The sequence below is a fragment of the Amblyomma maculatum genome, chromosome 10 (assembly GCF_055883805.1).
Source record: "Amblyomma maculatum isolate TAMU_Amacu chromosome 10, ASM5588380v1, whole genome shotgun sequence".
NCBI classification, from domain to species: domain Eukaryota; kingdom Metazoa; phylum Arthropoda; class Arachnida; order Ixodida; family Ixodidae; genus Amblyomma; species Amblyomma maculatum.
Genome location: NC_139353.1, coordinates 127141886 through 127213974, shown reverse-complemented (window position 1 = coordinate 127213974; position 72089 = coordinate 127141886). Strand labels below are relative to the sequence as shown.

General features: G+C 47.4%; 1 protein-coding gene across 1 annotated transcript; it reads left to right on the top strand.

Moving 5' to 3' along the window:
- Positions 1 to 37484: 37484 nt before the first annotated feature.
- LOC146177421 (endothelin-converting enzyme 1-like) lies at positions 37485 to 62907 on the top strand. The gene is made up of 4 exons (XM_084581557.1): positions 37485 to 38432; positions 43073 to 43504; positions 46719 to 46904; positions 62299 to 62907. The coding sequence occupies exons 1-4, from the start codon at positions 37485 to 37487 to the stop codon at positions 62485 to 62487; spliced, it is 1755 nt and encodes a 584-aa protein (XP_084437683.1). The 3' UTR covers positions 62488 to 62907.
- Positions 62908 to 72089: the final 9182 nt, after the last annotated feature.

Genomic DNA, 72089 nt, shown 5'->3' with positions numbered 1-72089 from the left:
ACGTCCTGTCGCGGACGCCAGAATAATTGTCACCCGTTAATAATTAAGGGGTATCATTAACGATGCGCCCTTAACGGTGTGCACACTCCCAGACACGCTTAGAGTGAGTGGGGGTAGCTGTTCCGGTCGCAAAGGAGATGCCCTCGACTTGCGTGGCAAGCTCAGCCGGAATTCAACTACCTTGTAGTGACAGAAGGGGGTGGTCGTTTGGTGCCCAGCGGTCGCCGGTTCAAACCAGAGTAAGGATCGGAGTCAGAAGTAACAAACAAAACACAATTTATGCACAGCAAGAGACGATACAAAGGAATACACAAGATCACTTGAAATACAACAGACGAGAGGTTCACAGAATACAAACGCTAAGCATGCAACTACAGAATGATTGAATAACACAGGCTTTACAACAGATCAAACACGAGAGAGTTACATAAACAAACACCAAATTGTTCACCGGGCACTGTTGCAGTCCGACGCCTCAAGAGTCACGATGTGGCCGCCATACGAGACGAGCGCCGCTCCCTTGAAAGTCCGTGGGCTTGCCAGCAGCGGGTGATCCCCGGGAGTCCAGCCGAAGCACAAGCGAACACGTCGCAAAACACTTACGAACTGACTGACTGACTCATCAAGCGGCGCGGTCTCTTTAAATAGGGCGCGCCGCGTCTGTTTGTTATCACGCGTCAAAGCTAGCGCGCACACACACTTCGCTTCGCTGGTTATAGCGCTCTCTCTTCCTCCCGTCGAGCCGCGCGTCGCCATTGGCCAGGTCCCATAGAAGATGCTGGAATTTTCTGGCTGATTCCAGTCCGATGAACCACCGTCCTCCCCGGACAATGGGAAAGAGGGTGACGGCAACGCGTACAAAGCTACGCACTCTCCCGCGCGGGGAATGGGGCTTTTCTCTACATGCTTTCCACGCAACGCAAGCGCGGGCCTCGTGCCTTACCGGCTTGATGAAAATGTGCGCCGATTTCGTGACAGAGCTCTTGTGTTTCTCACTTGGCTGTTGTCCTCAACTGCTTGGCAATGTATGTTCAGGAAGTCATTCTTATCTCTCCTTGCTATTTGCTGAAAATCTGCATTGAAAACCTTGTATCTTTCTCTTTCCCCATAACCTTTGCCATCCTCCTTTCCTTAGCTATTTGCAAAGCCTCTTCAGATAATCAGTTTGCTTTCTTGCATTTCTTTTGCTTTGGAACTACCTTAGTAGCAACTCCTTGTATTATATCACAAACATCAGTCCACATCTCTTCAGGCTCTCTGCCTTCTAGATCTAATTCTTGTCATCGATTCCTCACTTCCACAGCATATTTTAATAGAATTTGATCCAGATTATACCTGGAATGCCTTCCAGTTTTCTGCGTTTTCCTCAATCGAAGCCTAAATTTGGCAACAAGGAGCCGAAGAGCGGAGTCACAATCGGCCCCAGGGCTTGTTTTTACTTGTTGAATAGCGCTTCTCCATCTCTGCCGGCAGAGACAGAACATAATCAATCTTATTTCTGTACAGACCGTCCGGTGAAGCCAATGTGTACAGGCGCCTCTTGTGCTATTGAAAATGAGTATTCGATATGGTCAGGTTGTTTTCGAGACAAAACTCTACTAGCCTCTGCCCAGCTTCATTTGGCTCACTAGGAGCGAACTTGTCTGTAATTCCGGTTATTTCTTCACTCCTCACCTTAGCATTCCAGTCTCCTATAAGAAAAAGGGCGTCTGATGATGGAGTGCGGTCTAAAAGGCATTGCAGGTCAGCATAAAATCTCTCAAAGTCAGCTTCTTCAGCAGTAGTGGTGGGTGCATAGACTTACTGTTATGTTGGAAGGGTGACCTTACCTTACCTAGGTACTTATGGTGAAAATAATAACAATAATAATGAACAACGAAAGACCCAATCCACCCACTGAAATTTGTCAAGCTTGCTAGAGGGAAAGAAAACACGTTAAGTAATGCCGAAAGTTGGGCGAGTTGGTTAACATTCATGATGGAAAATAGCGCGAAAGTACACGAAGGACTTGTTGCGAGTTAGCGCTTGTCCGTGTCTTACTTCCTTCCGTCCTTCGTGTACTTTCGCGCTATTTTCCATCATGAGGGAAAGAGAAATTAGCAAAGTAATGTACGGAAAAATATCATGTACAGACAATCACTATCGTATTCACTGATTGGAAAAGTAATATTCTACCAAAATTATAAAGTGAAGAGTACCCCGAGGCTGGCATGTGCTATTTCCTGACAAGAAGTCTCATGCTCACGGGTCTGGTGATCTGGCGTGAAGACATGATGAGGGTGCAATCCGCTGGCAGTTTCTACACCATGATGAAAATTTGGGAGAGGACCCCCCCCCCCTCCCCCCGGGCAGAAAACCCGAAAAGCTAAGGCGACAATCACACACACACACACACACACACACACACACACACACACACACACACACACACACACACACACACACACACACACACACACACACACACACACACACACACACACACACACACACACACACACACACACACACACACACACACACACACACACACACACACACACACACACACACACACACACACACACACACACACACACACACACACACACACACACACACACACACACACACACACACACACACACACACACACACACACACACACACACACACACACACACACACACACACACACACACACACACACACACACACACACACACACACACACACACACACACACACACACACACACACACACACACACACACACACACACACACACACACACACACACACACACACACACACACACACACACACACACACACACACACACACACACACACACACACACACACACACACACACACACACACACACACACACACACACACACACACACACACACACACACACACACACACACACACACACACACACACACACACACACACACACACACACACACACACACACACACACACACACACACACACACACACACACACACACACACACACACACACACACACACACACACACACACACACACACACACACACACACACACACACAAGCATCACAGCCAGCCGCACCGAACTCCTGATATCATCCACCGAAAAGGAAGCAGACAACACGCGCTCAAACCCGTATGGAGTGGAAAGGGGCAGGGGAACGAAGCAAGCACACACAAAAACGGAGAGCGCGCGGCCTCTGCGGTAGAGCGCGGCAGGCCGCGGAGCCGATCGCAGCGGCCACGAGGAGAGATGAAATGCGAGCTCGCGAAGCAGTCAAGCTAAGCGACCGCCGCTGTCTCTGAGAGGGAGGAGGGAAACACCGGACAAAATGAGTCAGCGTCTAGCCAGGGAGGCGGAGGCCGTATACTGAACTGCCATCATTTTCTTGATATTTTGAATCGCTCAACTGAACCGACTGTGCTTCTAGCGAGCGCGGCGGGGCCGTATACTGACCTGCCATTACTTTCTCGATATTTTTAATCGCTAAACTGAACCGACCAAGCATAGGGCAACGGACTTCCGCAGCATTTTAAATAAAAATGCGAGTTGGTAGGGGGCAAGAGGAGCATGTAGCCATAACCCAGCGCACTCCTGGATTATGGAACACTTGGTAAAATAATGTGTACCGAAATCTGCAGAATATTGACATAATAAAAGCCGATCGTAGCTTTTCTAAATTGAATACAATTATGTCAAAAAGCATGCAGGCCATGCTGAATGTGCAAAAAAATTGAAGCGGGGCCACATGATACCAAAATTGCATATTTGCAGAAGGTAGATGGTCATCTAATGCTAATCCATAGTCACTATGCCGCCCACATAAGGCCCCGACCAGGCTGTATAAGATCGTGATGACACCAGGCATGCCTCTGGTCTCTCCCTATAAGGTCATTACGACGCCATATATGCCTTTATCAGGCCACAGAAGGTAGTCAGGATGCCCCATATCCCTTAACTGGGCAATACAAGCTCCCATTACCCGTTCAGATATGAATTATAAGTTGCATTATATAGCCAAGTCTGAGACACATAAGGGCAACATTTTGCACATAGAAGTCTCTATCTGACCTGATTTCCGATAGGATTTGCCAAGATAAGGTTTTGTTTGCTGTCCTATATATTTATATCTGGCAGCACATAAAGCATATCTTGACTAGATATGGAATATCCGTAAGGGTTCCGGCAACCACGAAAGTTAATAAAATTGACGGGGATATTAGGATTCGTCTTGAGCTGACGCGCTATAGCCTTTAAAAACACATTTTCATTCCCAGACGTTTTAAATGTTTTTCTGCAAAATAATGTAAATCTGTTTATAGAAAGGAACTGCGCAGTAACTGCCACACTTCCTTATGGACACCTTACCTGTGCCGTAAGTGAAGATAGGTTACCCGCATCGATGGCTCAGTTGTTAAGATGCTCCGATACTCATCCAATGAACCCAGATTCGAACCCGACAGTGGTAGCCGCGTTTCGATCGAGGCGAAACGCAAATGCGTTAGTGCGCTGTGCGACATGCCACGCATAAGTGTTCAAGGAGGGTGACTCCTTGGCAAGAACCCTTACGTTCTCCCTATGGCATTATCACTGCCAATACCAAGCCCGCTCTTAAAGATTTTGAGTCCAAAAGTGCCGATAAACGAAGGTCTCGGTACATTATACCCTAAGTGTTTCATAAAGAACCGTTCATTTTTCTACTCTAGGAGAACAGGAAGTGAGCCCAAATATAGCATGCCTGCAGCCTGCATAGCTACCTCAGGACGCACGTTTAGTGCGTACATCTGCTATATTGTTACGGTGAAATAAGAAAGGGGGTGTTTATTTAAAGTGCTGTGGCAGCGGGACAAGGTGAAGTCTACTACTAGCCCCCAGAAACCAACGCTTCTTCCTCTTCTTCTGACACACCATCGCAATACTTTATCGTCGTCAGTAGCGTGACATTCCCCCCAACTCAGCCGAAGCCCTCTGGGCGTGTTCGTCAGTCGTGTGAGGCTGACGCGGTTTCAAGCGAGCAACATGACAGTTCGGCTTTGGCAGACCGACCACACGATGCTGTCAGGTGGGCTATTGCATAAGTTAAATCACTGATTTGTTTGACAACCACATATGGGCCGTCATAGTGGGCCAAAAGTTTTTGATGTAGGCCGCGGCGCCGAATCGGACGCTACAGCCAGACTAAATTGCCTGTAGAGTACATGACAGGCCGGTAACTGGCATCGTATCGTACTTTAGAACGTTCTCGTGAAGCACCAGACCGTAAGCGGGCGATTCTCCGAGATTCTTCGGCGAGACAGAGGGTCTCAGCCAGGCAGGGATCTTCACAGCTTGAGAAGGACAGGGAGTAGCGTGGCGGTCTGGCCTTCAGCAGGAAGGATGGACTGTACCTAGTCGTCTCATGCGTGGCTGTATTAAACGCATACGTGATGAAGGGTAGTATGGTGTCCCAGTTCTTATGCCCTGCATCCACATACATGGCTAGCATGTTTATCAGCGTTCTGTTGACGCGCTCAGTCAAGCCATTTGTCTAGGGATGGAATGGCATCGAATGTCGAGAAGATACGGCGCATAAACGCATGGGCTCAACATCAGAAGTGAATTGTCGGCTTCGATCAGGGATGAGAATTCGTAACGGCCCGTGTCGTAAGACGACTAAGTGCAGCAGGAAAAGCGACACCTGATGCGCCGTAACAGATGGAAGAGCGGCAGTTTCACAATAACGAGTGAGATTGTCCAAGCAGATTAAAATCCAGCGATTTCCATCCAAGGACTTCGGAAACGGACCTACGAGGTCAATGCCTACTTGATTAAACGGAGCTGTCGGGGTCTTCACAGGGTGCTGCAAGCCAGATGGAGTTGCAGATGGACTTTTGTGGCGCTGACATTGCTTGCAACTGGCAACGTATTGTTCAATTGTTCAGTGGGTCAATAAAATCTTTCTTGAGTGCGGAGGAGTGTTCGAACCGATCCCAAATGCCCAGAAGTTGGATCGTCATGCATGACACGAAATACATCCATGCAAAGCATCTTGGGAATTACGAGTAGGTATCGGTGGCCGACAGGTGAATAACTCTTTCCATAGGAGGTCATCACGCACACAAAAACGGCTCGTAGCTGCGCTGGCTTGGGCGGCGGCAATCGTTTTGAAAGCATTCGTGACGGGGAACGCTGGCTCGAGGGTCGATATATAATTGTCGAAATCGTCGCTGTCAGATCCGGGCGGGGCCATTGGCATCCTAAAAAGACAATCTGCGTCTGCATGACGCTTACCGCTTTTGTACACCACGGCAGTCATATTCCTGTAACCGGAGGGCCCAGCGTGCGAGGCGACCACATAGGTCTCGAAGGGTCCGCAGCCAGCAGAGTGGATGATGGTCAGTTATAGTAGTAATGCAGAAGACTAAGGTAATGTTCAACAGCCTCGGGAAGGAACAGCAGTTTACATTAGGTAGCGAAATACTGGAAGTAGTAGGCGAATATGTCTACTTAGGACAGGTAGTAACCGCAGACCCGGACCACGAAAAGGAAATAGCAAGAAGAATACGATTGGGATGGAGCGTATTTGTCAAGCACTCGCAGATTATGACTAGCAGCCTACCGGTATCGCTCAAGAGGAAAGTATACAACAGTTGCATCTTGCCTGTACTCACCTATGGGGCTGAAACGTGGAGGCTAACCAAGAGAGTTCTTAAGTTGAGGACAACCCAGAGGGCTATGGAACGAAAAATGGTAGGGGTAACATTAAGAGATTGAAAGCGTGCAGAGTGGGTCAGAGAAATAACTCAAGTTACCGACATTCTAGTAGAAATTAAGAAGAAGAAATGGACATGGGCAGGACATGTTGTGCGAAGAGAGGATAACCGATGGCCGCTGAGGGTAACAAACTGGATTCCAAGGGAAGGAAAGCGTAGCAGGGGGCGGCAGAAAGTTAGGTGGGCGGATGAGATTAAGAAGTTCGCAGGGGTCAAGTGGATGCAGCTAGCACAGAACCGGGTTAAGTGGAGAAATATGGGAGAGGCCTTCGCCCTGCAGTGGGTATAATCAGGCTGATGATGATGATAATGCTTACCAGTGCTTACGCCACCACCACCACCAGTGCTTACGCCAGTGATGCCGTAGCCCGCGCTCATGATGCCCGCCGGATAGCTCACGCCAGGCTCTCTGCATCCCAAGACTCTCAAAAGTTTCGGTACGACAGTCGCCACCGTGATGTCCACTACACTCCTGGATCACTCGTCTTGCTGTGGCTCCCGTGCCGCCGAGTGGGCTTATGTGAAAAACTTTTGCCCCGTTACACAGGCCCTTACCGAGTTGTGCGCCCCGTGACAGACGTCACATACGAAGTTGAATCTGTGCCTCCGAAATCCTCGTCCAGAGCGCCATCCTCTGAAATAGTGCATGTGTCCCGCCTGAAGCCCTATCATGCACGTTCTGTTTCACAAACGTAGAACGCACCGGGACTGTGCTTTTCCCGAGGGGGGTAGTGTTACTGAGCGGTATTCGCTGGCCGTGCTGACGAAAAAGAAGTGTGACTGACTCCCACAAGAAGAAGACGCAGACGAGGGCTGTGCTGTGCTAGTGCTGTGCTGGGATCATCCTCAGTGGTGTAGACAACTGTAGTACTGTGAATATCTCCCGTAACAATATTAGTAAACGACCGTCCGCACAAATATGAACGAAAACGCTCTACAGCGAAAACTACAGCCAGGCATCCCTGTTCGGTAACTGTGTAGTTTCGCTCCGGCTTGCTCAGGGTACGACTTGCGTACGCGATAACATGCTGTCGTTCATAGTGTCGTTGGACAAGGACTGCCCGAGACCGATTCCACTAGCGTACTTGTGAACTTCTGTTACTGCAGCAGGCTCGAAGTGACGTAGGATGGGTTTCGATATTAAAAGAAACTTCAGTTGACGGAATGACGCGTCGTAGTCTGGTGTCCAGTCAAAAGTGGAGTTTTTGTAGAGAAGGCACGTCAATGGGTAAGCAACGTCAGCAAATCAGAAGCAAAACACATATGACCTTTTAGAGACGGAACTTGGCGGCGGCGTGAAGAAAGCGGTTTTGAAAAATTGGCGAGACATCATTTTGTACAGTTAATTGCAAGTGTAGAGTGGCCGTACATAAGTCCTACTTATATTCACCTTGTTCCATGCTATATTTACCTTATCCCACCCTGATTCAACTGCTAATCAAACTTAATCTGCGTCTTATTCTACGTTAATTAGCTTCTTAGGTTCTTGGTGCGTTGGCTGAAACTGACCAACGGACGCGTCATTAGGAAATGTCTGCCGTATGAAGACAGATTAAAGAATTTAAATGATATATAGTGATAGTGACTAATAGAGGTTATAATAGAGATTGATTGAGGTTATAATGACTGCTAATGACTTGTATTGACTCACATGTCCAACGACAATTTGTATCCTGCAATTGAATATAAATCACTAAATATGCTTAGTAATGAGTAGCAATTACTAAAATGACTACTAATGACTTATAATGCCCAAAATATCTAACGGCGACTTGGCTATAGATAATTAGAAGAGACCTAACTTCTTAGTAATGAGTAGTAATGACTAGAAAGACTACTAATACCTTGTAATGACAAATATGTCTAACGACGACATTTAATTACTACAACAGATTAGAAATGAATGAAATGCTTAAAATGAGTAGTAATGACTAAAATGACTATTATTAACTACTGCTACTAATACTAGGCTTTAGCCGTTCACCTTTTTAGGGACATCTTAAGAGACCCTGTAAATTTTCTAGACTCATGCTCTCGTCATTGCAAAATGGAAGTTTGAAGCGGCCTCCGTAACTGCTTGCAAAGTTGTCAGCATTGACGTCTTCATTAATGTGGTTAGAGGGTACATGAAGAGTTCTTTACTAAAAGTATATAACGAGCACAAAGAATAGGTAACCCAACAATCTCCGAAACGAAAAAATTATTTTCCACCTTCTTTAGCACCGAACGTATGGCGGTAAAACTTCAATATCCAATAGCTAAAATGGTGCTCCTCCTCTCCCCCTTCCCAACTCATCCCATGACTGCGCGCAAGAAACAATGTAAAGAAGCCGCGACGGTGCCCCTCGACGCCCTGTCTCGCTCGCGTAATTCAACAGCGTCCAATGAGCAGGCGCGGGCCACATGCGCCAGTGACGTCAGTGGAAAGGGCTGAGCGTTGGGATGGGTTGCCCAGGTCGATGACGAGCGGTCGTCAGGAGCAGTTTGTAAACAAAATTTCTGAATAATATCGGCTTCACACAAACCTTCAAATCTCACTCGACTGCTCACAAAGACCCCCTTTGAGGATTTCTTGGAATATAAGTTCCCCTCAAGTGTAATTTCAGGGGCCCTTAATTGCTCAATATATTTTCTCGAACAGAGTTCTGAAATCGCGTATTTTTCATTTTACCGCTCAGTTGTGAAAACCACAAAATCCGAGCATCTTAATAAAGCGGACGTCGCTGATGCGTGCGTTCGGCTCAAGCACGGTTGTGTTCGCTGCTACTACAACTATCGGCATCGCCATGCTCTGCATCAGGGGGCGTTTACCGTCAGCGTCTTTTCGCAGGAGCCCAACGAAGCCGTGAAGCAAGAGGAACTTCCTCCAGATGCGTGTGAGTCCACTCCGGCAAGGGCGTCGGGCAAGACGTCTACGACCCGCACGTCGCGTGCGCTGTCGTTAGGCTCCACGGCGTCTAAAGCAGCCAGCACGTGGACGAAGGAAGAGTCCATGAAGGCGCTGAACGAACTGCTGAACGCCGGCATGGGTGCCGTATCCAACAAGGTGGGCTGATGCTTGCTGCTCGAGCAGATCGGCGCAACGAAAAATTTGACTCTTAACGGAAGATTCTATTGCCGGAGACGAGTATAAAATACTGGCTCATCTGGTAGATTTTACCACTTGTTGGCAGTATCGAGGGAAAAGCCCGTGGTTAAACCAGGAATCAATATTTTATATTGAACAGGAAATCAAGGTTTTACACATGGTGGTACCATGCCATGTTTTTGCGTTGCTACTGATATTTCTTCAGGTTGGAGTTTCTGAATTGAATATACTACGCTTAATGACTACGGCACAGCATCACGCAGACAGGTATTTTTGTTCATATCAACTTAAGGCAGTGTACGTTTGTTCAATGGAATGCAGCTACTTTTATTCTTTGCTAATTTTTGATTCGCTTTAGTATAGGTTTAAAGTAGAACACCTCACCAACCAACCACACAACCAAAGACGCCGCCATATTTATGCCAGCGCTGCCAATAGCACACCTAAAGCAAACACAGTTGTTCTTACCTGCGGTAGGTGTCAACGGGCGTGTTTCATTTTTCTTTTCATTCTATTTCAGAATATTTTGATGCTCTTGTTTATAGCTTTAACAAAATCTGTGTACCTTAGCTAGTAACACGTTCTGCCCGCGAATTGTGGCACAGCAGTCATTTTGCTCATAGAGCTGCACACTTTTATAGCCTAACTGTATGAAGCTCGTGTCCACGAAGTCTCTGCTTACACACGCGGACTACAACTGAGAAAGCGAGATTACCATATGAAAAAATGAAGTTGTAAATGATCTTGCATGGCTTCTAAGTTCTAAAGCCGGATATTCGTTAATTTGTAGATGGAGCATTCCAATGTAGGAATAAAAATCATGAAAAATTCAGTAGATTGTCCTCTTAAGTTCCTACTTATGACGCTACAACGGCTCGTGGTCTTCTCTACTTGCACAGCTACTCATCACCATACTTTCTTGAGAGGCCAGTTTATATGGAGCACGGCACACGTGTGAACCGTCGCTGGTTCCAAAGTCGTACAAGTGTGGCTTGCCTGCCCGAGTCGGTAGTGTGTCGAGCCCTTATTCCTATGACCACGGGTTATAAATCGAATTCGAACCTTGCATTTGTTTTCAAAAGTGAAGTCGGTTAGTTTATGAAAAATTATTTACACATGCGGCGATGTGCAGTTCGCACTATATGGCATAAAAGGTTTTAACCTTAGTCCCACGCATGGTATTATTTTGATCCTGAGCGTTTCGGTGTGTTTGAAATTTTCCTGTGAAGTAATTTGAATATGAGGTTGTTTGTTGAGCAGTCAGGGTGTTTCACTCATATCGACTGACGCTGAGGATGGTTTTTGTTGTGAGAACCAGAATTTTTGAGGCGATCGCGTTAAACTATGCCGTGTACTAATACCAAGAAATGAAGAACGCCATTAGTTGTGCACTCTCTTGAAGAAGATACGGAAGCTGCCATGTTCACACAGTGTGTTGCCGGCTAAGAACACGGACCTGAGTTTCACCACTGAGAAAAATAGCAAAACCTGTGCATCACACTTGTAGGTTACGCTACGTCAGGACGTCTGCTCTGCATATGCGGTGAAGGATCAGCAAACGAAGCTGCGTGCACGGCAATAATAAATATGGCAAGGGGCACCTCGAGGACTGAGGTATACCTGCGTGCGCTGCTTCATTTACCGACACTTCACCGCCAATACGCCATTGACACCCACACGCTGGTGGTGGAAAAATGTTTATTGTGGAAGCCAGGGCATATTTCAAAGATTGGGGTGGTTTCTGATCCCGGCTGGTGTCTGTCAGGCCGTGCCTGGCAGCGAACGCTTCAGCCCAGTCAACCAGCATCTGTTGCGTGGCTGGGTTCTAGGTGGAGATCGGGATCTCCCAACCCTCTTGGTTCATGAAGCCCCAATTAAGCATTATGCGGTGGCTTGAAATCTGTTGCATAAAACCATTATGTGATCGAAGGTGGTCCTAGGTGCGGCACATAGAGAGCATGTGGGGTCGTACCGGCCTGGGTGTGCCGAGGACTATTTAAGCTGGGAAGAGAAAGAGTTTGGCTTGTTACTGTCGCCAGATTATTTGATGGTGTTTTGACAGCGATGTGTGAGCTGCGGGATGGAAGAGACGTTGTTCTCGGTAGGGAAGAGCTATATCATGATAGGTGAGAAGTCTGTCTCGCGGGTTCTCCCATTCTTCGGCATGTCCCGCTCGGTTGACGTGCGCTGGCGCAGTTGAGCGGGCTGTCTCATCGCCGGGGTTGCCTGCATGCCCTGGTACCGAAAAGATGTGAATGGAACTGATTGATGAGAGTTATACGATATCACACTGATGGCATTGAAGTCGCCCAGTAGTACAGTATACTGCGTCTTTACTTTTCGCATTGCCGATTCTACATTTTCGTAGAAGCTTTTAACTGCCTGGTCATCATAACTACATGTAGGTGCATAGCCCATTACAACCTTCAGTTTATACCGCTTATTAAGCCTAATTACGATGCCTGCCACCCTCTCATTAATACTATAGAATTCATCGATATTACCCGCTATATACTTATTGACAAGGAAACCTAATCCTAGTTCTCGCCTCTCCGGTAAACCTCGATAACACAGTACATGCCCATCCTTCAGTACAGTATATGCCTCATTCGTCCTCCTAACCTCACTAAGCCCTATGACATCCCATTTCATACCTTCTAGTTCCATGTAAGAGCACTGCTAAACTAGCTTCACAAGCTAGGGTTCTAGCATTAAACGTTGCCAGGGTCAGTTTCCAATGGCGGCCTGTCCAGCGGAAAAGGAAAAGCAAGGTAGGGAAAAAGCAGGCAGGAGACAAGGCAGTAATTCACTATGGCATTGGTTCTAGCAGGAGGGAGTTACTAGTTGAGTTTGCAGAGCGCAATAACTTACGAATCATGAATACCTTCTTCAGCAAACGGAAGAACCGGAAATGGACGTGGAAAAGCCCGAACGAGGAGACTAAAAATGAAATCGACTTCATGATGTGTTCAACCCCCGCCATTATGCAAGATGTAGAGAATCGGGAAAGTGCGATGCAGTGACACACAGGATGGTGAGGTCCCGAATTAGCCTAAATCTGAAGAAGGAACGCAACAGATTAGTAAGAAAGAAACCCATCAATGAGTTAGCGGTGAGGGAGAGGGCAGAAGAGGTTAAGATTTGATGAGCGACTGAGTGTATTTGCCCTCTTGCGAAGTTTTGGATGACCCTATTAAAATCGCTGAAAATGAGTGTGACAGTGGAAGAGGAGATGGCTAGCGCTATGGCTGCCCCTTCGGCTTCTGTCGACGTTTTTGCTTTGACAGCGGCGGAAACTGATTGATGAGAGTTATACGATATCACACTGATGGCATTGAAGTCGCCCAGTAGTACAGTATACTGCGTCTTTACTTTTCGCATTGCCGATTCTACATTTTCGTAGAAGCTTTTAACTGCCTGGTCATCATAACTACATGTAGGTGCATAGCCCATTACAACCTTCAGTTTATACCGCTTATTAAGCCTAATTACGATGCCTGCCACCCTCTCATTAATACTATAGAATTCATCGATATTACCCGCTATATACTTATTGACAAGGAAACCTAATCCTAGTTCTCGCCTCTCCGGTAAACCTCGATAACACAGTACATGCCCATCCTTCAGTACAGTATATGCCTCATTCGTCCTCCTAACCTCACTAAGCCCTATGACATCCCATTTCATACCTTCTAGTTCCATGTAAGAGCACTGCTAAACTAGCTTCACAAGCTAGGGTTCTAGCATTAAACGTTGCCAGGGTCAGTTTCCAATGGCGGCCTGTCCAGCGGAAAAGGAAAAGCAAGGTAGGGAAAAAGCAGGCAGGAGACAAGGCAGTAATTCACTATGGCATTGGTTCTAGCAGGAGGGAGTTACTAGTTGAGTTTGCAGAGCGCAATAACTTACGAATCATGAATACCTTCTTCAGCAAACGGAAGAACCGGAAATGGACGTGGAAAAGTCCGAACGAGGAGACTAAAAATGAAATCGACTTCATGATGTGTTCAACCCCCGCCATTATGCAAGATGTAGAGAATCGGGAAAGTGCGATGCAGTGACACACAGGATGGTGAGGTCCCGAATTAGCCTAAATCTGAAGAAGGAACGCAACAGATTAGTAAGAAAGAAACCCATCAATGAGTTAGCGGTGAGGGAGAGGGCAGAAGAGTTCAGGAGCTCGGCTACAGAATAGGTTTTCAGCTCTAACTGAGGATGGCGACATTACCCTAGAGGCAAGGAACAATAATTTCAGAGATATCATTACTGAGTGCGCGGTAGAAGTAGGCGGTAGGATAGTTAGAGAGGATACCGGTAAGCTGTCTAAGGAGACGAAAGGTTTGATTAAGAAACGCCAGAGTATGAAAGCTTCCAATCCAACAGACCAGATCGAATTGGCCGAGATATGAAAGCAAATCAATAAGCGCAAGGTGGCCGATATTAGGAAGTATAACATGAAGAAAATTGAGCATGCTGTAAAGAACGGGGGAAGCCTTAAAGCGGTAAAGAAGAAATTGGGCATAGGCAAAAACCAGATGTATGCGATAAGGGACAAGGCGGGCAACGTCATCACTAATATGGAAAAGATAGTCAAAGTAGCCGAGGAGTTCTATACAGATCTCTACAGTAGTCAAAGTAGTCAGGACCGTAATGAGATTGGCGGTAGGGAAAAACAGTCAGACGTTCCACCAGTGACGAAGGACGAGGTCAAGAAAGCACTAGAAACTATGAAAAGGGGGAAATCAGCTGGAGAGGATCAGATAACTACAGATTTGCTGAAGGACGGGGGGGGGGGATATCGTGCTAGAAAACCTGGTCACCCTGTATACGCAGTGCCTGGTGTCATCGACGGTACCGGAACCATAGAAAAATGCAAACATTATCCTCATTCACAAGAAAGGGGACTCTAAGGACCTTAAAAATTACAGACCAATCAGCTTACTGTCTGTTAGGTATAAGGTATTTACTAAGGTAATCGCTAATAGAATCAGGACAACCTTAGACTGCAATCAAGCAAAGGATCGAGCAGGGTTTCGGAAACGGTACTCTACTATCGATCTTATCCATACCATCAATCAGGTGATAGAAAAGTGCTCGGAACATAACCAGCCCTTATGCATAGCGTTCATTGATTACGAAAAAGCATTTGACTCAGTTGAAACCTCGGCGGTGATGCAGGCATTGCGAAATCAGGGGGTAGACGAGCCATACGTGAAAGTGCTGGAAGATATATATAGCGGCTGCACAGCAACCATAGTTCTGCATAAAGAAAGTAACAAAATTCCCATAAAGAAAGGTGTTAGGCAAGGAGACACAATCTCCCCAGTACTATTCACAGCTTGCTTAGAGGAAGTATTCAGAGGCTTGGAATGGGAGCCGTTAGGGATAAGGGTAGATGGAGAATACCTCAGTAATCTGCGATTTGCTGATGACATTGCCTTGCTAAGCAACTCGGGGGATGAACTGCGAATAATGATTGATGACCTAGACAGGAAAAGTAGAAAGGTAGGCTTGAAAATCAATATGCAGAAGACTAAGGTAATGTTCAACAGCCTCCGGAAGGAACAGCAGTTTACATTAGGTAGCGAAGTACTGGAAGTAGTAGGCGAATATGTCTACTTAGGACAGGTAGTAACCGCAGATCCGGACCATGAAACGGAAATAACAAGAAGAATAAGATTGGGATGGAGCGCATTTGGCAAGCACTCGCAGATTATGTCTAGCAGCTTACCGGTATCGCTAAAGAGGAAAGTATATAACAGTTGCATCTTACCTGTACTTACCTATGGCGCTGAAACGTGGAGGCTAACCAAGAGAGTTTTACTTAAGTTGAGGACAACCCAGAGGGCTATGGAACGAAAAATGGTCCAGTCCAGTTCAGGCGTTCAGTCGTGTCCGACTCTTCGTGACCCTATGGACCATGTCACGCCACGCTTTCCGGTCTCTCACTATCTTCTTAACATCACATAGCTTCATCTGCAATGCCTCGAGAATGCCATCTAACCATTGCGTTCGCTGCCTACCCCTTCTCCGGCGACCCTCAACCTTTCCCAACATCAAATCTTTCTCCAGCGACTCCTCTCTTCTCATCAGATGACCAAAGTAGCTGAGCTTTAACTTTAGAATTTGACCCTCCAATGAGCAGTCAGGGTTTATGGTCGACAATATCGACTGATTTGATCTTCTGGCAGTCCAAGGAACTCTTAAGAGTCTTCGCCAGCACCACAATTCAAACGCGTCAATTCTTCGGCGGTCAGCCTTTTTCACAGTCCAACTCTCGCATCCATACATCACAACTGGAAAGACCATAGCACGGGTTATACGGATCTTGGTTGGCAGACTAATGTCTCTGCTCTTTACTAGGCGGTCAAGGCTAACCATTGCTCTCTTTCCCAGAAGCAGGCGTCTCCTAATTTCATGGCTGCAGTCTCCTTCCGAGGTAATCTTGGCGCCCAAGAACAGAAAATCTGTCACAGCTTCCACTTCTTGCCCATTGATGCTCCAGGACTTGATAGGGCAAGACGCCATGATCTTCGTCTTTTTAATGTTCAGTTTAAGCCCAAACTTCTCACTCTCTTCTTGTACGCGCATCAGAAGTCTCTTGAGTTCCACTTCACTTTCTGCCATTAAAGTGGTATCATCCGCATATCTAAGGTTGTTGATACGTTTTCCAGCAATCTTCACTCCAGCTGAAGACTCGTCCAGACCGGCCTTCCTCATGATGCACTCTGCATATAGGTTAAATAGGCAGGGCGACAGTATGCAGCCTTGCCTCACCCCTTTCTCAATCGGAAACCAATCAGTAAGACCATGCCCAGTTCTGACTGTGGCCTCTTGCCCTTCATAAAGGTTCCTGAGGAGACAGATGAGGTGAATTGGAACTCCCATCTCTTGGAGAGCTTGCCACAATCTGCTGTGATCTACGCAGTCAAACGCTTTCGCATAATCAATAAAGCAGAAGTAAATGGGTTTCTGGAACTCTCTTGCTTTTTCCATGATCCAGCGAAGGTTGGCAATTTGGTCTCTAGTTCCTCTGCCCTTGCGAAACCCAGCTTGCACGTCCGGAAGCTCCCGATCCACATACTGCTGCAGCCTACCTTGCAGGATTTTTAACATCACCTTGCTAGCATGCGAAATAAGCGCGATCGTGCGGTAGTTGGAACAATCTTTGGCACTGCCTTTCTTTGGAATGGGGATGTAAACTGACCTCCTCCAATCCTGTGGCCACTGGAGGGTTGTCCAAATCTTTTGACATAATGTATGCAGTGTGTTAACAGCGTCGTGGTTGAGGTTTTGAAGCAACTCAGCTGGAATACCATCAATTCCGCTAGCTTTGTTCTTAGCAAGGCTGGCTAAGGCCCATTCAATCTCACTCTTCAGGATGCCCGGCTCGAGATCAGTAATCACAACCGTCCTATGTTGGGTTTGCACATCCGGGTCCTTCTTGTACAATTCTTCTGTGTATTCCTGCCACCTCTTCTTTATCTCTGAGGCTTCAGTGAGGTCCTTGCCTCGTTTGTCCTTTATCACGCCCAGCTTAGCACAGAAGCTTCCTTTGATATCCTTGATTGTCTTATACAGAGCTCTTGTGTTCCTTAATTGGCTGTTGTCCTCAACTGCTTGACACAGTATGTTCAGGAAGGCATTCTTATCTCTCCTTGCTATTTTCTGAAAATCCGCACTGAGAACCTTGTATCTTTCTCTTTCCCCCATACCTTTTGCCATCCTCCTTTCCTCAGCTATTTGCAAAGCCTCTTCAGATAACCAGTTTGCTTTTTTGCATTTCTTTTGCTTTGGAACTACCTTAGTAGCAACTTCTTGTATTACATCACGACGAAAAATGGTAGGGGTAACATTAAGAGATAGGAAGCGTGCAGAGTGGGTCAGAGAAATAACTCAAGTTACCGACATTCTAGTGGAAATTAAGAAGAAGAAATGGACATGGGCAGGACACGTAGTGCGAAGAGAGCATAACCGATGGTCGCTTAGGGTAACAAACTGGATTCCAAGGGAAGGAAAGCGTAGCAGGGGGCGGCAGAAAGTTAGGTGGGAGGATGACATTAAGAAGTTCGCAGGGGTCAAGTGGATGCAGCTAGCACAGAACCTGGTTAAGTGGAGAAATATGGGAGAGGCCTTCGCCCTGCAGTGGGTATAGTCAGGCTGATGATGATGTTTATGATGACACTGATGGCGTATGCCATGGGGTGACTGTAATCTGCCGAGCCTACGTAGGCCGCTTTAGTGTCAGTAGCGTTGGCTTTGTGTAACGCCTTGGCTCGAGCTTCTTGTCGTGCCTTGTTGCGTTGTGAATTCCGAGCGACAAAGCATGCTTCGTGAATGTACATTTGGGATTACCCTGCGTGCACTTTACGCATCTACGTATTAGTCTTTGAATTTTCATTTCTCCGCAGACTTCAATTTCAGATCAGGTGCAGAGTCCTAACTCTGCTGAATAATAAAGCTGGTCCTAGCGCCAATAAATACGTTTTGAATTCTCTCCCTTTGTTCGTAATCCATGTGATGAGACTTGGCATCTGCCAAGCGTGGCGGTCCAATCGTATTAGATTCTCTCCGTTGTGGACGTGAGACTGGAGAACTAGGCCGAAAATACGTATCTGCTCTTCATTTTGAATTTAGGCTCCAGATACGTGAATGCGAATTTCCAACCCTGCCTTACACCTAAAATGCTTGGTACTGTAGCAAATAGCATCAATTTTGTGGCGAACAAGCCAATCCACGCTCAGCCGTGTATGAGCGGAGATGCGTTTAGATGCTGCGCGTCACTGCTATGCTTCAATGCCCCCTCAATTAGTATTGGATATTAGGATTGTGCGCCCCGAAACGAGCAGCACGTTCCTGGCTAAGGTAGGAGTCAACCTCGACTGGTGCGCACATACGAGGGCAGGAAGTGAGGGTATCAGCAAGTGGCTAACCATCCCCTTTTTGAAGCGAAAGCTTCACTACCCGGGTCAGATCGCAGCTTCGCGTGGCTCCACATAGCCTAGTTCTGCGCATGCGCGTGACCTCACATCCAAGGCTAGCTGCGCATGCCTCCTTGCCAAGCTCTACCAGCGTTTCCTAGCAACGCTTAAAAGGTGCGCGACTCCTTCTCATTAAATAAAGCAATTAGTCTCCACCGGGAACCCAACCTCCATCCCTTGGACCCTCATCCGAGCATTTTACCATTGTGGCACAGCCCAGATCGTGAAACGTTCTTGATAATTCCGCTTGTCTACCATGAGCCAATGGCTTGGCGACACATTTAAATGTATCAAATTCTGAAATAGTTAATTTACTTATTTTAGGGTGACGTCGAGGTGTATCAAATAGTAAATAGTTTTTTCAATCAGCCAATAAGGCTGTCGCCACGCAACTGGCCGCCCCCTTGAATGTTTTCCCCAGCACGTACAAAGAATTCAGTTCCTGGGGAAACATTTTTCGTGCTGTTTAGAAAGAATAAAGTACTGGCGCCAGCAATTATAGTTGTAATGGAATATCACTTAACTGTCTCAAAGAGCACGATGTTTGACAGGTCATAGGGATAAACAACTCACTGCAAAAGTATTTATCAGGTGGACGTATTTGTAAATGATACGAAACATTTGCTGCAACGATTGTAATGGAACGCGAGGTTGCAAATTAGGAGCAATCATTGGTGAGAGGTTTTGTGCTATTATTAAAGATTCAGTACCTTGCATCACAGACTGTCAGGTAAAAAGAAAATAGAGATGCTTGTTTTATTTCGAATAACGTTTAGTTTCTTCTTGATACATAGTTTTCTCTATCTCTAGATTGAGCTTTAGGTTATAAAAAAGTTGATGCATGGTTTTCGGGAAGTGCTTTATACTGCTTTCATGGAGACAATGATGAAACAGGAAGGATGACATACTTTGCTTCTTTTCTTTCCGCAGAAATATTAGTCAAACACTGCATTTTTATGCATGTTATCTTAACACTTTCGTACACGGAGAAAATAAATGACCTATCTTTAAATACCATAGTTTGTTCTTCTTTAGCATGGCATCCACAGTAAACAGCTCAACCACTCCACTTCGGCTCATCCCGCGAAAGTAATAATTACGTTTCAACGTATTGAATTATTTTGATTTGATCGTTTTGTGGGTTTTAACATCGTAACTTTACTGAGGCTAAGGGTAAGTCGTAATCGACGACTCCGTAGGATTTTTAATGAGCACTCTCATCACAAAGCCCACGAGAGCTTTGCTTGCATCAATAAAACAGTGGCCGCCACTAAGCTAGAATGTGACTCGGGTTCTCTGGCTCAGTATAGTAGAGCCATAGTAGCGGCCTATTTACTGTGCCACATCAGCTGGAAATTGGATTAACTTTTGTAGGTGCTATAGTGATATATGGATAAGAGTAGAGTTCACAGAGTAGAGAGTTCAAGTGACGCATTGAATTGCATGCTCCGGTAAACGACTCCAACAAATGCCTTGTCATTCATATTGGTTTGCAGCACGTGTCACACGTTGCGCTCTAATAATTTGCTATCGCTGTCACAGTTGACACTCTCGCCGCCGACAGTTCCAAGCGGCTTAAAATCGTCGAAGGAGGCCAAGGTGTTCGCCATCATGCTGCTAGTGGGCGTTGTGGTGGCGTTTACAGTATTCCTGCTGCCCAGCCCGGTCCCGAAGACGGCTCTGCTCTGCAGTACACAATCCTGCGCTCAGCACAGGTGAGGCGGTGTTCCGTTCTTTCACTCTTACTTAGTCAGGTTAGCGTAGCAAATATCGTTGGCTTAGGTTAAAAGCACAGGTCACGCACATACGGCGTTAAAATGGGGGTACCTAATACATTATCGTGTAGTGCATTGGAGCTAGGTTTGGGTATTATTAAATATAACTGGTAACATATTATTTTGCAGAATTACCAAACTGTTGACAGTCATCATAGCAATGAGACTATGCACAACGCCGGCAACTAGTCATGGTAATTCGATAATCGAAGTCTTCTAACACGACGTCGAATCGGCCGGAGTACAGTAAAACACAGTACAAGGTCCTGATTTTTAAATTTCAAATAGAAAAAAGATAGACAAGCGAGTAGAAAGTAGGAGATTGCGGCATAGTCTTTTATTTAAGGAGAGATTTACGAAATATTTTAACAATCATGAACTCCATGTTCCGCAAACAGGATGGTTGGAAATAGACAATGAAGTCATGGTTTACGCAGCCTGGAATAGTACTGTATACATATGGGCCCGCAACAGGAGAATATATTTTACGTACGATTAGGTATCAAATTCGGCTTGAATTGAACAGTGAACGCAGGAAATCGAAAAAAAAAAGCAATTGCTAATCTATATCACGGCCGGTCTCGAGGGAGAGCGCGTTTCTCTCTTCTCTTACGGCCTCTCCAATGGGGTCTGTTTCCACCGCCCGCCGCGCCTTAGTGGGGTCGCCACCGCCCCACTGCTGCTCCTCCGCTACAGCCGTTCACGCGCAAGGGAAACGCGCGCTCGCTCTTCGCTCCGCCCGAATCGGTTGCAATCGGCAGGTCCTGATACTTCACCCTTATGTCTTATAGGAAGAAGCCGTAATCAGCGTCTGATTTATCGTGTATGAGCAATAAAATAGCCAATAATGCGCGCGAGAGCGCGCGCGCCTTCGTCAGTGCTGTCGCGCACGGTCGAATGAAGTTTGTTTCGGGTGCACTTACATCAACACTGTTTGCCCCGAAATTTTTCACAAAACTATATGTACCATTTTATGCAGTGTGCCTTTGAAAGCTGTAAGCAGGTATAGTGGGTATAGCGCGACCTGACGCTAGTGCATGACAAACTGTTCTATGGATATTCTGTCAACCGCTGCCGTTTTCGTTTAGAGCAAAAGAGGCACTGACGAAAATTCATAGCACGTCTCAGATTCAGAGTAAGGAACAAAAATTTACGCATACAGTTAAAATTTCAGTTGTCTAGTGAAGTGGGCTGTTCTAGCTTCGTTTAAAACAAACCAGTAAGTTGGAAGACAGCAGATGTATACGTAGTCTCGCGACTGACCCACACGTAGGCAGTCGTAGTCAATTTAATACAGTGATAAAAACACAACATTTAATAAGAGAAATGGGCATAAACAGGTATGCATAATTGAAAAAAGCAGCAACCAATACAAAAAAAAATGTCCTTCAAGGTTAACACATTGTACTCATTCATGAAAACGGTACATGCGGCTAGAAAATTAGTCTCAAAATCTTTCTGGACGGTTTGTGCACATAAGGAACTGGCCTTTCGTTCCTGTGTGCCACTTTCGTAGCATAATTGACAAGAAGGATTCTGAGAAATTTTTCACATATTGTCACGGTGTTGGCGACAGGGGGTAGATTAACAGAGCCGGTACAGGTAGAATCACACGGTCCAAGGTTTAGATACGTCCTGCGAGTCCGGAGCCGATTCACTTCAACGTCGTCTTTCACTCTGAGCGCCCCCTGGCATTCCTTCCTCCTTAAGCGTAACGCAGACAGTTACACGTGCACACAAGCGTACAAAAGCAACCTCCCCCCCTCAAAAAAAGTTTGTAGATGTAGTTTGTCAGTCACCGTGCAAAGTACGGCTTCAGTCGCAAGACATGAACTGTCTCTAGACGAGGTAGCCGACGGCCTGTGTGCTCTGATCCATCCGGGAGCACCTCGTAATTGACGTTACTGATGCGTCGCACGATTTTATACGGTCCGAAGTAGCGGCAAATTAGCTTGTCTGAAAGGCCGCGGCGTCGAACAGGAGTCCACACCCAGACCTGGTCCCCGGTGTTGTAGGAAGCTTGTCTGTGGCGGAGGTTGTACCGGCGTGAATCCCTGTCCTGTTGCTGGGTGATGTGGACGCGTGCTAGTTGGCGTGCTTGCTCAGCATCTTGGGCAAACTGCTCGGCGTCAGAACAAAGTTCGGTATCTGTTTGGTAAGGGAGCATTGCGTCCAGCATCGTCCGAACCTCCCTGCCGTAAACGAGGCGAAACGGCGTGAAACGTGTGGTCTCTTGGACTGCCGTATTGTATGCGAACGTCACATATGGTACGATCGCATCCCAAGTCTTGTGCTGGGCGTCGACGTACATCGCCAGCATATCCGCGATGGTCTTATTAAGCCTTTCCGTCAGCCCATTGGTCTGCGGATGGTAAGCAGTAGCTTTTCGATGCGCCGTACCACTGAGATGAAAGACTTCGGCCATCATTTTTGAAGTAAAGGCAGTCCCTCTATCAGTAATAATACAGGTAGGAGCACCGTGCCGTAGTATGATCTGGTGTACAAAGAAATGGGCAACTTCAGACGCTGTACCACTAGGTAACGCTTTGGTCTCGGCATAGCGAGTCAGATAGTCTGTGGCGATGATTATCCAACGGTTGCCACCAGAGGACCGAGGGAAAGGACCGAGAAGGTCCATGGCGACTTGATCAAATGGTGCTCGTGGTGGTATTATGGGCATGAGGAGGCCCGCAGGCTTTGATTGCGGAACCTTCCGACGCTGACATTGCCGAAAGCTCTTGACATAGCGCTTAACAACAGTGGCAAGGTTGGGCCAGTAGAATGTCTGTCGTATCCTAGCAAGTGTGCGAGAATAGCCCAAGTGGCCAGATGTTGGTTCATCGTGGCACGCGGAAAGGATTTCCTCTCTCAGAGCTGTGGGTACCACGAGGAGGTAGGTTCTTGATTTGGATCTAGCGTTCTGCTTATAAAGCACACCACCTCTCAGGCAGAAAGTTGAGAGGCTCCGAGAAAAGCACTTAGGTATGGTGGCTGGCTGACCTTCTAAATAATCAATCAGTGCTCGTAAATCTGGATCTGCACACTGCTGATGTGACATATCTGAAGCATCAACAGCTCCGAGGAAACTGTCAGCGTCATCCGTGTCTGGTGGAGCGAGCTCGACAGGCACGCGGGAGAGCGTGCCAGCATCTTCATGCTTAAGTCCGGACTTATAAACAATAGTGAGATCGAACTCCTGTAGGCGAAGGCTCCATCGCGCCAGGCGGCCGCATGGGTCACGCAGGTTGGCCAGCCAACACAAAGAATGGTGGTCAGTGACAACTTTAAATGGGCGACCATAAAGATAGGGGCGAAATTTCGCAGCAGCCCAAATAATGGCGAGGCATTCCTTTTCAGTAGTTGAATAGTTCGTCTCGGCGCGGGATAAAGTACAGCTGGCATAGGCGATGACTCGTTCAACACCCTCTTGACGTTGCACGAGAACCGCCCCAAGGCCAATGTTACTGGCGTCGGTGTGTATTTCTGTCTCCCCCTGCTCATCGAAATGGGCCAGAACAGGCGGCGATTGGAGACGGAGACGCAGCTCGGCAAAAGCAGCTTCTTGTTCGTGCGTCCAAACAAAATGGGTGTCTCCCCGGGTGAGCTGAGTCAGCTGTTCAGCGAGATCAGCGAAGTTATCGATAAAACGCCGGTAGTAACTGCACAAGCCGAGAAATCGGCGAACAGCTTTCTTGTCACGTGGAATCGGAAATTCCGCAACAGCAGCAATCTTGTCAGGGTCGGGCTTCACGCCGGCGGCGCTGACGACATGGCCGAGAAATTTAAGCTCTCGGTAGCCAAAGTGGCATTTCTGTGGCTTAAGTGTCAAGTTAGCGGATCGAAGGGCTTCGAGTACTGACCGCAGGCGCTGAAGATGTTGTGCAAATGATTCTGCGAAGACCACCACGTCATCTAGGTAGACTAGACAACACTGCCATTTAAGGCCGGCGAGGACAGTGTCCATCATCCGCTGAAATGTGGCCGGCGCGGAACACAGGCCGAAAGGTAGAACTTTAAATTCGTAAAGGCCGTCTTCTCACGATCTCGCTCATCGACCTCAATCTTCCAGTAGCCACTTTTTAGATCGATGGACGAAAAATACTTTGCACGCCGAAGGCGGTCGAGAGAGTCGTCAATCCGCGGCAAGGGGTAGACATCCTTCTTGGTTACGGCGTTCAGTTTGCGGTAATCGACGCAAAAACGTAACGTGCCGTCTTTCTTTTTAACTAGAACGAACGGGGAGGACCACGGGCTATTAGAAGGCTGGATAACCTCATCTTCAAGCATTTCCTTAACTTGTGACCTAATAACTTCGCGCTCGGTCGAAGAGACGCGGTAGGGGTGCTGGCGGATTGGGCGCACATTATCGAACGTCACGATCTGGTGCTTGGCGATGGGAGTTTGATTCACTTTTGACGACGATGCAAAACACTCTTTGAATTCGAGTAACAATGAAAACAGCTGGTCGCGCTGGCTGACCGATAGCTCTGAGCTGACATCGAGATTGTCGAGGGATGTGGGCGGTGGCACGGTTTCTGCGGACAAGCACTCGGAGACATCAGATATGCGTTCGGCGAAAGCTACGGAAGTGTCACGAAAAAGGTGCCGATACTCGTGCGAAAAATTTGTAACAAGTACCTTGGAATGACCACGGTGAAGATGTATCAAACTGCGGGCCACGCAGACTCCTTGTGTCAACAGTAACGATACGTTAGTTTCGGCTATTGCGTCACCATCGTTAAGGGCATTGCATTTGACATTAACGAAGGTGCTGGTTCGGGGTGGCAGAGTGACACTGTCCTCATAAACTCGAAGCACATTGAGTGGTCGCTTTGCACCGCTGAGGGCCACTGCTTTTTCAGTAGAAAACGAGACCTTAGAATTCCGGAGGTCAATAATTGCGCCATATTCACGAAGGAAATCTACGCCCAGAATCAGGTCACGCGAACAGCTTTTCAGAACAAGGCAGCTTACCACAAATGTTGATTCTTGAATTTGAACTCTGGCCGTGCACATGCCCAGAGGAGTAATCAGATGACCACCCGCGGTGCGAACGTTTGTGCCAGCCCACGGAGTCAAAACCTTCTTGAGAACTGCGGCAAACTGGCTGCTCAAAATAGAATAATCAGCGCCAGTATCCAACAGAGCCCGAACATGGCGACCATCCAGTACTACGGGTATGTCCAACGAAATCTGCTCGCGAATGTCAGGCTTCTGAGTCTTTGAGTGCTCTGCGTTGGTGTACGCGGTCTGCTTCACCTGCAATTCGTCGTCGTTGCAGGTGCGTTGTTGCAGCGTCCGTTCCACCGGCAGTTCGTCGTCGTTGCGGGTGCCTTGTTGCGTCATGTGTCCCACCGGCAATTCGTCGTCGTTGCGGGTGCGCGGTTGCGTCGTTTGTTCCACCGGCAATTCGTCGTCGTTGCGGGTGCGTGGTTGCGTCGTTTGTTCCACCGGCAATTCGTCGTCGTTGCGGGTGCGTCGTTTCGTCGTCGATTCCACCGGCAATTCGTCGTGGTTGCAGGTGCGTCGTGGTGGCGTCGAGGTGGCGGTATGATCGGTAACCGCGGACTTTTCCAATGTCGATGCGTAGTCTTTCCGTGTCCGCATCAATGGGGGGTCTCCCGCGCCGCGATTTCCAGCGAGCCTACCCCCGAAGGTCGCTGGTTTCAGTTTTCCCTCTGGGGACTGGGCGAGCGGCCCTGCGGTGCCCATGAGGAACTCGTAGCAGATGGCGACGGGCGAGACCTGGGTGACGGTGATCTAGATGGTCGCAGACGAGACGGAACGATCCGGCGCTGATCATTGACGAAATCTTCAACGGCTCGAGGCCGTTCGCCGTAGCGAGGCCGCGGAGAATCAGCGGAAAACCCTTCGAGACCTAGTCGACGGTAGGGACAGCGCCGATAGACATGACCCGGTTCGCCGCAGTGAAAGCATAGCGGCCGTCGGTCGGGGGTACGCCACTCGTCTGCTTTCCATGTAGGCGGTCGAGAATCTGTGACGTACTGGATCACGGGGGCTGCTGTTTTCGGCCCAGCTACGTTCGGAGGAATCAGGGACGGCGACGAGGGCGGAGAGTATTAGGTCACAAGTTAAGGAAATGCTCGAAGGAAACACCCCGCACCTCCACCAGATTTGTCACGGTATTGGCGACAGGGGGTAGATTAACAGAGCCGGTACAGGTAGAATCACACGGTCCAAGTTTTAGATACGTCCTGCGAGTCCGGAGCCGATTCACTTCAACGTCGTCTTTCACTCTGAGCGCCCCCTGGCAATATTAAAGAAGCGGACCTTATAGCATGGCTATTGTCAATGCCTTCCGGGCAACTCAGCAAAGGTGAGTTCTCAAGTGCTGGCTGGATTAAGATTTGAAGGACTTCAAGGACATTTGTGTGTTGTAGGTGCACGACGGCTTTAAAAAAAAACACAACCTTGTCCAAGGGGGCTACAAACTCTGGTTTTGGATAATGCAGTCCACTAGAATCTTGTCCTCGCAGAATAGTGTACATGGGGCTGCTTCTTTCGCTGGTTTCAAGAAGGATAGCACAAGCGTCACACCCGAAGTCACTGATTAACTTCACAATGTATCCAGCGACGTAAGCTAAACCAGAATACGTGACAGTGGGTAATGGGACGATAGGAGATACCATCACCTCTTTCAGTTCCTTGGTTACTGATTGCGGCAGAGCTGAAATGATTTCGTCGGTGTCGACACTAGGTGCCTAGGAGCGCAATACAGCGCGACATACAACTCCTATAGTCACCTCTGAATAAATAGCACAGGGAAAAGCTTTTATACCCATTATGGAGGAGTCTCCCTTGAGTAACAGTGGCGAATGTTTAATAAGCAAAGCATTCTACCAAAATAATGGGGCAGCGATTGCTCTCTATAAGGCAGGCATTACTTCACAGATAGTTACAAGGAACTATTAGTTCAAAAGCATACTAGAAAAAGAAAGAAAATATTGCTAGGAATTAGTGCTTGAAATAGATTTTCTGTTTTTTCATGAAATAATCATGATATCATGCAAACATTTTATTAAACCAACATTTATTTGCAAAATTGAAATAATATGTTTATAATACAACATAAAACATTTGCTGGTCTATAAATTATAGCAAAATTGATAACAAAACTTAAAAGCGTTTACTCTGACCTTATACTAATACTTTATGTTATGTAAGCATTGTGCAACTTATATTACATTTTTATAAAATTATTTTCATCTTCGGTGTTATCTCGATGGTTTCTCATCTAGCGCTGAAAGACGGTTTTGCCATTGTTGCTGTTATATTTGCCTTGAAGAAGCCTCGATGTGATCACCGCTCATTCATATTTTTTTATTCATCTTCTTGTACAGGCTTGGGAAAAAAGTCAGATTTAAATGAACAAAAGTAGATACCATGCCGCAATACATGTCATATGCTTGTCGAACGTTTGCTGAGCGACAGTGTTTTTTAATATAAAGACTCCATTCACGTGTGTAGCACGCTGACAGGATGCCGCTGCAGCATCTACCTTCTGTAATCTTTCATTTAGGGGCTGCACTCACCACGAAACCCGCGGGCGACAGCGCGTAACCAGGCAAAAGCCACCCGCCGCCACTGAAGCAGATGCGGAGCGAACAGTGAGCAGGTCGCGCCCCTTGCGGCGGCGGAGAGCGTACCTCAAGGAGAAAAGTTCCCATTGTTGACGCGGCGATTGAGAAGGCCGTATGAAAGAGCGCGCGCTCTCTCCCTCGAGACCGGCTGTGTCTATATGCTATTGGTGAGGGGGAACTTTGCCAAGCACTGAAAAGGTGAAAACGTTGGCTTCGATCAAGGATACACCCTTCTCCAATTTTAGTTGTTCTTTTTTCTTGCTGGGGGCCGCGGAAGAAATGTAAATGTTTTTGAAAATACCCACAGGTTCCACAGCGAGCGCAGGCAAGATGAATAAATGAGAATGAGAAATTTTCAGACATGATTACTCGGTACTATTTGTCGCGCGTCTACAAGATGTATTTTGAATGGCGCGGAAAAGAAACGAGTCCTTCTCGTTACTTAGATGCAGTGTTGTTTGGTTGTTTACTATGCTCTAGTCTAGGGGAAGATATACAAATCGCTGCCACTTGACAGAGGCAACGTGCCTCTCCTCTTTAGCTTGAAGACCTCAATAAACAAAAAAGTTGTGAATTTCTCGATGGTCGGATATTGTGACTTGACCTTTCACGTCACCGCCTTGAGTTCCTGTCGGACTCTTCGTTCGCCTTTTGGGACTGGGCCGTGGGAACCCTTCATTCTGGGGTAATCCTTGTTTCTGGGGGTGTGGACAATGCGGTGTGTTAGGCTCGATGTCACTGCTTTCTGACGGAGTCCGTCTCAGGTGTGCGCAAGGTTTCTTCTGCTGCCATCCACTAAACATCATTGGTTATGAACCAATGAGCTCGATCACAATGTCTATTTTCCATGCATGCTGCTTTATGATCGGGTGGACTTATTTTCCCTCCTTTTTTCAGAGGCGGGAGATCTTTGGCACATTTGAACATCAGACAGTGGTGTTTTGCCCGCAGCTTTCTCTGAACGTTTGCTATTCTTGGCTACAGCAAGACAAGAGTTGAAAGTATTGTTAGTGTTATTGAAGCTTCGCTAGGCTGGCTCCTATTCCTAAACGACCACATTGAGGTAATACAAGAAGACTAGATCTTGGTCACTGCCACTTTCAAGAGATTTTTGAACAATACCTTCGCTCTTTTTGCCACATAATCCTCCATGATATTATTTTTTTTCGCATTTTGGGCTTGACTTCTTGTGTTTAGAAATGCCATTTACGAGCAAAGGTAGGAAATTCAACTTTTAAAAACTGCATTTCAGGTTCAATAAAAGTTATACTTATTAGAGCGCACCTTAAGGCACTTGACAGAACTTGCAGATGCTGTAGACATCAGCTGATTATATTGCAAAATGCACTGATCTAATAATCTATTATCAGAAAAGGATTCCTTTGAAACTCTATTAAGTCGGAACTGGCTATTCGCCATGACTCTCTAGGGTTTGACGATGCAGTGCTTTTAGCAATGCTTCTGGTTCTTTGTTGACCTGTACCTGGTGTATTTTCCATGCATATAGTATATTTTCGCACTTCAAATCTCATTTCTGGCTAGATAATGCATTCGCGTGTACTTCCTAGGTGAGATTCAGTATCAAGATGAGAGGAGAGCAGTCTCTTGAATTTGTCACATTTGCTCAGAGAATGACGCCGTGTTGAATTCTGTACAGTATTTTGTCTCTTAAAGAGATACCATCAATGGTCTGGTCGGCGTCGGCGTTATCGGCCTTTTCAGCGAAAAATTACGGGCATCCTTTTGGCAGGTGGCTGGTGACATGGCGCTGTATCCACTAATCCTAGGTTTATGTGACATTACGAAACTGCATGACATTGCCGAGTAGGCAGGCGCTGCCAACTCGGGAATTTATTTTAAATGGATGGGTGAGATCAGAATCTAGCCTTCCATGAGCATTGGATCCCACTTTAGATATGCTGCCCATAGTACACGTACGTATACTTTTTAGCGGCTTGGTTAAAGCGCTGCTTTATCATACGTATCAGGTTATCTTTGGAGAGTGCTTCATTCCTCTGAGTAGCCTTTCTGACCGCCTAAAGTGTTTCTTGTCTTACATATTCACATGCAACGAGATTCACGTCTGTATACTCGTGGCTGCAGTCGGTGTCTAGAAGGAGAGCTGTAGACATCGTGTATTGAGCGACAAGCTCTTTGCCTAGGTGGTATCGAGCTTTATGTTGTATGGATTCACCTGTAGCAGCATGCTATATAATCTCCTTTGCACTTCGTTGTGCGACGTTGAGACTGTAAATTGCGGGGGACTTTGTTCAGTAACCACTTTTCCATGACTACCAAACACATATTGGTGGAAAGTTTTGAGAGATAAAATTAATGACCAACGTCTCCTTTTCAGTCTGAGCATGCGTGGTTGCAGAACGGGTAAGCACTCGCTAATAAAAGATACAGACAATTCCGCATGTAGCAAAGCTGCTGCAAGTCCTTTTTCAATTTCATCACACTGTACGTTTTTTAAAAGCATAGCTCTGGTCGTGCTTCGACCACATGTTCCATAGTCGCAAATTCTTGGTCTTTTGTTGACGTCCACTAGGCATCACTGGTTGGTAGTTTTCTTATTTTGTTTTCAAGCCAACGAATACGCCACATTGTAATCTGGAGATGGAATAAACCATGGTGCACCTGAACGGTTCCACTCATATCGATTGGTGGGGACATGCCACAAATTACTGGTCTTTTCAGGGTCTGCCATTGGGCCTATGCTTGTCAGCGTATGACCCAAGACACTCACTGCGGTTTTCAACTCCCGCGCTTGCCATTTGATGCGAATACATTCGTCACATCAAATAGCTTCTTCTGATTCTGGTCGTGCTCACCTTGTTCGTTCTTTCTGCTCTGTCGTTTGCCGTATATGATAATATCATATGCAACACAGTGATGTCTTTCTGACCCTTAAATTTCTCTGCACCTGTCTCTATATCGACATGCTACTCACAGCCAAACTAAAAGGCAAAGAAAAATATTTGTGCCGTTAAAAAGGTGCCTGCAATATGATTCGAACATTCGACTTTAGGTCTACGATAGAATGCGACATCAGATTGAATATGAGAAAGCCTCTGCGTTTGTAGAATTGGCACTGAGGGCCGTTGTCTGCTCATCTTTTCTTTTAGATTATATTTCTCTGGTCTTATTCTGAATGCGCCTAATTTCTTTCCTACTGCCATGTGGCTCCCCTACCCTGTTGCTTGATAGTTTTGACGATGATCTTTTCTTTCAGTTCTCGAAGCAATACCTGAAGCTGAGGATTTGTGTTCACAGGTACTTGACAGAAAGAGCGACATCTGGTGCAAACTGGATTTATGCTCAGAAATGCTCTTCCTGAAAAAATGTCTCTGATATTGCACGAGAATCGTCTAAAACTTGTGCACAGTAATACTCTTTGTGGCTGACTGTGCCTCTGCTGGACCGCTCACGCCATTTTATAGTTGCCTTTTGAGTCGTATTGATCCGGACGCATTTGGTGTCCAGAGCATAACAAGTGGTTTTCCACCACAGCGAATTGAGTACAATATTTATTTTGTGATAAAAGGCCTACACATACAATTAGACTGATTACCATTCCACTGTGTAACCCCAGGTGTTGGGAGCTTCATATAGCTCGCTTTCTTATGAGCATCCGCTGGAATGGCATATACTGATGCTCCATTTTAAACCTGGAATTTGGTTCGCTTTTTTTTATTCCCTGTAAATGAGATTAATTCTCCTGTTTTGGCTCAGCAAGAACGTCATCTGAACATGTCACTTCCTTAAGCAGCTGTGACTCTTTGCTTGGTCTTGCACAGTTTCGCAAGATGTTTCTTTTCACACTTGTTGCAGTGTATTTCTTACGCCCGACATGCGCCGTGGAAGCTTCCACGGCACCCTTACAAATATCATCGGAGTTGTGTTAGCTGGTAGAGCCTTACTAATGGTTCTGATAACGTGAACAGCGACCGATGTTTTGTTTGGGATAAGTAGGTTCACTTTTGAAAGCCTTGATCTGTTTAAATATGTCTGATGCATCATACATACTTTTGCAAAATTTTCTAAGATAGAGTGCTCGAGCTTCAGAAGGTTTGCGTGCACATTCTTTTTAGCCATGCCGAAATTACTGTTTCGGAGGATTACTTCTTGCTGACCTTCGACACGTGATTTGCACAATTCGCCTCGAGGTCCGCGTGAAAAGAGCCACAAGGTTCTTCGGTTTCTTGCTTTCTAAATCGCAGCAGGTATCTTAACATACATCGACTTCTACTTGGGTGAAATAAAGTTATGCCCACGACCAGAGGAATTCGTAAAGGATTTTTCAGGTTTCGGGACTGTATTTCTTATCAGATCCAAACGACCGATGGCTGTAACAATAATTATGAAGCCTTTGTTCGGCTCCTGGACTGATTTCAGTTGTAAGGTTGAAAGTTGGGCGAGTTGAATCTGATTCATTTTGAAGGTAGCGCGAAAAACGAGGACTAATAGTAGAAGGACACAACACGAGCGCTTCTACTATTGGTCCTCGTTTTTCGCGCTACCTTCAAAATGATTTTAGTTGCCTCATCGAATTCAACCACATTGTAGACAGTGATCATTTCCCATCCGCCGATAGACGTCCGCTTTTTTCTGCTAGTCGGTTCTCTTCGCTTGTCCCGTTGCAGTCAAATATGGGTCAAAAGCTTGCTCCATATCTTCCGATTTCCACGCAAAACAGCCGAGAAGCGCAATTGTTCGCTGGCGCTTAATCGGCATGCTACTCTTTATTGTGTGTTGGTGGAGAGTAGTCGCGAAGACAGGTCACTAGCTCGAATTCATGTCTCGCTTACGCGTAGCGCGTCTCCGGCACAGTCGCCCCATTATCTTGCGTCATTTCAGGCAGTGAATGCTACCGTGCGCTGCTTGCACCATACCAAATGAGTCAATGCGGCGTGAAAAAAACCAACATGTGTTACACTGACACTGTATTTTTTATTATCACTAGGGGAAGGAGTACATTATGGTGCTGTAGTGTATGCAACTGGTGCTGATGATGGTAGTAAAATACCTATTGTGTAAATATTCACAGAACTCTTTTAGGAAGAGCTGAGTATAGACTAATCAGAATAGCTGCAATCTGTAATTTGCAGATGAAATTGGCTTGCTAAATTGCTAGTAGTTGTTGCGAGGCCCTTCCAATGCGGTTGAATAGTAGTTTAATCTTGTGTACGTTATTTTCCACTTACCTTTCGGCTTTAGCTGCCCTGGTCATTAACAACGCTCTAATAGGGCATGCATGCTTTGAAAATTGTCATTATAGGTGCCAGAAGGACTCAAGCTTCTTTATTTCATGTGATCATCATCATCATCATAATCATCACCATCATCACCATAATCATGATCAGCCATCCCAGGGACCGCGTTTATTGAGGAATATGTAAGAGGCCTTCGCCACTGCAGGGCGAATGCCTCTTATATATTCCTCGATAAACGTGATAGTGTGCTAGCAGCATCCACATGAACCCTGCGAACTTCTTAATTTCATCCATCCACCTTTCTGCGTCCCTCTGATAACCTTTCCCTCCCTTGGAATTCAGTTTGTTACCCTAAGCGACCATTGGTTATCCTCCCATTGCACTACATGGCCTGCCCATGCCCATTTCGTCTTTTTGATTTCTGCTAGAATATAAGTAACTTGAGTTATTTCTCTGACCCACTATACACGCTTCCTCATTTTTAACGTTACCGCTACCATTAAGGTAAGATATGCATACTTTCCTTTTAAGCGATACCGGTAAGATGCTAATCATAATCTGCGAGTACTTGCCAAATGCTTTCCAACCCAATCCTATTCACCTTGTTATTTCCCTTTTAAGGTCCGGATCTGCGGTTACTACTTGTCCTAAGTTGACATATTCACCTACTTCTTCCAATGCTTCGCTAGCTAACGTAAACTGCCGTTCTTTCCCGAGGCTGTTGAACATTGTCTTAGTCTTCTGGACATTAATTTTCAAGCCTGCTTTTCTCTTTTTACAGTCTAGGTCATTATTAATTATTTGCAGTTCATTCCCGGAGTTACTCAGCGAGGCAACGTTATCAGACGATCGCTAATTACTAATGTATTCTCCATCTGCCCTTATCCATAACTGTTACCATTCCAAGTCTCTGATTACTTCCTTTAATCATGTTGAGAATATTAGGGGGGAGATAATCTTTCTGTGCCAAACACCTTTCTGTGTGGGGATTTTTTTTAGTTTCATTATGCAGAACATGATAGCTGTGCAGCCACTGTAGATATCTTCCTGTACTTTCACATGCATCTCGTCTACTCTCTGATTTGGCAATTCCTCTATGGCTGCCGAAGTTTCTACTGAGTCAAATTCTTTTTCGTAATGAATAAACGCAGTGTATAAGGGCTGCTTATATTCCTAGCATTTTTCTATCACTTGTTTGACAGTGTGAATATTGTCAATATTGAAGTATCCTTTCCGACAAATTGCTCGATCTTTTGCTTCACTAAAGTCTAAGAGTGCCTTAATTCTGTTAGTAAACATCTTATACAGTAAACGCCTCATATGAAAGAGATATTAAGCTGGTTGGCTTATACGGTTTCAAATCTGTAGCGTCCGCGAATGAATTACGGTAATATTTGCGTTCTTCTATGGTTCCGGTACCATCGATGACAGATGACATTGCGTATACAGGGTGGCTACTTTTTCTAGCGCGATATCCTTCTCTTCCTTCGACAAATCTGCAGTTACTTCATCCTCTACAGCATCTTTCCCCTTTATAATTGTTTCCAAAACTTCCTTACCCAGTCCTTTGTTGCTGGCGGCACGTCTGACTACTCGTCATCACTTCCAAACTCATTACTGTCCTGACTACTTTGGCTACTGGTCAGATCAGTACAAAACTCCGCGGCTACTTCGACTATCTTGTCTATATTCGTGATGAAATTGCCCGCCTTGGTCCCTTAGTGCATGCGTTTGATATTTCCTTATGCCCAATATCTTGTTCACCGTTTTAAGGCTTCCTCTGTTTTATACTGCATGCTCAATTTTCTCAACGTTATACATTCTTATATCCGCCACTTTATGCTTAGTTATTGGCTTTGATATCTCTACTAGCTTTATCTGGTCCATTGTATTGGAAGCATTTTTATTTCGGCGTTTCTTAATAAAATATTTCGTCTCCTTAGACAGCATGCAAGTCTCCTCCTAAACTATTCTATCGCCTACTTCTAAGCTCGCTCAGTAATGATATTTCTGAAATTATTGTGCGTTGCTTCTAGGCTAATGTGGTCATCCTCGGTTAGAGCTCAATATCTATTCTGTAACGAGATCCTGAACTTTCTGCTCTCCCGTCGCCACTAATTCGTTGACTGCCTTCTTTCTTACTAATCTGTTTAGTTACCTTTTCAGATTGATAATAATTAAAAACCATACCATCCTGTGGTCACTGCGTCGGACTTTCCCGATTACGTCTACATCCTGCATAACGGTGGGGTTAGAACACAGTATTAAGTCAGTTTAATTTTTTGTCTCACCATTAGTACTTTTTCATGTCCACTTCCGTGCCCTCCGTTTGCTGAACGAGGTATTCATGATTCTTAATTGATTGCGCTCTTCAAACTGAACTAGTAACTCCCCCTGCTCTTTCCAGAAGCAATGCCTTATTCACCCACTCCCTTATTTCCGTCTTGCTTTTTCCCTACCCTGGCATTGAAGTCGCCCATTAGTACAGTATACTACGTGTTTCCATTCCACGTTGCTGATTCTGATCTTTGTAGAAGCTGCCAATTGTCTGGTCATCATGAATACATGTAGGTGCGTAGGCCTGTACAACCTTCAGTTTATAGTGCTTGTTAATCTTAAATACGATGCCTGCGTTGTAAGAATGTGAAATAATTACACTGAAAGAAAAATGACTGTATTCATATGGAGATGGTATCGTAATTCCTGCATGATTGGCTAGTCAGAGAAGGTGCTTCTAGGCCAACTAAGCACCTTCATTTGACTTTGTTAAGAAACTGATTGTGCGTATCGCGGTAAACTAAAAAATAAAGGTTGTAATTATCTTTCTACAGAATGGCCTAGAAAGTGCACAAGAGGTTGCTGAGCAGATCCATTAACACTGTCGAATAACTGATGTAATGCGTAGCTTAAGTGTATCCCGAACATTTAGAGCGAAAACACTCATACACTCAGTAACGCCGATTAAGAATCTTGTCCGACAGTTTGTGCCACTGTCCTGTTTCGTGAGGCTACAATCACGTGGCCTCGCACAGGTAATTCAAACTCAGTTCGGTATAGCGGCTGTAACGCGTGAGTCTCCCCGGCGTGCCTTTCAATCTTACCAACTAAACGAGTGACGTAGCCTGTTAGTCACCATGATAACTACAAGTGATTTATCAATAAAGAAATCATTGAAGTGGCCTCGAGCCGATGGGGTTTGAACTGTGTAGTTCAAACCCGTTTACTGCGGTTCAGTAGCATAGTGTCGTAGCCACTAAACCACCTGGTGACTACTTTGCCTCTTCATGACCATTCATAAGAAGGCTTAATATATGCCGCTTTAAGCAGGAATTCCCAGATGGCCTCACACATATGTGGCCTCCACGGTGAAGCGCGTCGTTGCAGCTGAGGTAATCATAAAGGACATGGTTAAACCTGCACCAATAGATGCAGCGGCTACCAGATGTCGCCAAAAGTCCAGCTGATGCTTCGGTTCACTGTAAAACAATGTTACTGGGAAATAATATTGAATCTGCCAAACATCGGATAGTTCTCCTGCTCGTTGTTTCCTTAAGACATTTCCATGTCCAGAATTTTAACGACCCTATCCAGCTGGTCAGATGAAACTATTGTGTTTTAAATTGGTCGTCCGAAGCCTCGCTATGCCGTATGAAGAAGAGAAGACAAAGGCGTATGCGCGTGTTCAACCATCCGCTTGGTGTGAATTTACAGTTTTGAAAACTTCGCAAAAAGCTGAAGGTACTGCGTAAAATCCTAAGCTTGTGCGCTACATAAGCCATTGTTACAAAAGGTGACGCTCTCAGAAAGCGACACATGTCACTTCGTTCCGCAACCCGTGGTCTAAGTAGTAAGATACATGTATCCCCCTCTCATTTAAGCTTCGGCCTGAATACTGTGTGACACAGGGTGGAGATGTAGCAGTTGAGTCGCATCTCTTTGCGTTTTCGATAGGGCCCTAATCGAACTCCAGCTGGACATGAACGTGGATCCGTGCAAAGATTTCACTGCGCACGTCTGCAGTCGTTGGGAGCCCCGCAAAGAATTCGCCGATATGTCTCGCTCTGTGCTTACGGACATGGTGATGTCGTGGCTGGCAAGGGTACCCGACACACTAGCAGAGGGACTCGCCCGGCTTCCCGCTGGAAGAAAAGCTTCTGCCATGTTCAACAGCTGCATGACGCAGACGGGCTCACAAGTAGACGTTTGGAAGAATTTCATGAGCGAGCACGGCCTCAGCTGGCCAGAGGATCCGCCAGAAAATGCTACAGGAAATACTCCAGTGGAAGTTCTCTTCGACCTCGCCTTCAATTGGAACGTCAACCTTTGGTTTTCGCTAAACGTACTCCCCTCCGCGGCGGATGACGGCCACAAGCGACGTCTATTCTTCTCTGCTAACAATCTTATGCTGGAGTGGAGAACTATTTTTAGACAAATACCAAGGCAGTTTTTCGACAGAGTCTACAGTGCTATCTTCAAGCTATTTGGTAAGGACCAACACATATCGCCGCCGCCGGAAAGAATTAAGGAAGCTTACAGTATGCTCCTGCAGATTTTTGACGTGTTCATTTCGTCGAGTGTGGGCAACGTGAGAGTGCCCGCCGTGATGCCATTGCGGGAATTGGACAAAGTCATCACGCAGCTCACGAATGCGGCCTACTTAAAATATGTCATCGACGGAAAGCTCAAGATTGAGCCGCCTTTCACGATGGAAGATTTATTGCTCACAAGTGACCTGGACCTGCTCGATGCGACCTTGCAAATTTTCGGCAAGTTCAATGATAGCAGCGTGCGCCGTAATTTGGCGTGGCTGTTCCTGGAGGCGTACGCAGCCGTCGCCAACCCCGACGCTGTCCTGCTCATTCTGCATGGAAGTCAGCGCCGAGCCAATCAAGTGCGAACCTTGTTCTGCGCCGGCCAGGTTGAGGCGAGCTACAAAGTACTCGTGGCCGCTATGGCGGCGGTGACTTACTTCACTGATGAGGAGCGTCGGATCATTGACGCCAAGCTGGCTAACATCGTACAGGTAAGGGCAGAAACTTGAACAATTCTTAAATCCTTGCTTTCAAACTGTAGCAGAGAAGGGTGGATGACGGGTATAAAAGCCATAAGCGCTAGGAGCGTCTTTTATACGGAAGTTGACAATGGGAACGAACGCCGATACCATCCGAGGTGGATGACTGTGGTTTTTATCTACAAAGTGAGATATATGTCGCAGCAGCGAATACAGCTTCGTTCGTATCTATGATGCCTCTCTGAGAAATTTTGGGCGAATGTCCAATAGCCGTATGAATTATTGTGGCAATAATATAGACTGGAACATACTGTAGGACTCAATGCTGTGCAGTATGCAAGCTTGTGTTGGCAGCATTTTTTCTAATTCGCGAGTTGGGCACACGCTGCGCCCAACAGGCATGCTCGTACGGTTTGATTTATGCGAAGCTTTTAATCTACGTGTAATGACACTCCATTTAATTTGAAAATTTACAAGAGTATATTGGATGACAGGTTCGCAAAAATAATGATTAAATTAGTAACAATGTTCATCCAAAAAAAAAACAAGGATGCAACAAAGAAACGGACAGGTGGTAGCCACTAAAAGATCACGTGATACCGTCAAAGCCGAGGATTAGGTGTCCTTCAGAGTTTTCAGTGTTAAAAGTGCAAGGAGGCAATGCACGGAGCGAAACAATCGGTACATAGAGTACGTTGTGGACGTTTGACTGCAGAAAAATATATACGAAAGAGACGTGTGGACAACATGACTTGCTTTAAATTGTAGTTAAGGGTCGGGTTCAATATGACATATTCAAGTTTTATCTTAAAAACAATTCTGAATGCGGGGGGGAGGGCAAGGGCAGTATGTGATCGATATATGTGCTTCTGAGATAGGTTTAGCCGTGCAATTCCAAGACGATGTGGTAAATAAAACAATGTATCGACTGCGACATCATCTGCTACTCATATACTAAATCGTTGGAACCTGCATGCGCATAAATTACCTTCTCTATGACGTCATCATAGCTTTGGTCGGCATTCAAAGAATAAACCCAGCCAGATGAAGTAACGCCCGAAGACGTCTCAAGGGCACAGCTCGAGGAAACGTTTTTATTCTTGGAAATAAAGTGCTTGGCCTTAGGCATTGAGTTGTACTTCTTCGATGTCAGGCTACCAAATAACATATCGCGGGCGTTGGCCCTCCAACGAAAGTCTACCAGGGAGGCAGCGAAGAGTCCCCATAAGTTCATTTCCATGGTGCAACGCATATTTCACGTTAGGAATGAACATGCGTTCCGAGAGGGCACCATCAATAGCTTCGATATCTTTTGTGGCGTGTGTATCGGGCCTTCGTGCCTCGCGTTTGATCGCTGGACAAAACTTCCTAGAACCGTTCAGACCTGTTCACTACATCCGTGGCGCCACGTATCGTAAACGAGCAGTGCAGGAAAGAGCTTAGTGGCCTCGTGCTCGCCATGCACGAAACCGAGTTGACCTTAGGCTTATCATGTGTGGCGCCACTGAATTCGGTTTTGCCTTTGTTACAAGAGCAACTCTACGCCAACCAGCTCGGCTCGTAGCGTATGCTCGTATGCCGTAGCCGCAAATTGCAGGAGCTGTCAACTTGGGCCTCTCGTTTTACATGGGAAGGTTATGTCAAATCAGCCTGCCAGGATCCTGGTACTCACGTTACCCCTATAGGCCACTAAGGCATACGGTTCATACGGCTTGGTTAAAGTGGGGCTTTTTATGTTAGCTGGTAGCCTACGCTATCGCGTCATACCCTTAAAGGCGAAGCTTAAGAGCTCCCTGATTTAGATACAATAAACGTCTTTACCACCACCGCCTAAAACGTCGTTGCAATTGATGCGTTCAACGGAACGCTGGTTGTCTTCGATGCAACGCTCGGTCACCCGCAGCCAAAGCGTTTACTCCACTCTCGTATACCGTAGCCACAATTGGCAGGCGCAACGAAAGCCTATGGAGACGGCGTGCAGAAGAAACGAATGAAGAGCTCGCTGCACGCCTCGAGAAAAGAAGGAAGAGGGCTCTGGCCGGTTTAATCGATGAGCCTTTAGATGGGGAAGGTGGCCGGCGCACAGACTTTGCACGAAGAGTGGGCGAGCACGAGTCGGCCACGCGAGAGTTTCACCACTGCTTCACGAAAAACCCTTTGAAAGTGTGTGTTCTGTGGGCGACTGGCTGTGGCATAAAAATGATGTACACCGGTAAGTGAACGTATGCATTCGACTCGTCTTTGGCCGCAACCGTAGGCGTGTAGCCGTTGCTTTCGCAATTAATCTAGGGTTAACCAGAGCTAGGCCACAGGTAACGTTTTCTGGCGGCTTAGTCTCTAGGCTGTAACCAGTTCAAAGGAATGTACGGCTACGTATTTCTTTTCATTCGTTCAGCGAGAAAAGTTGGCAAGCGCGAAAATGTCACAAACCAGTGTGCCTTTTTTTTTAGATTCGTTCCTGATGGCTCCACTGTGCCTTATTTGAATATTTCTAAATTTCAGGACAGTGAGCTATGGTCGCTGCTGTGCGTTGGTCGCCTCGATCCTCCCCCTTTAATGGCCGATACGATCCTTGGCCTATCAACTGCCTTGAATACCCACAAGGCTCTGTTTTGTTACCGAATAGCCATCTTCTTCAGTGACGTATTGTGACTATGCTAAAGGTTCCTTTTCTATTCTCATTAATCTCATCTGTTTTCTCCTCTCAAGGCTAGCATTTCTGGTAAACGCTCACGGCTTTTCTACCTACCTGTAGGTAAACTTTCTCGAGGCCATATGCAGCACATGCGTGCTCTTTAAAACCAAATAGCACCGTGAGAACAATCATTCTTGCTTCTTATCAGAACGTTTGTGCTCACATAAGACACACAGTGTCGATATATGGCGCATGGACTAACTCGACCGTCTTTTTTGAATCCACCCAAGCTCAGAAAAGGCGCGTGACGGCATAGAGTACGTAGACCTGAAGTATTATAGAATGGTCTAGTCACGCTTCTATGTCGTAGGGTAGGCACATTGTTTAGCCCTGTACAGTACGTTCAAGTGACATTGCCTTCGAACGTTGCCGAGTTATTGCCCCTTTCCGTATGTTGCCCGTTGCTAGTAACGATGGCTATAATCGCCAAAGAAGCCGCTTGTAAATGTCTTTATTAAGGCGCCACATTTATTTTGAGCAACTTAGTCGTCGATCCAGTCCACATTGCATCAAATGTTTACTGGTTTGTCGATTGATTAAGTGCTGACATATGCTGGCATTTCTTACCTCGTGTTTATCTCAGTTTCTCTACAGCAATGAATGCCAATGTAATGCTTTTTTGCACAGAGTAAACGCCTTGTTAAACCAACACATAAAACAATGCATAGTCTTCTTTCGTAAGCTTATTGGAACCTGACGTGAACAGAGCACGCTAACCGCGACATAGTACGGCAAGCACCTTCCAGCTAACTTGTATGTGATCCAAAACGCATGTTGATTTTGTGCTTGCCAGTGAGCGATATTTTTATGCGGATCCAGCCAGATAGCGTCTTAAAACGTGGAGTTTAACAACGCGAAATAACACAATTTTAGCACTTGTTCTGGGCACTTAAAACTTCTGCGATGAGATGCGCATAGTTTGCTGCAATATGGCTGTTCACGTTGTCCACGGATGTAGTGTCACAACCACCAATTCCATATGCTTAAGCAATAACGAAAGTAATGACAATGTATATGTTCTAGATGTTAGTAAAAACGGGATAGAGGTTTGGGGGCTCAAACATTAGCCGGTGATCTAATATATATGAAGACTCGCTGGGCGCTGAAATCAACAACTGCTATATTTAAAATTTGAGAATCCCTTTTAATTGTAATTTAAAAATTGAGAGCACTGTGAAATCTGCACTGCAGAAATGCGAAAGCTGGAGTTTTGGTGCTGCATATGGTGCATTACGATTTCTCTCATCATTATTGTCAACTAAATGCACCGCCATTATTAATGCTACTGTCATACAACTGTATAAGTGACAACACCTGTGGCGCTCCTGGCGGAGAGAGTGGGAGTTAGGCCGCCGTTCATGCGCACCGCGGTCTCTCACGGACGGCGCGAGTTGGTCGCCCAGCTTTGATGCGTGACGTCATAACACCTGTGGCGCTCCTGGCCGAGAGAGCGGGAGTTAGGCCGCCGTTCATGCGTACTGACGTCTCTCACGGACATTGGTCGCCCAGCTTTGAGGCGTGACGTCACACAGAGTTCATGCGAAAAGTCATTTGATGTCCACCGCCGTCGCATCGCAAAGGCTTGAAAGTGAAAGTAGTATTGCTTTCGCAATAAAAGCAACCGAAAATTACAGATTAAAAATATAAAAATGCAGCGCGTGACGACACCCGTCGACATATTTCAAAAGGAATGCCCTTACAATAACTTTGTTTGGGCTCTCGTGATCCCGCGGGGCGCTTGAATAAAATGTTCTTGACGAAGCTACCATTTACGTTTTGTTCGGAGGAAGTTAGAAGATTTGTGGGTCGTCGAGAGGGAGTCATCCTCGTCGCTTGTGGTTCCAGGTTTCTCGCTTGCATAATATACACAGCGCGAACACTGCTAGATGGCACGTTAGCATCTCTGTCATCTGGTGTACGCAGTAAGAGTGTAAAAGTTAACTCCATGCTTCCACAGACTGCCGTCGAGAAGGCATCGGCTGTACCGTGGCTGGACAATGGGACCAAAGGTGTCGCGGCCGAGAAGCTCCGGACTGTGCGCAGCGTATTATGGCCGGATAACAAGTTTCTCACTGCTGAGGGTCTTGAGGAGGCCTACACCAGGTTTCCCGAGAGTGCCCCCTCCTTTGCCCATTTCTGGATCGAGACTCGGCGCAGTCTGCGCGGCCTCATCGGCTCCGACGTCGGCTTGCAGCAGCTGCGGATCGGAGAAAGTACGGCCCAGCCGTACGCTCAATACGTTCACGTCCTGAATCAGCTTTCTCTGTCATTGGGAGCTTTGGCCCCGCCGTTATATTACAAGGAGGGCACAAAGGCTATGTTATACGGCGGTGTGGGCTATCTTTACGCAATGGAGCTTGTCGGCGCTGTGGACAGCGAAGGTGTCAAGGTAAGCGGGGTCTGAATGCGGGAAACGCAGTGAACAGTTTCGTTGTCGTGGCCAGTCCCGTAGTACGTTCTGCGACATTTTACTGTCGGTTACATTACGTGAATTGTACTATGCCGTTAGTTCTGAATTTCCGTGTAGGAGTGAGCTGATCCAGTTCACGGGAAGGTTTTTAGACGGATGTGCTTTTAAAGCTGTTCCAATAATTTTGTACCCGGCCCAGAATGACGCTCTGGGACGGACAGCTGAATGACGTGTGATGTTATTGAATTAAATGTGGCCATAGTTCTATTATTCCCAAGTTAGCCTTGTCTACGTTTTATATCTTAGCTAGCTCATTCCGAAGTATAAGCTGATAGTCTACGCACGGACCATACTTGATTCTTTTAGGAGGTATTTTCTTTGCTGTTAGCTATCATGTTATACGAATTAATAATTGTACTTTGTTCATCTCATTGCATGAAAAATAGTTATTCGTAAGGCTAAGCTCCACCTTCAAGTGCATGGCGTGACAATGTTGGCGGCTCCAGTCTGCGGCTCGACTTGCCGATTTTACTTGAATTAAATGAATGTTACCACTCGAATAGTTACTGACCCCTAAATGTGGCCACTGTTTTCTCACACGTAATTATGAGCGTGCCTTCTTACGATACCGCTCGTTAGCTGAAAGCTCTGCTTTCACGAATCGTTATATAAACGTACCTGCTTGGTTTAGGATTAGCCTACATTTCGCTGGCATCAACACCCCTAAAAGGTTCGATTACCTTCTCCCTTACCAAAATAGCTGATCACGTGGTCTTTTGACGTCGCTCAACCACCTGACCTATCAGTAGATGGTCTGCCAACTACCATCACCCTTGCTTGGGATTTCTTGCTAACAGCGATATCGTCGATGGCGGATTTTCTGATAAACGGTTACAGGGCTCACCTGTTGAAAAGATTCCGATGATGGAGGGCTGAGCACTGGTGTCGATGACTGGATCGCTTAGAGGCAGCGACGTCAATCCTATGTTGCCAGGTGTACACAAGAAAAATAAATTATGCAGTAAGCGGCATTTATTCAGAGAGTTCCACAAATGTATACTACGCGTCCCAGCTATGTTGTGCCACGGGTTAAAAATTACGTATTTGAGATTGGCCACGGAACCAGTTGCAAACGCCGTCCCTCCGTATTACGCATCGCAGGCAATATGTGTTTCAGAAACAGTTAGGCAGTTGTGTTAATTGTTTGAATTTACTTAATACTGAAGTTAGAGAATACATGTAATTTAAAAATTGGAGAGCATTTTCAAAAACTCTTATGACATTTATTGGTGGTGAAGAAAGTTTCACGCGTTTCTTTTTTTCCGAGCTCCAAAGAAACCGCACGAATTAAAAAAAACACCTGACAAGGGGATGCGCGCGGCAGTTGAGCTGCTCTAAACCGTGGCTTGAGTTCACGAAATCAGCTGGCTCATGTGCAGCGGCAGGCCGATATGTCTGCGGTGATTCCTTCGCCCACGTGAGCCAGTCGGCGCATGTGACGGTGCAAGCGTGCAAGCTGCAGCGTGCGAAACGCTCTGGCTGAGCGCGTTGCAGCCATTGCGAATTCATCAGCCTCGCGCTGAAACTAGGCTATCGAGTCACGACCGAAGGTGATTTTGGCTCACTCAGTACACGCATGTGAGTAGCACAATCACGGCGAGCGAATGCACTTAATACGTGATTGGTTTTGCATTTTGGTAGCTTCCTTTTTAGCTCAGAAAAAAGACACACGTGTGGCTTCCTTTATCAAAAATAAATGAGATGGGTGTTTTTGAAGGTGCTCTAAATGTTGGAAATCACATTAATTGTTTAAAGTCAATAACAATTAAATTAGAAAAAAAAACGTAATTTTTTCTGACATAAAGATGCCTGTGTTTCTCACAGCAGCTGGCAGCGGCGTGCAAATGAATTTTCTGGCTTATCTGAAGTATAACAATTTTTGAAACGTTGACTAAAGTTAGACGGAACACATGGGATATGAGTGTGACAGCATTCTTGGAGCATGCACAGTCCGGATTGTAATCGAAGTTCCATAAGAAAGGCCCCGAAGTATGAGATAAAACGAAGTTAGGGGCTTACTGCATTAAATGCAGCGCTAAGGTTTGAGTCCCTGTCATGACTGCTCTTTCGGCATCTGCAGTTCCTTTGCCTGCCTATTCTCTTTCGCATCTCTGCGGACTGGTTTGCCAGAACGAAGCACGTACTTTGGCGTGGGTTGCAAAAACACTGATGTTTTTGTGGGAGTGTACCGAATGTTATATTCGTTGAAGAATAATTTTATATTATAATAGCATTAGAAACTATTTTCAGAGAAAAATCTCTGCCATGGCGTGATACATCTTTTAGAACACACGTGATATCTTGATAGCGTACTGCGAATGTAGTGGCGCACGTCTGATTGGTTGGAGAAACCAAAATTTCAAGTGAAGTCACGCACACACCGATCCGTCAGTACTCGGCCACGCCACTTGACCTTTTGTCCACCCTTTGACCAATGAGGGAACTTTGTAGGTGAGTGGGCGGATCCTCTGCCAGGTTGCATGGCCGAGTGATAATTGGTTAGCAATTTATGACGTCACAGGAGAACGCGACATCGCCGATTTCCCAGGTCCTCTAGAAGGGCTATGGCGTCATCTACAGGGCCGCCCCGTCAGCCGAACAGCATTAGAAATTGTATTTAAAGCAAAAATGAATTTGCAGGGGTTACCTCTGCTAAGCCCATTCCATGCGAAAGCGCGGACATTTTTGGTCTTAATTTAGCTGCATCGGACTGTTGTCTTCTACACGATGTTGACCTGACTCTTGAGCATTTACTCAAGACGCTCGACGAACGGCATAGACATATTTTCTGTGATTATGTTACGTAACCTTAAAGCTATTTTTACCAATCTGTGTATAAGTATAATATGTTAATTCTCAAGCAACTGCTTGGTTTCTTTGTAAATCTCTACGTTGCACGCAAGAAAATTGCATAAACTTATTGAATAAAATAAGTTTCTGAATTTAGAAGATGGGAAAAAACGACAGGAAATGTTTATTTTTATCACATAAGTTGACTCTTCACCACCATCAATCGTTACCTTATGCTCACAATGTTCGTTCTTATATTGAGGTCTGTCTTTTATCGTCTTTTCTGAACCATTGCACTGTTGAGTACTGATAAAATGAAGCTCAATCCAGCTTTACTGCACAGGTGGACCCGATGGGCAACATTGTCTCATCATGGTTGAGCGAAGCCGTGAAGAGCACCTTCAAGGACCGCGTGCTAGGCTGTCTGCCTGGTGGCAATCCCAACCTCTTCCCAGAAGTGCCTGCCATTGAGGTCGCTTTCGCCGCTTTCAAGAATGAGCTCCGAGACGACGATCTCCAGCTATCCTTAGTGGGTGACTTGAAATATTCGGCTAACATGGTTGTAAGATTTCATGTGCATGAAGCTCATATAAGTTGACGTTTTATGCTTCTAGCAATGCGTTTGTGGATTACGTAATGCATGACTCAATGTACAATTTTGGTCACAAGCCCTGCAGCCGAGAGATTTTCGTTTCAGCCATCAAATATAGCAGTCACGGAGCCATTAAAGTCAAAAGGGCCATGAAGTGGTATGAGACAGTTTATTGCTCTGGTAAAACAATATCTTCAAGCATTTTAAATGCCCTTAGACTTTTAAAGGTGTTATGACAGCTCCATTTCGCGGCTGAGACGAAATGGAATCGTGAGATGAAATTTCGCTGCTTCGCGACGTTTATCCAAGATTGTACGTACCGCCAAAAAAAAAAGGCTCAGTGGTGTAATTCTGAACACCCAACCTTTGGCAAGAGAAGTAATGTATTTTATATTGATAGAAATAAGCGCATAATACTGACCAAAGTTAGGCAATTGCTTTTTCGGACATCCATTTGCATATTGCGACTGAGCAAGAAGAGGAATCTGGTTCTAATTTTTCTGGAGGCAAAAAAAAAAGAACGGTTGCGGTGGTCAAAACATGAATTAGAGGACCACTGGGCGGCATCAAATCAGCTATACTGAATAACAAAATTAGCAGTTCTTAGGCGGACGAAAGTTTGGCATCTGTTTATCATTTCTACCCCCCGAAATTCTCCCGTGCTTTTGTATTGTCATTTTGGAGGCTGGGTTGCTTAAGCGCATATCTTTCATACTGTCACGTAGTGGTGACGAGGTCGACGACACAATTGAAGGGTCGATGATTGCACTAAATAAACTGTTTATTTGGGCTGACTTGCGCCTGCAAAAGAAATAAGCAACTCGGCGGCGGCGATAGAAACAAACGTGCTCGTTGTCACCCGTTAATAATTAGGGGGTATTATTAATGATGCACCCTAAACGGTGCGCACACTCCCAGACACCCTTTGAGCGAGTGGTGGTAGCTGTTCCGGTCGCAAAGGAGATGCCCTCGACCTGCGTGGCAAGCTCAGCCGGAATCCAACTACCTTGTAGTGACAGAAGGGGGTGGTCGTTTGGTGCCCAGCTGTCGCCGGTTCAAACCAGAGTAAGGATAGGAGTCAGAAGTAACAAACAAAACACAATTTATGCACAGCAAGAGACGATACAAAGGAATACACAAGGTCACTTGAAATACAACAGACGAGAGGTTCACAGAATAACAAACGCTAAGCATGCAACTACAGAATGATTCAATAACACAGGCTTTACAACAGATCAAACACGAGAGAGTTACATAAACAAACACCAAATTGTTCACCGGGCACTGTTGCAGTCCGACGCCTCAAGAGTCACGATGTGGCCGCCATACGAGACGAGCGCCGCTCCCTTGAAAGTCCGTGGGCTTGCCAGCAGCGGGTGATCCCCGGGAGTCCAGCCGAAGCACAGGCGAGCACGTCGCAAAACACTGACGAACTGACTGACTGACTCATCAGGCGGCGCGGTCTCTTTAAATAGGGCGCGCTGCGTCTGTTTGTTAGCACGCGTCAAAGCTAGCGCGCACACACACTTAGCTTCGCTGGCTATAGCGCTCTCTCTTCCTCCCGTCGAGCCGCGCGTCGCCATTGGCCAGGTCCCATAGAAGATGCTGGAATTTTCTTGCTGGTTCCAGTCCGATGAACCACCGTCCTGCCCGGGCAATGGGAAAGAAGGTGACGGCTATGCGTACAAAGCTACGCGCTCTCCCGCGCGGGGAAGGGGGCTTTTCTCTACATGCTTTCCACGCGACGCCGCGCGGGCCAAGCGCCATGCCGGCTTGATGAAAATGCGCGCCGATTTCGTGACACTGCCCCTCCCTTAAAGAATATTGTCCCACAATATTCACAACAACCACGAACATCGCGCACACATGCATGCGCTCACAAGTATCTGGGGCAAATGTCCACATCGTACACATTGCACAAATTTTACATTTCACAAACTGCAATAGCACATTACAAAATTTACACATCAATGCCATGAAATTCAGAAACATAGCACCACACTGTTGTCGGATACACATAGGAATCAACAACACACAGCTCTTCAAATGCGAAGTGCACAAACCTAAATTTCCGAGCGTAATTTTAACCCGCGATCAGTGCGTCACACGCTTCTGTCCGCCAGGAATTCTGCCTTCGCTCTAGGCTCTCGCATTTGAGACGCTTCTATTTTCCCCGATCGGGCTACTGAAAATTCCCAGAGGCATGACCTATCCTCTTGCAAATCACACAACCAATGTGTGCCGATAATTGCCCCTACAACCAGTAGCGCCGACGGATACACGGGAACCTGTGCCAACGCGCACAGACAAACAAAAAGAATCACTGTAATAGTGTTCTTTCCTAGGCACCGGTATTCCTTCCGCTGAAGGTGAAATATCCCAAGTAACGCCCCCATAAGTAGGACAAACACTTGGGCTACCTGCATCAACGACGGCCTAGGCATTCCTGACTTAATTTTCTGAGCCGTCCCTTTCTTTTCGGTTTCCTCCTGAGAGGCTTCCTTTTGTTTATTCCTGTCTCGAGGCTTTTCTTCCGGCTTCTCATGGTCTTGCTTTCCTCGCCTTGCCTTTTTCTTTTTAGATTCCTTGCAGCGCACAGGCGCGGGACTTTGATCAGGATCCTCGGGAAATGTTGCGCCCTTGATATTTCCCAACACCAAATCGTAGATAGGGCGTTCCATGCACAGGGCTGTCAGTTTTCCAGAATAGTATGGCGTCTGCACTTCCAATTTTGCCTCAGGTAGCCATTGTATTGAGCCGTCAATTAGCCTCACAGGGTATTTCTCGCCAGTCAGATCATTCTCATGAATCAAACTTCGTTTCACGATTACGGCACTGCTACCTGTATCTCGTAGCACAGAAAGTGACTTTCTTCCTATCTTTCCCCTCTAAACCGGCATAATATTCACCGCAGATCCAGGCTGTGCATGTACTACGGCGTTCACCACCCGGATTTTCTTGTACTTCCGATTAACCCCTCTCTCTGCTTCCTCCTCCTCTTGGCCGTGCACCACGCGGACTTTCTTTCCGTTCTTCAGCTCAACAAAGCCATCGGCATCTTCTTCCTCCAGACGACATTCCGACTCGGACAGAGTCCTCGCGCATGCCGCCTGCGGAGCTGCCTTGTCAGCGTCGGGACACGACATCGCTTTGTGGCCCTTCTGTCCGCATTTCCAACACGAGGATGGATTGTTGATTGCGAGTTTGCGGCAGTTAGGTGCAATGTGGCCTAGTTGTCCGCAGAGATAACACCTAGGGGTTGACTTCACGCTAAGTTGTGTATGCCGGAATTCGGGCCTTCGAGGGGTTTTAGAACTTACAATCTTGTTCAAATTTTCGCCTCCCTGGGCTTCCAAATATTGGTCTGCCAGATCCATCATTTCTTCCAGGTTATTCGCTTTCCTTTCTTTTAAATAAAGCGACAGACCAGGGTGACAGCTGCCCAGGAATTGCTCCTTAATTAGGAGTTCGCGAAGTGCGCCATACTCTAGTTTAATTTTTGAGAGTTCAGTCCAGCGGTCAAAATAATGACTCAATCGCGCAACATACTGTGTTGCCGTTTCACCGTCCATAGGTTTTCCAGTCCTGAACTTCGCTCGAAACCCATCCGTCGTAAATCTAAACCTTTTAAGTAATGCAGCTTTCACCTTGTTATAGCTGCCGGCATCCTCAGGAGGAAGTCTTCCAAATACGCTTAATGCTTCGCCACTAAGGCAAGTGCTCAAGATGGTAGCACATTCACCGTCTGTCCAATTGGAATTTATGGCGATCCTTTCGAAACGCAAGAGGAACGCGTCGAGATCGTCTCTTCTCTCTTCGTATTTCGGAATTAATTTACTTGCGTCTATCCGCAAGCTGCTATGTCCTTCACTGCAGCTATGCACTTCAGCTAAACCGTTGCTGTTTCCGGAGTTTTGGAGCTGAAGTTTCATAGTCAGTAATTCCTTTTCGCGCTGAAATTCCTCTTCCCGCTCCTTTCGAGCCTTCTCTCTTTCTTCCTCGGCTTCTTTTCGAGCCCTCTCTCGTTCCTCCTCGGCTTCCTTTCGAGCCCTCTCTCGTTCTTTTTCTGCTCTCTCTATTTCTTCCTCGGCTTCCTTTCGAGCTCTCTCTCGTTCTTTTTCTGCTCTCTCTCGTTCCTTTTCTTCTCTCTCTCTTTCTTCTTTTTCTCTCTGGCTAACCCATTTGCGCAGTTCGGCACCGGACAACCCCGGCTGGGTGCCAGCCTCAATCAACTCTTTCAGATTCATATCTGAAGCGCGAACCGTCTGGGTGTAGCCTAAACACTGCTTAGCGAACCTCGCCTAAACGCTTCCGCGCGGCACTACCTCTCGCTACCGCTCTGCTGCTACACTGTTTACGACCTCTTCGTAAACTCTTCCAACTCGTTCTCCGTCCTCTGAGCTTGAATGCACCAAACGTCCTGTCGCGGACGCCAGAATAATTGTCACCCGTTAATAACTAGGGGGTATTATTAACGATGCACCCTAAACGGTGTGCACACTCCCAGACACCCTTTGAGTGAGTGGGGGTAGCTGTTCCGGTCGCAAAGGAGATGCCCTCGACATGCGTGGCAAGCTCAGCCGGAATCCAACTACCTTGTAGTGACAGAAGGGGTGGTCGTTTGGTGCCCAGCTGTCGCCGGTTCAAACCAGAGTAAGGATAGGAGTCAGAAGTAACAAACAAAACACAATTTATGCACAGCAAGAGACGATACAAAGGAATACACAAGGTCACTTGAAATACAACAGACGAGAGGTTCACAGAATAACAAACGCTAAGCATGCAACTACAGAATGATTCAATAACACAGGCTTTACAACAGATCAAACACGAGAGAGTATAAACAAACACCAAATTGTTCACCGGGCACTGTTGCAGTCCGACGCCTCAAGAGTCACGATGTGGCCGCCATACGAGACGAGCGCCGCTCCTTTGAAAGTCCGTGGGCTTGCCAGCAGCGGGTGATCCCCGGGAGTCCAGCCGAAGCACAGGCGAGCACGTCGCAAAACACTGACGAACTGACTGACTGACTCATCAAGCGGCGCGGTCTCTTTAAATAGGGCGCGCCGCGTCTGTTTGTTAGCACGCGTCAAAGCTAGCGCGCACACACACTTAGCTTCGCTGGTTATAGCGCTCTCTCTTCCTCCCGTCGAGCCGCGCGTCGCCATTGGCCAGGTCCCCTAGAAGATGCTGGAATTTTCTGGCTGATTCCAGTCCGATGAACCACCGTCCTCCCCGGGCAATGGGAAAGAGGGTGACGGCTATGCGTACAAAGCTACGTGCTCTCCCGCGCGGGGAAGGGGGCTTTTCTCTACATGCTTTCCACGCGACGCCGCGCGGGCCTCGCGCCGTGCCGGCTTGATGAAAATGCGCGCCGATTTCGTGACACTCGTCGATCGTCGAACAAAGAATACCCGTCACACTCGGCAACGCTCAATTTAAAGGCTGCACAGAACAATCTAGATAACGTCGCAAGCAGCTACCAGCACGGGCTGGAATGTTGTGGAAAGACACCCGAGTGGCCGGAACCTTCGAGACAGATCTCGGTGCATCTTGTGCTACAACAAAACTGATAAAGGTGTGACTCGCGGCGTCGAGCATTAACAAAGATTACGGAACTGATACGCGGTCCAGAATCAGAGTGATAAGCCTGTATGCCGGCGGCTGTTAAAAAAACAACAAATACTGTTTTGAAGGTTTCGCGGCATTACTCCCCCCTTAAAAAAAAACATCGCCTCGATGTTCCAAAACAAAGCAACTTAAACATAAGCACTGCAAATTTTAAACACCACACATTCTTTAACGCACGTAATATGGCTTCAGTCGTACAACATGTACAATTTCTGGGCGTGCGCGTCGCCGTTGTGATGCTGACATTCCGTCGGGAATGACTTCATAGTCCAGTGGGCCGACGCGGCGAATGATTTTGTACGGCCCAAAGTATCGACGCAAGAACTTTTCACTTAATCCGCGACGGCGAACAGGTGTCCAAACCCACACTTGGTCTCCTGGATTGTACTCTGCGTGGTGTCGTCGTACGTTGTATCGTCGGCTGTCGGTGCGCTGTTGGTCTTTAATACGCAGCCGTGCGAGTCGTCGGGCTTCCTCTGCACGCTGCAGGAAGGCGGCGACGTCGACGTTGTCCTCGTTGGTTACGTGCGGTAGCATTGCATCGAGCGTCGTCGTGGGCTCACTAACGTACACAAGCTTGAACGGAGTCGCTCTGGTCGTCTCCTGGACTGCCGTGTTATACGCGAAGATCACGTACGGCAAGATGGCGTCCCAGGTCTTGTGTTCAGCGTCGACGTACATAGCGATCATGTCAGCGATCGTTTTGTTCAGGCGCTCCGTAAGGCCATTGGTCTGGGGATGGTACGCAGTTGTTCGTTGATGGCTTGTGTAACTGTATTCCAGGATGGCTTGCGTCAACTCTGCCGTAAACGCCGTTCCCCTGTCCGTGATGAGCACTTCTGGGGCGCCGTGTCGCAAGAGAATTTGTTCGACAAAAAATTTGGCGACTTCTGCCGCGGTACCATTTGGTAGTGCTCTTGCTTCGGCGTAACGGGTAAGGTAGTCAGTGGCCACGATGATCCACTTGTTACCCATAGACGAAGATGGAAAGGGGCCGAGGAGATCCATCCCAATTTGTTGAAAGGGCAGGATTGGGGGCGGAATCGGGTTTAGTAGTCCTGCTGGTTTGATCGGCGGCGTCTTGCGTCGTTGGCACTCACGACACGTCTTCACGTAGTGGGAAACTTCGCAGGCAGTCGCGGCCAGTAATACTTCTCCTGGATTCGACGCAACGTGCGCGCAAATCCGAGGGGGCCTGCTGTGGGCTCATCGTGCAACGCCAGCAGAATTTCTTGCCGAAGGGTTTTAGGCACTACGAGAAGCTGCGCGGTCCTGTTGGGTGCGAAATTCTTCTTCACGAGGAGGCCATTGTTTAACGTGAAGGATGATAAATGTCGCCTGAACACACCAGGTGGGGAAGCGGTCTTTCCTTCCAAGTAATCGGCTAGCGCTTTCAGCTCAGGGTCTGATCGCTGTTGTTCTGCGAAACTGCTGGCGCTTACCGGTCCCAAAAAGGCATCATCGTCCTTCGGGGTAGAATCGACGGGAGCGCGGGATAAGCAGTCTGCGTCGGAATGCTTCCGGCCCGACTTATAGACTACAGTCATGTCAAATTCTTGAAGTCGTAGGCTCCATCTGGCAAGGCGGCCGGAAGGATCTTTCAAATTAGCCAGCCAGCAGAGCGCGTGATAGTCGCTTACCACCTTGAATGGTCGGCCGTATAGGTATGGACGAAACTTAGAAGTAGCCCAGATTATCGCAAGGCACTCCTTCTCGGTCGTCGAGTAATTGACTTCGGCTTTTGTGAGAGACCTGCTAGCGTAGGCGATTACTTTTTCCTGTCTGGCAGTCTTCTGGACGAGAATGGCTCCTAGGCCTACATTGCTCGCGTCGGTGTGAATTTCGGTCTCGGCGTTTTCATCAAAGTGGCCAAGTACAGGAGGGCATTGCAGGCGGCGCTTAAGTTCGTCGAAGGCTTCTCCTTGCGGCGCTTCCCATTTAAAAGGTACGTCAGCCTTTGTAAGCTGCGTCAACGGTTCGGCGATCCGCGAAAAGTTTCTGACAAATCGTCGATAATAAGCGCACAGCCCAAGGAATCAGCGCACAGCTTTCTTGTCGGCAGGCGGTAGGAATTGTGCGATTGCAGCTGTTTTCTCCGTGTCTGGGCGAATACCGTCCTTGCTAACGATGTGACCTAGGAATCGAAGTTCTTCGTAGGCGAAGTGACACTTCTCTGCTTTTAGCGTTAGCCCCGATGACTTGATGGCTTCCAGCACTGTCTGTAGTCGTTTTAAGTGGTCTTCAAAGTTTGACGAGAAGACAACAACGTCGTCCAAATATACCAAATTTGCCACTTCAAGCCTGCCAGGACTGTGTCCATTACTCGTTGGAACGTGGCTGGTGCGGAGCAGAGGCCAAATGGCATCACCTTAAATTCATAAAGGCCGTCCGGTGTAATGAATGCGGTCTTCTCGCGATCTCTTTCGTCTACCTCAATTTGCCAATATCCGCTCTTCAGGTCCATCGATGAGAAGTACCTTGCATTGCAGAGCCGGTCGAGAGTGTCGTCGATGCGGGGAAGCGGGTAGACATCCTTCTTCGATATGCTATTCAAGCGGCGGTAATCAACGCAGAAGCGAAGTGTGCTGTCTTTCTTCTTGGCCAAAACGACTGGTGCTGCACAGGGGCTGTTTGATGGCTGGATTACGTTATCACGGAGCATTTCCTCAACTTGATCGCGAATGGCCTGGCGTTCTCGCGGCGATACACGATAAGGGCTTTGGCGCAGAGGTCGGGCGTGTTCGTCCGTTATTATGCGATGCTTGGCCAGTGGTGTTTGTCGTACCTTCGATGACGATGAGAAGCACTCCCCGTAGCTTCGAAGCAGACTGAGAATCTGGTCTTTCCTGTTGTGGGTCAATGCCGGGTTGATGCCAAATGTGGGCTGACGGAATAGGTCCGGTGCGTCTTCCAGCGTTTGGTCGTGTTGTCGTCGATGACGTCGTGTGGAGCGGCGGTGAAACGGCTGCGTCGTCGTTAGTGGTCGTCGGCGGCGGAGGATCTTCGTCTTTTCGCCGTTGAGCAACATCACCTCCAAAGGTTGCTGCCTTTAGTTTCCCCTACGGGGGCTTGGGGACCTTCCGCGCACACTATCATCATAGTTACGTCCTGGCGACCCAAAGCGGGCCCTGTACGGCGATGGAGACCTGAATCGACGGCTTGGTGGCGCAATCTCACCGCTACGCAGATAGTTGTCGATTTCTTGCGGTCGTTCACCTGGGCGTGGTCGTGGAGCGTCGACTGCAAATCCGCGGGGACCGATTCGTCGGTACGGGCAGTGCCGCAGAATGTGGCCGGCCTCACCGCAGTGGAAGCATAATGGCCGGTTGTTCGCTGTCCTCCATGCGTCGCACTTCCTGGGGCTTGTTGGTCGTTGGGAGGCTTGGCGGGCGGGAGCCAAGGGGCGGTTTTCAGGAACAGGCCGGTAGCGGCGAGGGCTCGGAAAGTCATCACGTCGGGGCGGAGGGCGACGTAATGCACCAGCGTAGTTCATCGCTGTTGCCTCTTGTGCTGGAACAGTCGCAGCCGTCGCTTCAGGAACGCCCAGCGCCTGCTGGACTTCTTCACGGACGACGTCCGCGAGCGTCGCCACCTGGGGTTGTTGTGATGATGGCTGCATTCGGCGGAGCTCTTCTCGCACGATCTCCCGGATGAGGTCACGAAGGTTCTCTCCCCTTGCAGATGCGCTGGGGTAGTAGCTTGAGTAGTCTGGCTGAAGTGGCCGCGCGTAGTGGCGCATCCGGGTGTACAACGTCTTCTCGATGGCAGACGCTTCCGTTTCAAATTCCGCCACTGTTTTTGGCGGATTTCTTACAAGATTTCCAAAAAGCGATTCTTTGACGCCTCGCATTAAAAGTTTGACTCTCTCACCTTCAGTCATGTTAGGGTCGGCGCGGCGAAAGAGGCGCTTCATCTCCTCAACGTACGCCAGGACAGACTCGTTAGGAAGTTGCAGTCTTGACTGAAGGAAGGCCTGAGCTCTTTCCTTTCGGACGATGCTTGAAAAGGCAGTCAGAAACGCTTCCTTGAAAGTCTCCCAATCCTTCATAGTTGCCTCATGATTTTCGAACCAAACTCGGGCACGTCCTTGAAGAACAAAGTAGACTTGCCTAAGTTTCGCGGCGTCATTCCAGCCGTTGAAATCTGCCGCGCGGTCGAAAAGGTCCATCCAATCTCCCGCATCTTCATCCGGTAGTCCATGGAAGCAGGGGGGCTCCCGTGGTTGGAAGAAAATAACCGGTGCTGTAGGCTGGGCCATTGTCAGCGTCGATGCCTTCCGCGATCGAATGGGATCAGGCAGCAGACCGTGTTCGGGTTGTAGGCCTTGAAGTCGGCGGCTGGCTCGGTGACCTGTAGGTTGGTCTTCCAGGGCGACATGAACACGGCTTGGGTCTTCCTTTGAAGGATCAAAGGCAGCACCTCCACCAGATGTCACGTAGTGGTGACGAGGTCGACGACACAATTGAAGGTTCGATGATTGCACTAAAGAAACTGTTTATTTGGGCTGACTTGCGCCCTCAAAAGAACTAAGCAACTCGGCGGCGGCGATAGAAACAAACGTGCTCGTCGATCGTCGAACAAAGAATACCCGTCACACTCGGCAACGCTCAATTTAAAGGCTGTACAGAACAATCTAGATAACGTCACAAGCAGCTACCAGCACGGGCTGGAACATTGTGGAAAGACACCCGAGTGGCCGGAACCTTCGAGACAGATCTCGGTGCATCTTGTGCTACAACAAAACTGATAAAGGTGTGACTCGCGGCGTCGAGCATTAACAAACAAAGATTACGGAACTGATACGCGGTCCAGAATCAGAGTGATAAGCCTGTATGCCGGCGGCTGTTAAAAAAATAAATACTGTTTTGAAGGTTTCGCGGCAATACCGTAGCTCTGGCCCACTTTGCCGACATATTTAAGAACTTATGGCTAGGTCATTCCAAATGCGTTGATCGAAACCTTGCAAAACATTTATTGTAGGTGTCTTAGGTAAAGAAGGCGGGATGGTAAAGTGTGTTTGTGGGAGCCTGCATGACAGGGGTTGTCGTCGTCGCAGAATTCTCTACGCTTCGCCATGCTCTAGAATGCTCCATTTGATCGGCGACATTTTTACATCATGACAGTTGAAATGTTGGTGAGTTTTTACATCGCATAGCTTGTGCCCAGTGTCAGACTTCACGTGGAAGTTGCAACAAATAGGCAACACAGTGTCGATTGCAACATTGCGCTGATTGGTCAGTGATTCTTACCGCCCCTTGCGGCAAGATCCCATACATGGCCCTTTTGTGGACCGTGACCCTTCTTACAAGCATTTCACCCTAGAAGAGCCGATCAGCAGGTCTGAGAAAATCTTGTACTCATTCGGAGCCGGTGGGTACCCGGCGGCACCGATAATAAAACCTGGTACCTCCCTAATGCGAGGCAGGTGCTCTACTACAAGACGACCGCTTGTACAAGAGTTTGCAATTGCTACAGACTACGAAAAAATTTGGAGACGCAAGACTAGATAAAACACACAGAGTCGCCAAAATACGACTGATTTATTCTTTACACAACCAAGTACTTAAAACCACCTTCCTGCCCAGGCGGACATGCACAAAACCAAATTAGTTCACAATTTAGGTACCCGAAAAAACACGGCGCTCTTTCTTCGTGATCACTCAGGCAAGTCATCTGATTATTTTTGAGTAGAAAGGCTTCAGAAGCTCGCGTTCGTATTTAGTCTTTTTCCAGCAAATTATTCAGGTGCGGTAAAACAAATTTGAACTGTTTCTCCATTTTTGCTCCTGAAATGCCATGCTGCTTCCATTACCTTGTACACAGGAGGTGCCGCGCTCTCTTAGCCGTTCGTTCGAGCACTGCTAGTTTTTCCTATGTAAGCTTTGCACAGTAAGTGAGGGTAAATACACTGTCTAATCTGGGGTCTTTTTTTCGGTGAGCGTTTGCTATTAAACATGAACCAGCTGCTCCAGAATTCCCTCTTCTGAGCAGGTGCATGAGAACTCTATCAAACATTTTTCTTGGGCATTTAGCTCACAGTGCAACTCTACCGGCTTCTTTCGCAAGCGCATGTACAGACGCGATGCCAAGAGCGTATGAGCGAACGATGGGGTGAGGACAACCCTGAGAAATGACGTGTGTAAATGATCTGCATAAGCGCCCGCCGTTGTTGCGTAGAATATTTCGTGTGCAGTAGTTGACCCATGCCGGTTTCTACTCCTGTCTGGAAAATAATATTTCGACCATTGTGTTATACAAAAGGCACATATTCTGTACGATATAAGTGCATGTTAAAGCGCCCCCGGAAGCCGTAATTTAACTCTCTGCATAGAAAATTCAATATCATTGCGACTGTGAGGAAAATGTTTTTTCCTCCTCGCAGTGCCTGTGGTAGGATTTCCAACTAACGATCCACTTGTCACGTTTGCTGTCATATTCCCTAACCTTTGGCGGGAGGACCGCGGAACTTAAGAAGAACGCATGTTATCGAGGTTACGTTTATATTTAAGCCCTTTTGACCGCCTAGTAAAGAGCAGAGACATTAGTCTGCCAACCAAGATCCGTATAACTCGTGCTATGGTCTTTCCAGTTGTGATGTATGGATGCAAGAGTTGGACTGTGGAAAAGACTGACCGCTGAAGAATTGACGCGTTTGAATTGTGGTGCTGGCGAAGACTCTTGAGAGTTCGTTGGACTGCCAGAAGATCAAATCAGTCGATATTGTCGACCATAGACCCTGACTGCTCATTGGAGGGTAAAATTCTATAGTTAAAGCTCAGCTACTTTGGTCATCTGATGAGAAGAGAGGAGTCGCTGGAGAAAGATTTGATGTTGGGAAAGGTTGAGGGTCGCTGGAGAAGGGGTAGGCAGCGAACGCGATGGTTAGATGGCATCCTCGAGGCACTGCAGATGAAGTTATGTGGTGTTAGGAAGATAGTGAGAGACCGGAAAGCGTGGCGTGACATGGTTCATAGGGTCACGAAGAGTCGGACACGACTGAACGACTGAACTGAACTGACACAAAGAAAGAGGTACAAAGCTGATTGAAACAGTGTATTCACTGAGTTTGACCACATTTCATGGGTGCTGTTTTGACGACCTCAATTAGAGCGGATATTTTTGTACGTGGTGGTTTGGAAGAGCAACTGGATGTAATTTTAATGAAATCGGTGACGGCGGGAAACCGTACATAATATAAGCGATACAAAGTATAGTTGATGACGAAGCGGAGATAGTCTGTGGCTAGTTGGCGTAGATTTTGAATTCACCGACGTAGACGAAACCGCGGATACCGATTTAAGCTCTGCATCTTCCAGCCGGGCTAATGAGGTGACCTCTAGCCGTGCGAATGTTAGGGCCAGTCATGCATGGTTAGGCCTTTGTTCTGACGCCAGGCGTCAGAACTTTGCTCTATACTTGGCGAGGGCGTGGCTCATCACTGAATAGTCTGCACCAGTATCAAGTAAGGCGATCATGTCAGTTCGGTCAATATAAACACACAAATCAGAAGTACCGCGTCGGATGCTCTCGCTACCCTGCTCCTGTGAGAAATCACTTTTTCGTGGTATCGGCGGCGGAAGATCTTCAATTTTTCCGACAGCAGCGGCCTTGCCTCCAGAGACCGCTGGGATTAGTTTTCCTAATGTGGACTGGGAGAACGCCGCTCAGTATAGCTGGCGTCTCAGCGAGGGCTTGTGGAACGGTACCGAAGCGGGGATGATGATCTAGACTCATAACGGCCGTATCTCCCATGCCTTTGACGGACCGACAGATGAGCTTCAATTTCGAGTGGCCGCTTACCCGGTCCGTGGACAGGGCACATTGGGTTCGAAGCCGTGAAGTGCCACGCGGCGATACGGGCAATGCACGGTAGAGGTGACCGGCCTCCCCGCAGTGGTAGCAGATTGGCCTGCGGTCTCGCGTACGCCACACGCCCGACTTCCGAGGGCGTGGAACAGGCGCTACAGCTTGAGCCGATGCGTTATACGGACAGACTTGGCTAACCACAGGTGTCGGGTCAATAGGACCCCAGGCAGCTGCTTGACTTGCAACGAATGCGTATGTTCGTTTGTCGTAGACCCGTGGAGGCATGGTAGCGACAGGGCCATAGACAGCTTTTTGACGAACGACGGACGTCTGCGTGGGCAACTCATCGAAGCGCGGCAGTACGTTGGTGACCGGGAACTCATGCGTAGTCTGGCGGTCAGTGACGTCATGGGCGTAATCTGAGGCAGACGGAAACATTGGAGTTCCTCACGAGCAACCGACGGAATGAGGACACGTAAGGAGTCCACGCTTAATCCATGGCACGACGAAAAAACATCTAGGGCCAGGCTGCTGACAAACTGGGGTGTTAATGCCGGGCCCGTTGTGGGAGTGTCGTTTTCATTGTCGTTGCCGCCGCGAGGAATTCAGCAATGGTACGTGGTGGGCTGCGTACGAGGCCCGCAAACAACTCCTCCTTAACTCCACGCATGAGGTTTCGAAGCTTCCTCTCCTCGGTCATATTGGGGTCTGTGCGCTGGAAAATACCGGTGATGTTTTTGCAGTACATGCGCACACTTTCATTTGGCCGCTGGTTTCTGACTGAAGTGCAGCTTCAGCTTTCTCGCGGTGATCGGCGTTGGGGAAGGTGGTCAGAAGTTCACGGCAAAACGCTTGCCAGGTGGTAAGGGTGCTCTCGTGGTTTTCGAACCATATACGGGCAGACTAAACATATTGAGCTTACGCTCATCACTCCAGCCGTTAATTGTAACGAGCCACTCGCTCGAAGGTCATCAGCCAATTCTCGGCGTCTTCGAAGACGTCACCGTGAAACGTTGGTGGTGTCCTCATGGCGGCTGGCTGAGGATCGGAGCCGAGAGCCTGGGATCAGTGGCCATGTCGGGGTGGCTCGAGAGTGGCAGCTGCGTCGTCCTTGTGGAGGTGGAAAGGGGCCCAAACTCAGGTGATGTCCGCGGAGGCTGGTAGACCGGAGTCAGATTCGTCGTGAAGCGTGTAAATGCGGGAAGAGTATCTAGCACCTCTACCAGACTGTAACAGGTATTGCGCCGAACGTCCAGGGTCTAGAAGTCTGCTGAAGTTCGAAAGTGGTCCGAGCGCGATTGCAGCCAACTAATTTCTTCTTCTACGCCAACCAGCAACCAATTTCGTCATCTACGCCAACTAGCCACTGACCGTCTCCGCTTCGTCGTCGACTATAGTTTGTATCAATATCCTGTTTGGAGTGCACACACATTCAAAACCTGTAACCTGAGGTCATGTGACGTCAGCAACAAGGCATACAGGTTTATTGTGCGGATTAAGTTTTGGGTCCAATCGATGACTAATTTCTCCCCGTCCTTGTACGAGACAGACCATTCAAGTACCGAAATGAAGCTGGGGGTCAAGCTACCCGCGAGGATGGGTTGTGACTGCAGCTATTGTTACAGCGTTGCAGAGACGGTGGATATTGCTCACATGAGGCCTCACATAAGATTATTGGTTCTATTTCGCTGTGATTACAATGTGCTGAATGTGGGTCTGTGCGCATTGTTTGCTTGTTCGAGCAAGAAGAAACGGAGCAACTCTACAGGCAAAGACTGCGAGATGTGAAACAGCAGTAATAGGTAGTAAATATGTGCGTGCATCTGTTACAAGCCTTTTCACGCTGCCTTAATGCAGGAAATCAATGACACAGTGTGCGCCTTCTTTGATGTAGGAGCTGACAGAGGAGAAAGTGTTCTTCATCACCGCCTGCCTCCTCAGCTGCTCGAAGACGCCAGACGACAACTTGTATGGCGGCGACTGCAACAAGGCGATGGCAAATTTCGCGCCATTCGCGGAAGCCTTCCAGTGCCGCCCGGGATCAAACTTGAACCCAATAACAAAGTGCTCGTTTTTCGATTAACCCCTTATGATCCCGCACCAATTTCTTGGTTTTCCAGCCTCGTTCAACTTGCTGTCATATTCAGGACGTGCTGTGTCGTTGGCGTGGTGAACTGCATTTGTTAATTGAGTTTCATATTATTTAGGGCTGGCGTGCCACTAAAATCTTCCGGACATCATGGTGCAACGTGATATCTGCATGAACTGTTATTTCTCACGTGATTTTCAGCTCATACTTTCGTTCTTGCTAAAAAGAAATTTCTTTAGCCTGGTGATGTTTATTTAACGTCGGTATTTACTTTCCCGAGATTTATGTGTTAAGGTTGTTATTGATTTCATGCGGGTGACGAAACTGTCTTGATCTGTACCTGTATTCTGCAATACTTTCTTAATAACTGCTTCTATTTGTATTGAAATGTGAAGTTACTTCTATGTTTCCGAAGCCTGCAGCTGAAGCGCTCTTTTTGAAGTGTTTAGCGACTTTCCGAGGAGCCTAAAAGCGAGGACGCGTTGGTGTTTCGGGTGTAGTGCGTTTGTAGTGATATCGCATCTTGTTGAAGAAAGGTTACGCCAAGGAGTCCGAGATGTTCCGCCTAAAATTGCTGTAACTGCTGCTTGAAATTGCCGTAATTGCAGCATGTGGTTTCCAGTGTCTTCGTTATGATTCTAGCAGCCATTTTGGACTGTTGGGATTGGGTTCGAGCTTGTGAGAGAATCAGCCTGTAACTACAACTAGGACGCGTGCCGTTCGAGACTTGAGTGCTGAATTACGAGGTGCTTTCCGTGGGTGAGAAGCTCATAAAGAGCGGCACATGCCGGTTACGCCAATACATGCTGAGTTTCAACAGGCTGAGTTTCAAGATGACGCTGGCAAGATTCAGCGGTGCGATTGCTGTGCTCGTTATCACAGCTCTGCCACCAAATTATCAGCACGAACTGCATAGCACGCATTATGTGATCTACATTTGTCGATGTGTTTGGTAGCACGGTTGGTTTCCCTGCCTTTCGTGCCGGAGAGTATTCACGTCTAAATTATATGCGCGTGTGCGGCGGTGGATGACATGAACGATTTGAGCATGTTGCCTGCAAGCGAAGCGTAAGAACAGCCTTGCCTTTGTTTATTAACTTTCGGGGAAAAGGAATTGTTCGCTAATTCTGAAGTGCATCCTAAGTAGACCACTACACTGTGCTGCAACCCCTGGTACGCAGCAAGAGCATACGGGCAAGCCTGAAGTACTTGGCAAGTATTTTAGGTTATCATGTTAGGTCAACAATCATTTGTATATTGTATGGTATGGTACCTCAGTTAGTAGGCCAACACTGCTCACAACGAACATTGGTACTGAGATGATGTGTTATTTGCTGGGGATACTTTATGCTCAACCGTTCGATTCAGGAACATCTCGGTTCCACATTATAAAGCAGTTCACTAAATAAAACGGTGTTATTGTAAATATGAAAAAAATACCACTGCTTTTTGTATTCACTCTACATCAATGACATGAAAACTAAGTAGATGTCCCCAGGTGTGTCAAGGTGCCAGAGACAAATATAAATAAGAATAGAAAAACCTGTCAGTTCAAAATCCGAATAAACTGATTACGGCGCCGGAAAGGATAATTTGGCGTGGTTTTGCCTTGTGGCTATGCATTGAAAGACTGGAACCCAGATTGGCAAAGTGTACCTTCCCAGAACTGAGCATTAGTTCACTGTGAAGAAAAGATTGTGCATTGAGACCTGCGCTTACAATTAACGGCATTCAGGTGGAGGCGTCGTTATTTTGAATTCGTATCGAAAACTATCCTCAAACGTGACCTGCAGATGTGTTCTAAATGTGAAGCGAAATAACATGAGACCATCTATGACACAAGAAAATAGTTGCCTCTCCAATTTTTGTAGGAGAGAAGTTATAGTTGAACTAAAGGAAACTTTTTGGATTAGAACAAAAAGGCCAAAATTGTGTAAGCGATGCCTCGGTTTCCCTGTATAAGAGTGAGGAAAACATTGTGGAAAACTTAGGCTGAAAAAAGAACAAGAGTATGAGTTGTGCTACTATATACTGTGTGTATTCAGAAGACGAAACCGTTGGTGAATGCTTACGCTGTTACGTGTGCTTGTTCCGGTTTTTATGTTTGCGCGTGCTTTTTATATGGTCCACTTCTCAACATATCACTGGGTCCCATCATCGCTGAAGTTTTGTTTGCCTGCTTTGTGGTGGCACGTGCTTAGTGCTTAAAACATTCAAGAAAGTTTAGGATGATACACGATGTTTCGGCGTTTCGGGGTTGGTTTTTATGCCTTTAAGTTCCGCTTTCTTCTTATTCATTCCAACATGTTACTTTGGACCTTTACCCCACACGTCATATTGTTTTTAATCAGTCATCGGTATTTTTATCGGTTTTACTTCACCCTATGTTAAGCGCGGAATTTATTGTTTATTGTTTTAGTTTATGTTCCTTTTCCTTTTACACCACGTGCCATTGTTGTTTTTAAGAGTAAGGTGTTTTTATCGGTTTTAGGTCTCCCTATGTTAAACGTGGAATTTATTGTTGGATAATAATATTGTCTTCTGACTTGTACGGAGCTGATAGGGGTGTGACGATGCCCATATATATTGTGCGTGATTTGAATGAAAGAATCATGTCCACTAGCGCGTTGTCCTGTCTCCTGTCTTGTGTTTGTCTCTTTTGCGCTTAATTTCCTCCCGTACGATCATGAACCAAGTAGCCCAGCAACAAGGTTTACTTCAGTCACTTGCTTCCCACGACATTTTGATTCAAGCAAGCATTCATGTTAATGGGGTAATAAAATTAGGAGAGAAACTGATTCACGTTTCGATGCGAAGGTCAGTGGCTATCCTGGTCTTCCTCAGAGGACTGAACAGTGATCCCATTGTCTGAATGGAGGTACTTGCCAAGAAAATAAAAATGTTAACAGCTTTTCCCAAAATCGCAACTTTTTGTTTGCATATGCACCCTAAGATACAGTTTTGATATCTCAGTATACACAAAATGCGCCTAAAGGATGTGCAAAACTTTGGCTGCGATTCAGTCTAGGGACCACATTATAGATGAATGTGTGCAGCTCGGCACGATCATCGTACCTAAGCTGTATCCTATCCACAAGATAAGTTGGCGTGGCTTAACTGGCAAAACCAGAAAATATTTATTATATATTCCAACTTTCTCAGAATGAGCCAAGAGAGGAGTAGCAGGATATGTACCCAAACAATATTACATATATGAAGAAAACTATAAAAATACCCAATTTTTTGGCACTTGCATGCACAAACCATTGTTACGTTTAAATAAAGGGGGTATGTATTTACAGTGCTCTGCAGCTGGACAAGGTGAAGCCTACTAGCCCCCAGACACCAAAGCTTCCTCATCTGCCACACTAGTACAATACTTCCTTGTCTTCAGTAGTGTGACATTTCCTCCTAATTAACTTAAGCCCTCTGGGCGTGTTCGTGAGTCGTGCGAGGCTGGCACGGCTTCAAGCTGGCAACATGGCATAGTTCGGGTTTGGCAGACCGACGTCCAGATGCTCCCAGACGGGCTATTGCATAACTTAAATCACTGATGCATTTAACTATCACATATGGGCCGTCAAAGTGGGCCAAGAGTTTTTGATGTAGACCACGGCGCCGAATTGGGCGCCACAGCCAGACTAAATCGCCTATAGAGTACGTGAGTCGCGGTTACTTGCATCGTATCGTACTTTAGAACGTTCTGAAGCACCAGACCGTAATCGGACTATTCTCCGAGCTTCTTCGGCGAGACAGAGGGTCTCAGCCAGGCAAAGGTCTAAAACGGCTTGGGAAGGGCAGGATAGTATCCAGGGAGTAGCGTGGCGGTCTGGCATACAGCAAGAAGAATGACTGTGCCCAGTTGTCTCGTGCGTGGCGGTATTAAACGCATACGTGATGCAGGATAGTATGGTGTCACAGTTCTTTTTCCCTGCATCCACATACATGGTTAGCATGTTGATAAGCGTTCTGTTCACGCGCTCAGTCAAGCCATTTGTCTGGGGATGGTATGACGCCGAGTGACAAGAAGTTACGGCACATAAGCGCATGAGTTCTTCAATAACATCCGCAGTGAATTGTTGGCTCCGATCAGTGATGACAATTCGTGGCGGCCCGTGTCGTAAGATGACTGAGTGCAGCAAGAAAAGCGACACCTGATGCGCCGTAGTAGATGGGAGAGCGACGGTTTCACAGTAACGTGTGAGATAGTTCACGCAAATTACAATCCAGCGATTTCCATCCACGGACGTCGGAAACGGACCTAAAATGTCAATGCCTACTTGATCAAATGGAGCTGTCGGGGTCTTTACAGGGTGCAGCAAGCCAGATGGAAGTGCAGTTGGAAGTTTGTGGCGTTGACATTGCTTGCAACTGGCAACGTATTATTCAATCGTCGAGCGCATTCTGGGCCAGTAAAATCTATCTTGTGCTCGGTGGAGTGTTCGAACCGATCCCAAATGCTCTGAAGTTGGATCATGATGCATGACATGCGATACGTCCGTGCAAAGCGTCTTGGGACTGCCACCGCTCACGACCATTATGGACCACACTGACTCAAACCGTTCAAGCCGCGACGCTGCAAGCCAGGCTGGCGGCATGCCTGCCCACTCCAGCCCTATTCCGTCCCAGCCTTACCGGAAACCACTATCTTTTGCCGGAGAAGAAGGTGAGGACGTTGAGAAGTGGCTACTTGATTATCAACGAGTTAGTCGGTACAACCGGTGGGACCCTATCAGCGTGCTAACAAATGTCGTTTTCTTCTCAACACACACGGCGATGACCTGGTTTTAGAATAACGAGGGAACGGTTTTCCATCGAGAGAAAACAGCGTTTTGGTGACTCTGTACCGAGAAAAAAGGGAGCTGAGCAGACCCTTGCTCAAAGAGCACAATTTCCAGATGAAACGTGTACCACTTATACGGAAGAGATCCTCAGATTTTGCAAATGTGTCAATTCCAACATACCCGAGGCAGACAGAGTCGGCCACATTTTGAAAGGCATCGCGGCTGACGTGCATATTTTTAAATCGCCAAAGACATCCCTGAAACCGTCTCCGATGTTATTAAACACATCCGCGCTTTTCAAGCTCTCAGAACGCGTCGTATTGCGCCGAAAATTGGGCGGCTGGCCAACGTGCCTACCGTGGCCAGCCTTGATGACCATGCCCATCAAGATCTTCCATCGACTGTCCGGCAAATCGTGCGGGAAGAACTTCTGCGGTTCAACCCACTTCACCTGAACGAATCTGCTGACGTCTCTGTCCAAAGGGTATCAGACGGCCGGCTTCACCACCACAAGCGATTGCAGTGCAGCCTTTCGCACAAGCTCCTGAAGTTGCAGCATCTATTCACTATTCGCCTATGCATTTCGCCAACTGGAATGCGTCGATGCTTGACGCCCCAAGGTATGACGTCCCTCAATTGCACCTCGATATTCAGTTCGATCTACCAGGATTCCTGTGCAGTATGAGCATTCAACTAGACCTACGACCCACCTAGCCGTTGTTGGCTCTTATCCACAACAGCATTTTCTACCTTCCCCACCGATATGCTACCGCTACGGCGTCGAAGGTCACATCGCCAGGAACTGCCGCAGTAGGTTCCCGCCTCGCTGTAACCACCCGGCGCCTCCAACAGTACTCAACAATCGGCACAACAGCCCCGTTTTCAGGAATCAAATACTCAGCGTGGGTATTACCGCAACATCCCTAACCAGAATCTCCGCGACCATTCGCCTGCATCTGATATAAGTGTCACTCCTCCCCTCGCCTTCCGTGCTCGTAGTTCTCCATCACCGCGGCGGCGCTCCATGTCGCCTCGGCAGGAAAACTAACCAGCGCAACCAATGGGAGTAAGGCCGCTGGAAATGGGCTGTGTGCCAGCATCCCTCCAACTATAATGCTCAAGAACAAAATTCGCCTGTTAATTATAGGTGTGTGTACATTAGCTTTGGCGGATACGGGCGCGACTGTGTCTGTGATAAGTAATCAGTTTAGGCGCTTGTTGAGACGCAAAGTGATGTTTGGATATGACCGTGCTTCAACGTTTTGCGGTGTGAGTGGATAGGCGTTGCTGCCACTGGGTGTGTGCAGTGCGCAAGTGTCTGTGGGTGGTGCAATTTTTCAAGCCGAATTCGTAGTCTTACGCCACCCTACGCATGACATCATTTTAGGAATGGAGTTCTTGAAGTTTTGTGGCGCTAGCGTGGACTGCCGAAGTCAAGAGGTTCATTTTGACGCCTCGCATCTGCCGACTCTTTTTGAAAGTGGCCGTAATGAAGAAACAGTATTCAGTATTACAGAAGACATAGTAGTTCCACCTTTGCCTGCCGTGTTCATACCCGCGTCCGCTCCACTTCTTGACCGGGTTTCAGTTTAGGCCGCGGTGCACCCAATTCACTCAGCATACCTGAAGAAAAATGTTATTATTCCCCACTGTATGATATCCGTTCATCACGGTAGTGTCTCGTTATGGACAGTCAATTCACCGTCCGAGCGCGCAGTTTTACCAACTGGGTTGAAGTTTGCCTCCAGTGGACCCGATGCGCCCCGCCTCCTTGCTTTGGTCACAGATGCTACGAGTGCCACCGCACCTCTGGCTTCTGATGAAACTTCGATCTTCCGCATGATCAGCGCTGATCTCAGCTCACCTCAACGCCATACTCTTGTGGATATTCTTCTACCCTTTTCGGCTATGTTTGACTTTTCTCAAACAGATGGACCGACCTCTCGCCCTGAACATTGGGCCCATCATACCATCGACATTAGTTCGGCTCGTCCCATCCGTCAAAAGCCATATCGCGTGTCCCCATCTGAGCGCAAGGTCATTCATGAGCAAGCGGAGGATAAGCTACGGGAGCATGTGACACAGGAGTCATCTAGCCCCTGGGCTGCACCTTTTATTCTCGTACGCAAGAAAGACGCTTCGTGGCGGTTCTGCGTCGATTACCGGCGTCTAAATTCTGTTGCGAGAAATGACGTCTATCCTCTTCCTCGCATAGACGATGCCCTCGAGTGCCTCTCTGGTGCGCCCTATGTTTCTTGTCTTGACCTCAGATCTGGCTACTGGCAAATTCCAACGGACCCTGCGGATAAGAAAAAAAAACAGCTTTCGTAACGCCAGATGGCCTCTATGAAGCCTCATGGTTTTCTAACCACATCTTGGCGGCGTCTTCTAGTGCGAAATAAACATTCTGCAATTTTCGCTCCTCGTCCCATGCATTAAACACAGTGACCCGGTCGTAGCTGATCTGCCATACTCCACGTATGCCAACGCCGTTTCATGGCGACAAGTTCGAAGACGTTGAGGACTGGCTGACCAGCTACGACCGGGTCGCTGTGTTTAATGCGTGGGACGAGGAGCGAAAATTGCAGAATGTTTATTTCGCACTAGAAGACGCCGCCAAGATGTGGTTCGAAAACCATGAGGCTACCATTTCCACCTGGCAGGATTTCCGGCGGCAGCTGCTCGCAACATTCGGCAACGATGCAAGAAAAGAGATGGCCGAACTCGCTCTACAGTCCCGAGCACAGCGGCCTAATGAAAGCGTCGCCATGTTTGTAGAAGAAATGACTCGGCTTTTCAACCGGGCGGACCCGTCCATGTCGGAGGTAAAGAAGGTGCTCTACCTTATGCAAGGCGTCAAGGAGCAGCTGTTCGTTGGCCTTGTACGTGATCCTCCACGTACTGTTGCTGATTTTACGCGAGAAGCAACAAGCATCGAGCGCGTGCCAGTCTCCCGAGCTCGCCACATGGCGGCGCCAGTACGATAACATTGCGGCATTATTATGCCATTCGGACTGTGCAATGCGCCTGCCACATTTGAACGCGTTATGAACACAGTTTTGCGCGGCTTAAAATGGGACACTTGTGTTTGCTATCTGGACGATGTCGTCATATTTGGGAAGTCCTTCCAAGAACACAATGACCGTCTAGTACGCGTCTTGAATTGTCTGCACAGCGCGGCCCTAATTCTAAACTCGAAAAAGTGCCGCTTTGGAGAGCCCTAAGCGCTAGTGCTAGGGCACCGGATCAATGGTGACGCTGTAATGCTGGATCCCCAGAAAACTGCACAGTTGAGTCTTTTAAACCCCCGCAGACAGTGAAGGAGTTGCGCAGTTTTCTAGGGTTGTGTTCGTATTTTAGACGCTTTACACATCGATTTGCTGACGTTGCTTACTCATCGACGTGGCTTCACAACAAAAACTCCATTTTTGACTGGACAACAGACTGCGACGCGGCATTCCGCCAACTGAAGTTTCTTTTAATTTTGAAACCAATCCTGCGTCACTTCGATCCTGCTGCAGTGACAGAAGTTCACACGGACGCTAGTGGAATCGGTCTCGGGGCAGTCCTTTCCAACGGCACGATGAACGAGAGCATGGTATCGCGTACGCAAGTCGTACCCTGAGGAAGCCAGAGCGAAACTACACAGTCACTGAACAGGAATGCCTGGCTGTAGTTTTCGCTGTGCAGCGTTTCCGCTCATATTTGTACGGACGGTCGCTTACTTTCGTAACTGACCACTATTCACTCTGTTGGCTGCGGAACCTTCAAGACGCATGTGGTGGCCTCGCACGCTGGTCCCGCGATTACAGGAATATGACTTTACCATGGTGTACAAAAGCGGGAGTCGTCATGCAGACGCAGATTGTCTTTCTAGGATGCCAATGGCCACGACACGACCTGACAGTGACGATTTCGAGAATTATATATCGACCCTCGAGTGAGCGTTCCCCGACACGAATGTTTTCAAAATGGAACAGCAAAGTGATAGCAGTCTGCTGCCTCACTTTGCCGCCGCCCAAGCCAGCTCAGCTACAAGTCGTTTTGGTGTGCGTGATGACCTTCTATGGAAAAAGAATTATTCAACTGTCGGCCAGCGATACCTACTCGTAGTTCCCAAGACGCTTTGAACGGAGGTATTGCGTGTCATGCATCATGATCCAACTTCAGGGCATTTGGGATCGGTTCGAATACTCCACCGAGCACAAGAAAGATTTTACAGGCCCAGAGTGCGCTCGGCGATTGAACAATACGTTGCCATTTGCAAGCAATGTCAACGCCACAAACGCCCAATTGCACCTCCATCTGGCTTGCTGCACCCTGTGAAGACCCCGACAGTTCCATTTGATCAAGTAGGCATTGACCTTGTAGGTCCGTTTCCGAAGTCCGTGGATGAAAATCGCTGGATTGTAATCTGCATGGACTATCTCACACGTTACTGTGAAACCGCCGCTCTCCCATCTACTACGGCGCATCAGGTGTCGCTTTTCTTGCTGCACTCAGTCACCTTACGAATCGGGCCGCCACGAATTGTCATCACTGATCGGGGCCGACAATTCACTACTGATGTTTTTGAAGAGCTCATGCGCTTATGTGCCGTAACTTCTCACTCGACGTCATACCATCCCCAGACAAATCGCTTGACTGAGCGCGTGAACAGAACGCTTATCAACATGCTAACCATGTATGTGGATGCAGGGCATAAGAACTGGGACACCATACTACAGGCCTGCATCACGTATGCGTTTAATACCACCACGCATGAGACAACTGGGCACAGTTATTCTTCCTGCTGTATGCCAGACCGCCACG

Coding starts and splice junctions, on each gene's coding strand:
- LOC146177421 (XM_084581557.1), top strand. CDS start 37,485: ATGGTGATGTCGTGGCTGGCAAGGGTACCCGACACACTAGCAGAGGGA. Junction 43,505..46,718: donor TGGACAGCGAAGGTGTCAAG/GTAAGCGGGGTC, acceptor TTTACTGCACAG/GTGGACCCGATGGGCAACAT. Junction 46,905..62,298: donor ACGATCTCCAGCTATCCTTA/GTGGGTGACTTG, acceptor TCTTTGATGTAG/GAGCTGACAGAGGAGAAAGT.